The sequence below is a fragment of the Coffea arabica genome, chromosome 6e (assembly GCF_036785885.1).
Source record: "Coffea arabica cultivar ET-39 chromosome 6e, Coffea Arabica ET-39 HiFi, whole genome shotgun sequence".
NCBI classification, from domain to species: Eukaryota; Viridiplantae; Streptophyta; class Magnoliopsida; order Gentianales; family Rubiaceae; genus Coffea; species Coffea arabica.
This window is the reverse complement of record NC_092321.1, coordinates 1,361,995-1,420,942: the sequence shown is the minus strand read 5'-3', so window position 1 is coordinate 1,420,942 and position 58,948 is coordinate 1,361,995. Positions and strand designations below refer to the sequence as shown.

General features: G+C 37.3%; 7 protein-coding genes across 15 annotated transcripts; 3 read left to right on the top strand and 4 right to left on the bottom strand.

Moving 5' to 3' along the window:
* The first annotated feature begins 253 nt into the window (after positions 1–253).
* Positions 254–7,650, top strand: LOC113694778 (acetyl-coenzyme A carboxylase carboxyl transferase subunit alpha, chloroplastic). Of its 4 annotated transcripts, XM_027213642.2 has the most exons (14): positions 254–391; positions 575–689; positions 771–1,002; positions 1,747–2,121; positions 2,215–2,289; positions 3,134–3,241; positions 3,369–3,529; positions 3,848–3,962; positions 4,051–4,205; positions 5,154–5,205; positions 5,287–5,355; positions 5,776–5,853; positions 5,944–7,047; positions 7,160–7,650. In XM_027213642.2, the coding sequence occupies exons 4-14, from the start codon at positions 1,780–1,782 to the stop codon at positions 7,184–7,186; spliced, it is 2,286 nt and encodes a 761-aa protein (XP_027069443.1). In that variant the 5' UTR covers positions 254–391; positions 575–689; positions 771–1,002; positions 1,747–1,779; the 3' UTR covers positions 7,187–7,650. The 4 variants fall into 4 exon arrangements, with proteins under 4 accessions (XP_027069443.1, XP_071910355.1, XP_027069442.1 ...); XM_072054254.1 differs by lacking the exons at positions 575–689; positions 771–1,002 and having other exon boundaries at positions 285–391; XM_027213641.2 differs by lacking the exon at positions 254–391 and having other exon boundaries at positions 606–1,002.
* Positions 7,651–7,947: 297 nt separating this feature from the next.
* LOC113695275 (steroid 5-alpha-reductase DET2) lies at positions 7,948–9,036 on the bottom strand. Its single transcript, XM_027214304.2, has one exon. The coding sequence runs from the start codon at positions 8,880–8,882 to the stop codon at positions 8,061–8,063; it is 822 nt and encodes a 273-aa protein (XP_027070105.1). The 5' UTR covers positions 8,883–9,036; the 3' UTR covers positions 7,948–8,060.
* Positions 9,037–9,679: 643 nt separating this feature from the next.
* On the bottom strand, positions 9,680–12,245 carry LOC113695335 (F-box protein At5g49610). 2 transcript variants are annotated; one of them, XM_027214383.2, is made up of 2 exons: positions 12,109–12,245; positions 9,680–11,078 (listed from the first exon to the last, which is right to left on the bottom strand). In XM_027214383.2, exon 2 carries the CDS (start codon positions 10,996–10,998, stop codon positions 9,793–9,795), a length of 1,206 nt encoding a protein of 401 aa, XP_027070184.1. In that variant the 5' UTR covers positions 10,999–11,078; positions 12,109–12,245; the 3' UTR covers positions 9,680–9,792. The 2 variants fall into 2 exon arrangements, with proteins under 2 accessions (XP_027070184.1, XP_027070183.1); XM_027214382.2 differs by lacking the exon at positions 12,109–12,245 and adding an exon at positions 11,928–12,080.
* Positions 12,246–16,428: 4,183 nt separating this feature from the next.
* Positions 16,429–26,638, top strand: LOC113696071 (uncharacterized). 2 transcript variants are annotated; one of them, XM_027215398.2, is made up of 18 exons: positions 16,429–16,563; positions 18,798–19,003; positions 19,425–19,557; positions 19,971–20,122; positions 20,481–20,564; positions 20,657–20,719; positions 21,063–21,194; positions 21,277–21,483; positions 21,743–21,862; positions 22,303–22,352; positions 23,077–23,239; positions 23,340–23,477; positions 24,299–24,421; positions 24,517–24,615; positions 25,001–25,090; positions 25,258–25,339; positions 25,764–25,894; positions 26,018–26,638. In XM_027215398.2, exons 2-18 carry the CDS (start codon positions 18,860–18,862, stop codon positions 26,159–26,161), a joined length of 2,055 nt encoding a protein of 684 aa, XP_027071199.2. In that variant the 5' UTR covers positions 16,429–16,563; positions 18,798–18,859; the 3' UTR covers positions 26,162–26,638. The 2 variants fall into 2 exon arrangements, with proteins under 2 accessions (XP_027071199.2, XP_027071200.2); XM_027215399.2 differs by lacking the exon at positions 16,429–16,563 and adding an exon at positions 16,697–16,839.
* A 2,550-nt stretch (positions 26,639–29,188) lies between these two features.
* LOC113697238 (protein DEFECTIVE IN EXINE FORMATION 1-like) lies at positions 29,189–35,597 on the top strand. The gene is made up of 13 exons (XM_027216774.2): positions 29,189–29,647; positions 29,981–30,091; positions 30,484–30,566; positions 30,670–30,787; positions 30,875–31,032; positions 31,547–32,103; positions 32,186–32,256; positions 32,716–32,972; positions 33,784–33,965; positions 34,062–34,345; positions 34,445–34,562; positions 34,651–34,833; positions 34,998–35,597. Exons 1-13 carry the CDS (start codon positions 29,508–29,510, stop codon positions 35,313–35,315), a joined length of 2,580 nt encoding a protein of 859 aa, XP_027072575.2. The 5' UTR covers positions 29,189–29,507; the 3' UTR covers positions 35,316–35,597.
* Positions 35,598–36,107: 510 nt separating this feature from the next.
* LOC113697239 (uncharacterized) lies at positions 36,108–36,697 on the bottom strand. The gene has a single exon (XM_027216776.2). The coding sequence runs from the start codon at positions 36,547–36,549 to the stop codon at positions 36,211–36,213; it is 339 nt and encodes a 112-aa protein (XP_027072577.1). The 5' UTR covers positions 36,550–36,697; the 3' UTR covers positions 36,108–36,210.
* A 4,119-nt stretch (positions 36,698–40,816) lies between these two features.
* On the bottom strand, positions 40,817–47,227 carry LOC113696115 (probable anion transporter 3, chloroplastic). Of its 4 annotated transcripts, none has more exons than XM_027215457.2 (8): positions 46,286–47,222; positions 43,412–43,638; positions 42,719–43,067; positions 42,557–42,601; positions 42,086–42,232; positions 41,622–41,759; positions 41,477–41,510; positions 40,817–41,345 (listed from the first exon to the last, which is right to left on the bottom strand). In XM_027215457.2, the coding sequence occupies exons 1-8, from the start codon at positions 46,895–46,897 to the stop codon at positions 41,176–41,178; spliced, it is 1,722 nt and encodes a 573-aa protein (XP_027071258.1). In that variant the 5' UTR covers positions 46,898–47,222; the 3' UTR covers positions 40,817–41,175. The 4 variants fall into 4 exon arrangements, 3 of the variants coding, with proteins under 3 accessions (XP_027071258.1, XP_071910353.1, XP_071910354.1); XR_011816650.1 differs by having other exon boundaries at positions 41,258–41,345; positions 41,622–41,796; positions 46,286–47,226; XM_072054252.1 differs by lacking the exon at positions 42,557–42,601 and having other exon boundaries at positions 46,286–47,224.
* Between the last annotated feature and the right edge of the window lie 11,721 nt (positions 47,228–58,948).

Sequence of the window (58,948 nt, the reverse complement as noted above, 5' to 3'; positions counted from 1 at the left end):
AACAGGCGAGATAAAAAAGCATAAATATCTAAGCAATAAAGAAAAGCATTTTGATACTATAAATATGGATAACTAGGGCAGGCGTGGGAGTTGGGAGGGGAGGCCAAAGGCAAGAAACCTTGGGGCCATCGACCCAGCACACGTGGCCTATGCTCCTAACATCACGTGACACTCAAATCGGACTGGTCGTGGTCGTGTACGGTGTTCGTTGGGATAGGAAGGGTTCAGGTAACCGTCACAGGCAGCTAGCAAACGCTGTCGTCTCAAACTCAAACACCATATGACTCGATCAAAGCTGGCATGGGGAGTCGTCTCGCTCTCACGCTCCCTCCCCTCTTAACGGCCAAACCGAAAAATGCTGGCTCATTTAAGCACATCCCCCTGCTGCTAGGTTTGTTTCCAATCTACTACCGTCTCTACCAGCACTTTCTACTTCTACTATTTACAGTACGGTACTACGTTCCCCATCCCACTCTCTTTCTCTCTCACGCACAACACGCACTCATAAAATATTTTTGCATAAGAACTATCGACAATTCACAAAATATATTATTATTATTACTCCCCTCCACAGAAATAAAAGAAGAAAAAGAAACATATGCTCTAGAAAAGGAGCGATAGAGAAAGTGCGTGAGTGTGTGCGAGTGGTGTACTGAATAATAAACCCAAACAAGCTCTCCCAGTCCCAGGTGACGATCTCTCCAATGCTTCTTTGCACTGTCTATCTCTCTCTCTCTCTGTTTTCTTTTTTAAATCTACAAGCAATATAGTAGTAGGACTGGAAGAGGAAGAGGAAGAGGAAGAGGAGGAGGAGGAGTGTAGCAACACCGTCGGTAATAACAAAGTCCTTCATTTAGCCGATCGTGGTGGTGGGTCTACTAGTAGTAGTACAACTCAGATCCCTCTCCCCCACCTCTGTCTGCCGAATCTGGACCTTCCACCCTCTTTTTTTCTGCGTTCTTCTTCACGCTTTGGTTTCGTCCGCTCTTGAATCCTTTCTAGGTTTGCTCCCTTATCATTCTTAGCTTGATTAATGTATGCATGCAGATTGCAATGTTAATTTGTGCCTTTTTGTTTTTTTCCGTTTAATTTGTATTGATAGATTAATGAACCACGCGTGGTGAATAAATGAGGAATTCTGTGTCAATTCCTTTGCCAATTGGTCTAGTTGATTACATCTCTTGTTTCTAGAACTCCACTTGCTGACAGAAATCCGTGGCGCTTACATCTCTTTTTTGCGATTTGATTTTTCAGCTGATTTCCACCTTCTCACAAAATCATCTTGTTATGAATCATTGAATGTTAACAACTACTTATTGTTAATTTCTGTTGGATCATCATTTAGCTAATGGCGTGTTTTTCTATTTTTGATATGTCCCCAACACAAGTCCACTGACTCTATTTTGTCTAGAAAATCTATCGCTGCCTAACAGTAAACAATTCAACTTTTTGAATTTTTCTTAGTAAATCTTTGCAGGAAGGATAAAACTGGACAATGCTTGCTATTATCTAAAAACTTGACCAAAACTCCCTATCTTGTTTATAGCCCCCGGGACAAAAAAAATAAAAAAGAGATCTCTCTCTGTTTCCGATGAGGAGGGACTTCTTTGATACCCATTCCCGCTTCTCCTCCCCAGGAAAAGTTGAGGAGGGAAGACACTCCATGCTGCTCTCACAAAATTCTTGCTCTAATATCATATGATCAATCATTCTGACGTTTCCCTTATTTGGGTGGCATACCTTTAGGGCCTGGTAATAAAAAACGGCGGTCTTTCCAGAATGGCTGCAACGCCTCAACCTCCAGTCACATTTAGTGGGAAACTGTCATCCAAACCTTCTGCTTCCGACCTTTTGCGGAGCTCAAGTAATGGTGTTTCTGGTGTTCCTCTGAGAGTGCTCGGGAGGGCGCATATTGGATCAAAAAGGACGGATTTTGCTGTCTCAGCCAAGCTCAGGAAGGTTAAAAAGCATGAGTATCCATGGCCAGAAGACCCTGACCCCAATGTTAGGGGTGGAGTCCTTAGTCATCTCTCTCCCTTCAAGCCTCTAAAGGAGAAACCCAAGCCAGTTACACTGGATTTTGAGAAACCTCTTATGGACCTGCAAAAGAAAATTATTGACGTAATAACCTTCTATTGACTGAATTAGTATCTTTTATTGGAGTTGGAATTTTCAGTAGGTAGCTTCAGAGAAAAATGTTTTGTGCGGTTGTAGGTACAAAGGATGGCAAATGAAACTGGTCTGGACTTCAGTGATCAGATTATCTCCCTGGAGAACAAATATCAACAGGTTTGACTGTTAATGTGTACCGTAGTATGTGATTCAGTTTGGATGTGATAATGTATGATATTGAAATGCAACTTTGGTATGGTTCACGTTAATGCTGTTTTTATGAAAAGGATCATTCAGGTTCACACCATTATCAATTTTGGCATTTCACATTATCAGCATATTGTTTCTTGCCGTGCTATGTCTCCAATCTTTTACTCTATTTAGGTTTACTTGTGGATTATTGTATGTAGATAGAGTTAGATCTCTCTCTAGGACCTCTCCATGCTGGCTTATTTCCAAATGCTCACTTGTTCTTTTATAACTTGTTGGGGATATTATTGGCCGAGGAGAGCCATAAGGGATTTATCTTCCCATCTCTCTGGCTGTGCTGCTGGGGTTGGGGATAATCATCTGATTTGAATCATCCATCAATACATTTGAATTATCGATTGTTGTGCATTGCTTTTGTTCTGGTTCACGTGTGATAGCTTGAGAAGAATAGATATGACTTCCAGGACCATTGTCATGCAAAACATTTGGAAGTTGTTGATCTGTTGATTTATCAATCAGATTCATAGAAAGACAAAGAATACCTTTGTTTGCGACTACTATAAGCAAGTGCCTGATGTTCTATGGTATTTTCCTTTTAGATGCTGCAGGGCATATATTACTAGTTGTTCCTTCCAAACTGATTATCTTCCCTATTCTGGATTTTTGTGAAAGAATGATGTAGATCATACTTTATCTGGTTTGCTGTTTAATATTTTGATTCATACATGTCCATAGTTTAGTTCAAGTTGAAGTTTTGCAACTTTCAGCTAATACTTCAATGTGTATCTTACTTGCTACATGATCTTTTCAGGCTTTAAAAGATCTGTACACACATCTGACTCCCATACAACGTGTGAACATTGCACGGCATCCTAATAGACCGACATTCCTTGATCATGTTTTTAATATTACAGAGAAGGTCTGCAAGCTTACTGAATCCTTTTCAACGTTTTTACTTTCCTTTCAAATGAGTTTCTAGTTATCTCTTTCTGGTCATCTTAATGGCCAAAAGTCTTTCTGATCATCTTAATGTCCAAAATGTTCAGTTTGTAGAGCTTCATGGTGACCGTGCTGGGTATGATGATCCTGCTGTTGTGACTGGTCTGGGAACAATAAATGGTAGATGTTACATGTTCATGGGCCATCAGAAGGGCAGGAACACAAAGGAGAACATTCAGCGAAATTTTGGAATGCCTACTCCCCATGGGTAATCAACTAATGATTTAGGATAAGTTCATCCTAGAGTATATGCATCTGTACAAATTTTTGAGTGATCTCTTATTTTTCTTACAAGCGTTGTTTCTATCTACTATTATCTAAACATAATCAAGTTATTAATGACTGGACAAGACCAAGAAAAAATGCCTCACACATGAAGTTGTACACTGTATATGATTAGGTCCTTGGTTTTCAAAATGAAGCATCTGAAGCTTACATATCATGGCAGTTGTGCAATTTAATTGCACCATAGATAGGGTTCTAAAGTCTAAACAACCATCTCTCTCTCTCTCTCTCTCTTTTACAGTTACAGGAAGGCTATGCGCATGATGTATTATGCAGATCACCATGGATTTCCAATTGTTACTTTTATTGACACTCCAGGAGCTTATGCTGACCTTAAATCTGAGGAACTAGGCCAAGTACATCTTCACTGACAATATGATACAGAGTTTTTCTGCCAAGCTGAAAGTCTTCAACTTATTTTTTTCCTTTTTTGGCTCTATACAGGGGGAAGCCATAGCTCGCAACCTGAGAACTATGTTTGGATTGAAAGTACCAATTATCTCTATTGTTATAGGAGAAGGTGGTTCTGGTGGTGCTCTCGCAATTGGTTGCGCCAACAAACTTCTAATGCTAGAAAATGCTGTCTTCTATGTTGCCAGGTGCTTTATTATGTTCTTCTTACATGTAGAAAATGTTGGTATTATGTACTTGTGACCTTGAAAGGTGTTAGATCCGCTAATTTTTTGTGCATGGTGTAGTTTTTAGTGTGGGTGTGCTATACGTAATTTGGTTATTGGTTCATCGGGTTTGTAGAAAAATCTCTGCATCGATAAGTGCCATGGAGATTAAATTTCCTTTGATATATGGGCTATAAAAGTCTCCTATTTTGAGCTAATATGCGGCATCCTAAAGAATGATACCTTCGTTTATTCTGTTTGTTTCTGGACTAGTTCTAGTTCAGTTATTATCACTACTTGATAAAATCAGCAACCCCTTAAGAATGTTGTTGCTCTTTTTGAATCATCTGGTCTCTTCTGTAGTTCGACCGAGTATAGATCAAATCATTTCTGTGCATACTTCCAAAGTTTTCCTTGATTTAATTTCTTGTATCCAGAATCCTTTAGTTTCATATCCTTTACATGGTTTGCAAAATAACCATGCACTCTGTGTAAATGTTCCCATTATCAGAAATATTGCTAAAGACTAGAGTAGGAAAGAATTAAAGCCTTTTGTTTTCTTCTCTTCTTGTATTTCCTCTGGCAGATATATTAAAATAACTATCATCCAGTGGACAGTGTGTATCAGTACTTAGCACTAAATTGCGCTTAGGCTATGTAATGCTACACAACTTAAACCTGGTGGTGGTCCCACATGCATGGTATTTGTAACTTGGGCAGTCTTGTCTCTGAATCCAAGACATGAGAGAAGCACCTTCAGTTTGGGCATTTAGTACCAAAGTTCCCCTTCCCTTTTTGGAATTTATTTTATATGGAAGACAAACCTTTGTAGTTGCTTGTATTTCCTAATCAACTTCGTATTGTTGTTTTGTACTATGCTCATTTTGTGCTGATTTGAATCTTCTTCTTTAACCTATTTCCATTATACAGCCCAGAAGCTTGCGCAGCAATCTTATGGAAGACTGCCAAAGCCTCTCCAAAGGTTATCTTATGATTCACTGCGTAACATATGATGGATCTTGAAAAGACGTGATTGGTTCTTATATAATAACCTATTTTGCAGGCTGCTGAGAAACTTAAGATTACTGCTGCAGAGCTGTGCAAGCTGCAGATTGCTGACGGTGTCATTCCCGTAATATTCTCATGATATTTATGTCCTTTATGTGAACTTTTTCTTCTGTGTTCATTGAAATCTGTTGTCCAAACCATTTTTTTCTCTGCTTATGGTATGCTTGACTACTGTAGTACAGTCATAATCATTTGGATGATAGTATTAAATATTGAATGATGCTGTTAATCTCAAGTCTTGTCTATATTCATACAAATAGTTCGATTCCAGCAGCAAAATCCGTAGTATGTCAAGTGACATCTATCTAAATTACCTATCATGTAATTCACTTCTCTTAGGATACCTGCATGCTTGATAAATCACACTAAGTTGGCAATAGATTAGTGACTGAATGATTTCTTTAACAAAGGGTGCTTCTCTTCATTCAGGTTTATATTGCATTCATTCTCTGTGGTGCCTAACAAAACTTGTGGCTTTTTGCAGGAGCCTCTTGGTGGTGCACATGCAGATTCGCACTGGACCTCACAACAGATTAAAACTGCAATTCTTGATGCCATGGATGTGAGTAATTTGTCTTGATTTTTTTGAAATTTTTTTCCACTCTCGAATTGTTTTTGATCATTCACTCTATGCATACATCTGGTTTTATAGGAACTGGTAAAGATGGACCAGGAAGAATTATTGAAGCATAGGTACCTGAAGTTCCGAAAGATCGGTGGATTCCAAGAGGGAATTCCAGTAGATCCACAGAAGAAGGTTAACATGAAAAAGAAAGATACTCCCATTATTCAGCCTGGCAAGACTTCAGGTCTCGAATTGAAGGAGGAGGTCGAAAAGCTAAAACAACAGATACTGAAAGCCAGAGAAACATCAACAGAGAAGCCAGGATCAGGTCTTAAAGAGATGATAGAGAAACTGAAAAGAGAGGTTGAATTGGAATTTTCTGAAGCTGCTAAAGCTCTGGGTTTTGGGGACAAAATTGTGGTGCTGCGAGAAGAGTTTGCAAAAGCAAGGAATTCAAATGATCAGCCCATGAACACCGCTTTGAAGGAGAAGATTGATAAGCTTAGAACTGAATTCAACCAAAAGCTTTCTAGTGCTCCTAACTATGCAAGCCTGAAATACAAACTTGACATGTTGCAGGAATTATCCAATGCACAGAATCTGTCTGGGGAGAGCAACAAGGTTGGTGAACTGAAGCAGGAGATCAATAAGAGATTCAAGGAGCTTACTGAGCAGCCTGAGTTAAGGCAAAAGATTGAGGCATTAAGGGCTGAAATTGAGAACTCAGGAATTTCAGAGGAGGTGAAGGAGAAAAGTTTGCTGCTGAAGGATGAAATAGAGTCGGAGTTTACTGGTATTCTCAAGTCGTTGAATCTGTATGTTTATCCACCACCCTCGTCTGTAGAAGCACAGGAAAAAGTAGACAAGTTTAACAGGGAAATTACTGGTATAATGGAAGATGTTGTGAGGTCAACTGATTTGAAAGACAAGATTAAGTATTTACAAAGAGAGGTGGCAAAGGCTGGAAAGACGCCAGATGCAGAATCAAAGGCAAAGTTTCAGGCATTGTGGCAGCAAATAAAGAAGAGCCTGGTTGATGCTATGAGCTTCTCGGAACTACAAGAGAAGCATAAGAAGCTGAAGGCAGAGATTTCTGAAGACCTTGAATCTTCTAAAGGGACAAATGGAAGTTTGCTAAAAGAGAACATTGTGGATGACAATTTGAAGTATGATGATGGACCAAAAGTTGAGGTGACTCTGAGCAGATCTCTTACTTTTTTCTGATTTTTGAGTTCATGTAGCTTTTCATCCTTGGCTGAGATTTGATTATCCTCCATGATTTGTAATGCTGAATCATTTTCAGTCGCAGGTGAAGATTGCTAGTAACTAGCCATGCAACCAATCGTGACAGTGGATGAATCTGTTGAAACTATAGCAACAATTTGGAGACGAAACTTTCTACAACTATTTGTTGGAGTCATCTTCTACAAAAGGAACCTGTGAATCTTTGCCTGTTCTGACGATACGACATTCTGCTGACAGCGTTTCCAGTTTGCTTTAGTATACCATCGTGGATTATAATTTAAACTTTGTGATCTCAAAAGTTTTTGGTAGGTGTAATCTGTTTTGTAGTTGAACGCGAGTCATTGTATAAAACTATTTAAGGAGAAGCATGCGTTAAATTTATCCAAAAGCTAGTAGCATGGTTTACGTTACCCTGAAAGTATGGGGCAAACCGAATTCGAGATGTACATCTTGAAAAAGCCCTAATAGGACCCGGGGGAGTATTGTAATCATGAACTTCTTCATTCAGACTAAATCTATTTGGCAAATAAATTTTCAAGGCATTTCGTATTCTCTCGTGATTATACTCTTCATCCCGCTGTTGTATGATATTTCCTGGTACTCTAAAATGTTTTTTGGAAAAAAAAAAAGAGGAAAGAAAAAATCCTTATCGTTTCTGTTCCATCATTTTGGTTCTTTACTTGTAGGTAGTTTTGTATTCAAGTATTTCCATCATTTTGTATTCAAGTTTTGTAGGTAGTTCTTTACTTGTAGGAATTGTGATTTTTATTCCAGAACATCAAGAAGCAACTGGTTAACGCTGGAACAGAAAAAGGCGAATCAAGGATTAGAAATTGGAAGCTAGAGTACCAAAACCCCATTGCTTGAAAGGTTAATGCGAACAAATCTGGATCTGGATCTGGATCTTGCAGTTCTGATCGTATTACAAAGTCAAATTCGGCTTGGGAAGACGCTGTACATCAAAACACGCAGGGAATAACAGCTTTTCTGTGTTTAGGATAATCTTCCCCAAACTTGTCCAGGTACCACTTGTGATTTGAAGCAGCCCTGGGCACCAAGTTCGCACAAGTATACAACAGAAACACGAAACCCGCCCAGGACCAAGTCATCAAAGCCCAGCCCAACCACTCCAATATCTCCCCAAAATAATTTGGGCAGCTCACTAGCTCGAAACACCCTCCTCTGGGTATCTTATATCCGCCCCCGCCTCGGCTCTTGAGGCCCAATAACGCATAATCCGATCTCAAGTTCACCGCCATACCCACCACGAAAACCACCAGGCCGCTGGCGAACCGCCACCAGAACCATCGGTCCCCCTCGTAGTCGGCGTAATGAGACACCCACCTCGTCTGCAAATAAGCATTCAGAAGATTGAAAGCAAACGCCATCGCGGCGACGCTGACGGGAAATGCGGCGGCTTTCTGGCCAGCCCGAGAATCAAGATTGTTTTTTCCGCGATGGCTACGGGTGGTCTTGAGGAAGAGCGTCAAGGGGTAGATGACGGTGCGGTGGAAGTAGTGGATGAGATAGGGGAGAATGAGGATTTGGGCAGTCGGGTTGGAGTGGTTCTTGCCAAAAGGGAAGAGGAGGAGGGTGAGCCAGAGGGTGGGGCTCTCCATGAGGAACCAGGCTAGAGGGGCCGGAATGGTGGGGCCCCAACCAGGGCGCTGGTGCTTGCCGTAGGGGGCGGTGAGGTAGCGCAGGGCGATGATGGTAGGTGGTGTGATGACGAGGAAGAAGATGAGGCTGTAATTGAACACATGCTGGTCCGACAACGACATCTTTATGGAATTCTTGATTGAAGGTGGGTTGTAGTTGATGGAGTAGATGCCTTTGTCCCTTGGACGGATCGCGCGACCTCCCCTTCTTGTTGATGCACTGTGATTATGAAAGGTGAAATAGAGCACTAACCCAAAAAATACAAAATAAAAAAGGAGCGACTAACCCAACACGCAATAGATAAAGAGTCCCCCTACGGAAACTCAATAATTACGCATATCAGGAACCAGCTAATCATGTAGATTTCTTTATTAACAGCCGTTGCGTGCAGAGGCGGAGCGACCAATGGCGGGTGGCGCAGCCCTGACAATACATAAGAGAAAGAGTAGATTTATGGGTACAGAGCTACGGATGTTGGTGTATGTATACGTTTGCTCCCAAAGTTTGCAAAACTATTATACGAGGCCCCCAAAATGTGTGAATGTCAAACGCATTTCTCTTTATCAAAGCCATAGCCATTGATTAAACGCTTTATTGCTTTACTCGTAAAAAAACAAATGGAACCACTACTACTAATTGACGAGTGCAAGCGGATCTCTCTTTATTAGTAAGCCAAAAACTGATTGACAGGGAGATGGTGAGCCCCGCGTCACAACAATGCCGAGGGCGGTCCCTGCGCCTTGTACGAATTCGTTTGGCCTAGTTTTGAGTGCAAGCAAGTCGGGACTCGGTAGACTGATGTCACTGACAAAGATGCGTATGGTTTGAGCTTCCAGGCTTTGACTTTTTGTTGTTTTCATGAAAACAAAAAAGATTTTGCGTTGTTTTCATTATGGTATCATAGTAGTAGTTCATCGTATTTTAGGAAGAAAAGAATGGAATTGCTCGAAAATAAACAAACGCTACTGCTAAAAAATAGAGGAACACAACAATGAAATGACTACAATCAGCCAAGAAACTAGGACCCGAGTCTCAGGAATTCCGCCAGTGCAGAAGGCTGCTTCTGTGAGGTATGAAGTACATGGGATTCTTCATATTCATCTTAAATTTCTTCATCACTCTGTGTTTCATGTCATATATGTACAAGCAAGAGTTTTCATGCTTCAGGATCAATATGTCACAACCTCGACCAGCAACAGCAACGAGTTTGCTAAGATTTGGCAAAGCATTGGCATGGTTAGCGGGTAGCAAAGAGTTCTCTGGCGTCACGTACTTTATCAAATCCAATTGAATGCTATGTTTCTTTGACCAAATCTGTCCTCTAAAGCAGTCATCCAGAATCCAGATATCAACTTGGATGTCGGACAAGGCATACACAAAAGAAAGATACCCGCCCAATTCCGCCAAAGTATACTTATAACTCTCTATCTCCTCGCTGATATTGGGAAGATATGTTTTGGTTGAAATCTCTTCGCTCACATCCATTGAGATGATGTACTCGTTTGAAGCAACATGCCAATGCAAAACTCTTCCATTCACGGATATGGGGTCACTCCAGGAAAACCGTTCAAAGTCATAAGGCCTCTCCTGCAATCCTTCCCAAGGCCCGGGAATTATTCTCCATGCCGCATCTGGAGGACCGGCCAAGTTAAAGATTTCAAAGCCGAAAGAATCAGCGTACATGTGAATCACTTTGTATTCCTTCTTATTGGGGTCAAAACCAAGTGCTGATCCACAAGCTTTGTGCCGACAGCCCGAAGGGCACTTTGGAAGTGTTAAACCAACCGTGGTTATTAAATTCATCACTTGCAGCAACCCTTCCTCCTTTGGGTGATTCAGCAGCAGCAAGCCATTGCAGCTGGACCTGGGACGACCCATTCGACACAGTCCACAATCTCGTAGCTTACAATCAAGCTGCAGTGCCCCTTCTACTTCCATCAGCTTTACTTCGAAATATCCATTTCTTCTGGAGGTTGGCCCTCCCACTAGTAATTCCGCCTTGGTTTCCATAAAATTCTGGACAATGAAATCATCTCTGGAGATAAGATCTCTCCATGCTCGGCAAACAAGCCTTCCGTTCTTGTAAACATAACTAGGTGGAACTTTAACGAGAATGCCAAATACGATACTTTCGTGAAGATCTTTGAAAGAAGTACTCTCCATTGCCCCTCTTCCTTCTCCGTCTTTCCTCGATATGTTCTTTCTGTTTCTAACCTTGTCATTCTGTAAGGCCTCCATTTCTTCATCCACAAAACCATCCACAACTTCAGCAATCTCCCTCCCGCATTGCAGTATACTAAATTAAGGCAGGTACTATCCTGACAAGCAAAATAAATTAATGAGAGCGAATTTTTCGGTGCATACATAGTTGACAATCATGATTTGTCAGTTTGATTGTAAAAATAATATCATCATATGCTAGCATACTATGCAATCGTGGATGCTAGAATGTCTACATGTTAGAAAACATGGTTTATACACTTGACAAGCATGTATTCTCTAATTAGTCATGCTTGGAAATCTAATCTTTGCTCTACAGTACTCTGTGATTGGTAAGTTGGATCCTTGATCTGTTCTTCAATGGCATACTGCCATTCTGGCATCTGAAAAATGAAGAGATATGTACCATGTGTGTGTATGTATATGTGTGCGCGCGCGCGCATGTATGTATGTATATGAATGCCGATAGCCAAGTTCTATTCTCTTTCCTTCTCCTAAAATTGCTAATAGCATACCATGGCAATACGCATACCGTAGCAGAAGAATTTCTCGTTCGTCCAATACTTACAGCAACATAAGATGTTACCTCGATAGCAAAACTAATAGGAGTAAGACCTTATAATAACAGGAAATCGGACCAGGAACATGAAGAAAAGAAAAGGAAAAAAAAAAAAAAGATAAACAGAATTATTTGCAGTTGGGGAAATCTTCAAAATAAGATTCAAAGATCATTATGGAATACCCCTGATTTTCCATTGCATATCTTTTGCCATGAGTTCTCAGACGCGGCCAGTTTTGATAAAACCACATAACAACTTGACAACAAAAGGGAATTTTGAGAAAAATTAAAATATTAGCTAGCATAATCACAATCATCGTGAATGTATTTCCGTCGCTAGAATACCGTAACAACACAGCTATGAACAAAATTAGTTTGAACTACGTACTTTAGATTGCCCGTTTGAGATCGGCCTGTAAAATAACCTGGAATTTACGAGGATTTTGAGTTTAGGTTTGAGAACTCAATTAGGGTTTTAAAGAGCCAATCAATGACTAACGAGCGGGTGATAAAAACCGAGATAAAAGGAGACTCGAAATCCAAAATCTGGAAGGAACTGAGTCACCGACCCCTTTTTTTCCTTCTCTCCGCCGCTGTTAAACTACTACGTTTCTTGGAATCTGTACCGACCAGTGGTGTTCCACACACACCAAAAAAAAACCGAGATAAAAGGAGACTCGAAATCCAAAATCTGGAAGGAACTGAGTCACCGACCCCTTTTTTTCCTTCTCTCCGCCGCTGTTAAACTACGTTTCTTGGAATCTTTTATTTTTTGTTTTCTGTACCGACCAGTGGTGTTCCACACACACCAAAAAAAAAAAAAAAAAAAACTGAAAAAGTTGCTAATCTAGAAAGCGGAAATGGTTCCAACCAAAAATATAGGATAATCATCCTATAATTTTTAAAAGTGGTTAGGTTACTCAAAAATATTTGAAATTTTTGGTTAGGTTACTACTTTTATTCTATTGCTATGTCTTTTGGTGTTTCTTGAAAATTTCTTTTCCTTTCTGTTAAATTCTATCTATCTCGTCACTCTATCAATTATTTTGTTTTTAATTTTAAAACTCACATGTTCGACTGTGGAGTGACCGGTGATCCTTATTAAAAAAAAAATGAATTAATAGTTTTCAAGAAATGGAGAAAATACTCTTATTAATTTGGACAAATGTTGGAATAGTCTTTGTTAATTAATTCTTTTTTTTTCGGCCTGTGAGTAAGTATGAGAAGGTTAGGTTATCTATGTACCTAATCATATCTCACACATTGATTGGTCACTGATTAACTGATTGAATAGGTTCAATGTCAAACTAATGCTTAATATACATAATGTTAAGGTTAATGAAACTGTTGCCATTCCTACTCTTTTAACTCAAGAAATGAACGTTACCCCCTTAGCTGGGTTTTTCCCCCTCGGGGGAGAAGAGCTTCTTCCTTAAATTACTGTAAAATTGATAAGTATAATACTTCACTCTTATTACATGTATCATGCATTCAAACACTTCAATACGTTACCCCGAGAGAGTAAAGAAGGCTTCTACTTTGGCCTCTCCCCGAGAGTCCCTTTGCTCTTTCATACTTCTTTCAAAACAAGATAAGGAGATTACATCGTGTTAGATTTAAGGTTCAAATTCTGAACCAAACAGTTGAAGTTATGAAGGACATGAGGAGGGAAGAGGGAGAGTCAATCCCTCTTGCACTTAAACATTCCTTCACAGTTTGTACACTATTGTGCAGACATTCTTTTACACTAGTTAAACTTTTTTATCCCGCTAAGTTCAGGGTAGCCCTGACGTATTACTGTGGGAAAAATAAAAGTAGTTGGAGCCTGTACGTAATACGTATATTGATAGTTCTACTACTGATGGCAAAGTAATCGTTGTTAAGTAAGACCTATTGGTAAGTGTTAGCTGCGACTAAATTATGCTTTATTTTTACAAAAGATTACATCTCCAGATGATCTTTGCAAGATTACATATATGCTGAAAGGCTATATAAGTTAGCAAAAAAATTTTCGGTGAAAAATCATAGGATTTAGGGCCTGTTTGTTTTGATGTAAAATATTTTCCGAAAAATCTTTTTTAAATTTTCCAGTGTTTGGATGCAATTAGACTACTGAAAACCTTTTCTTTAGGAAAATGATTTACGTCATCTAGCGGAAAACAATTTACAGAATAGATCTTCATAAGTTATTTTCCCATTTACCGTAAGTCATGAACCTAACATCTCAAACTGCCTACTCGTACCACCACTGCATATTCTCGTGGGAGCTTACTTTCGAGTTTGGGAAATAATCAGTTTATGCCTTTAAAAAATGATAAACAACGTAGAGCAGAGTACTTGCACGTATTCTGTCGAAATGATATTTTAAAAGTTTACCAAACATTAAAATAATTTCATGGAAAACGCCTTTTACTGAAAAGATTTTCTCATGGAAAACATTTTACATCGAAACAACAAAAGTTACAAAGTTTGAGCGTTTTATTAATAAGCATCTCATATGTCATTCAATAGAACGCCGCATCATTAGACACAAAACTAATCACATTATGTTGCGTCAACTATAGTTGAATTTTCCTCGTGTTGTGAGTTTGATCCATTTTTTATTTTCTGTTTTCTACTTTTACTTTTAAACCACATTGTCCCGTTTATTTCTAGTGTAACTTCACTTTTGTTCCATTTTCTTATGATTTACCGTGACATATTCTCATAGTATTTGATTGAGATTCCAAATCTACACGCAAAATTAAAAAACTATTCATGAAAATATCAGTGGATTTGTCCCTTGAAACCAAGGAAGTCTCTCGGAAATAAGAGGTTAGTCTAAATAACTAGAAATCTCTACTTAAGCTTGAAATTTAGTCAACATTGACAAAAGTAATATAATAAAACTAAGGTATATGTATGATAAAATTTAACTATCTAAATGAATCGAGATATAGAGACTAGAAAGTGAAGACGTGTACTTTTTTATAATTTATTTCCAGACGTACAATAATAAAAGCTTTGAGGTAAATTAATAAAGTGACATTGAACTATAAGTATCAGATGGCGAAAGGATTCATCAACAATGGAATTACAATTGGTAAAAGCAACATTTGGTTTAAATTTCCAAGCTGATGATTCTAATTTCCAAACGAGGCAAGTAATTAGTCATTTTAGATGAAAGCATTCGCCCAGACCAAAACATTCTCCTGCATACAGCATGCAGCTAGGCAGGCAAGATATTATACTTAGCATGTTAACATAAAGTAAATCTATTGAGCGAGGGTTCCAATTGTACATTATCTAGTTACTAATTTGAATCCAAATTTATTTGCATAAGATAAATCAGCCATGAGATTGAAGCAACATGATAAAGAAAAGAAAAAAAATGGTCAATGAAAAAAATAATAAAAATAAACAAAAATTAGATGTAAATTTTAAGGTCACGTAGAAAGGAGGATTGAATCTGGTGGTATGATAGGAGGGATTGTAATCAGGAGGTTTTGAATTCAAAATCGTCCACTAAAATATGGTCGCGAAAAGATATGAATTGGTGGTATGATAGGAGGGATCATAATCAGGAGCGTCCACTAAAATATGGTCACGAAAAAGATATGAATGAGTACGAAATACAGTAATCGTGGGCGATATTACGGGGCGGTAGAGGTGGGCACACATTGAGTACTTTGTCTCATGCACCATTTGATTGACTTGCCTCACACCTTGCAGGTCAGCCATTTTTTTGATACCCACTTAAGGGAAGGTCAAGTCCATGAGTACCCACCCCTATCCCATCATCATTTAAATTTTTAAAAATAATTTATACTAATTTAATTTTGTATTTTACATATTTAAGAGTACTCAACAAAGATTTTTCTTAGAAAAAGTCTCATGCCAAGAAACAAATATACAAAGAGAATACAATAAAAAGGAAAAATTTTAAAAGAATTCAAAATTAATGAAAATTTGAAATAAGTACTACCTTTTTAAATAAATATATATATATAATTTTCCACATCAATTAAAATCTTTCCCAAAAAATATAAGATCATGACTTCTACAAATGGATCTCGTAAACAAAAAATAGTTTCTCATATTTGCAGTGCAATTTGTTCGATGAAATTATTTAGTTAATATTAAAAATATTATTTTACAGTATATGTATGAAAATAAAAAAAATAAATAATATATATGGGGACGAGTCGAATATCCGCGGATTCTTAATTTTGTGATCCTAACTCGCCTTATATATAAACGGGTATCCAATCATCTTTTGATCTGGTCAAATAATGCGGATCGAGTATTCCATTTTTAGAATCGAATTAGGTCGAATATCACGAATTTTTTGGTGGATGGGTATTTATTAATACTCGTTAGAGTTAGGCGAGGAGAAAAAAAGAGTGAATTATCGTGCGACAACCTTGGACCGTTAAATAGATTCGGTGGTTGGGTTCCGGCCATGATCCAAATACACATGTGGTCAAACGTTGGAAGCATTGGAAGCCAATGGTACCGATGAATTCCCAAACCTGAGGGATACATCACACATGCATTATAATTTTTCTAATATGGTACAGCACAGGAGACTGCCTGCAACTGCCTAGTGGAGTGGAAGCAGCAGTTACTCTGGAACTGCCGAACCAATTGAGCCAGAAGAAATTACCGGTAAAAGATAATCATATAGAATAGTACTATATATGACGTAACAAATCATAAATGACAAACTGCTAAAAAAAATTAAAAAATAAAAATAAAAATAAAAAGAAGAAAATCGAAGAAGAAGAGTAAGCTTCCACCCGTTAACGGTGACGGTAACGTGTCGAACCGCATGAAGTGAGAACTGAGAAGTGACGCAACTCAACCTTTCTTCCCCAGTCACGTCACGTCCCGTTATATAATCGGCCCTTTGACCATATTACCCCGCTCTTCCTTCCCCCGCTCGACTCTAGCTCGCACCAAGCTCACATCACCACGCTTCTCCCTCTTTGTCTTTCTCTCTCTGAACTCTGAAGTCTGCACCGCCCTCCACAGGCCCTGTCAAGGTACGCCCACGCCCGCGCCCCCCCTTTCTCCGTTTTAATTTTACTTTCCATTTTTAAAAAAAAAATTTCTCCACTAAAATTACGTAGATGTGTATGTGTATTATGTAACACTCGCGGGTACTCACGAGTCATGAGTTTATTCTAAATTTCCTTTTCCCCCAAAACAAATTTCCCCATTCTCCCTACCAAATTTTTATTTTTGTCCGGCGTCATGGATTCATTGAGAAAATGAATCGGTGTGCGATCTCTCCTTGGCTTACTCTCTCTGGTTTTCTTGTTAGTTCTTCTCTCTCTCTCTTTCTCTCTAGGGTTTACTAGTTGCTTTTCTACTCTCGGCAATCATACGTTTACCTAATTATGGGGTTTTTCAGTTAAAACAGAATTATTTGTTGCTATTTCGTGCAATTTTTTCTCGACGAGGTTTCAACTCATTCCGATAAATTTGCCTTCATCGCGTTTTCTTCTGCGCCAAAACCCTTTCAAACTTAGTTGCTGGTTAATTCACTGCTTTTGGGTTACGTAATTGCCGAACTAGGATTTTAATTTTTTCTTTTCTGTACGTTCATTTTAACGGAATGGGTAGGAAAATGGATGGACTTCTTTTTTTGTGGTTATTGGGCTAAATTTGGTGTTCATGTTACCATGATTTAGCTGGTTCTGTCGGTGGAACTCTCACTTTTTTTTTGGGGAGGGGGGGGGGTGTGTGTGGTGGGGTTGGGGAATAAAAATTTCTTCAATTTAATGTTCATTATTTCCACAAAAGAGTTTTTTGGTGGGAGAAAAACTTACTGAGTTTGAAAAGTATAGTTGCATTTTGTGTCATGTTGATCAGGTTCTGGGGATTTTGAATTCTGTTTGATAAGTTTATGATGGCTCATAAAGATCGAATATTTGTATGAGCTGTGCTTGTTGTGGATTGGACTATTTATTTTTTGTATGATGTTGTGCTTGTTGCGGATTGGACGACTTATTTTCAATTATGCAGGCCTGTTATTGTGTGATTGTGGTACATTGTCAGTTGTTTGTTTCTCCATTTTGTTTCGGTCGAGGGTGGCAAGATGTTTTTCTGCATGATTGGGCATTCGTGGCGGGTTTCCTTGTTTTGTATTGACAACTGCAGCGCTGTTAATGGTCATGTCTAAGATGTCCCTGCACGCTTCTGTTTGTACTTTGCTTGGGTTTGTTCTCATTATTTAAGAAAGTTGTGTGAAAGCATGTACCTTCTCGTGTTATATTGCATAGTTTTCGAAAATTGTTCCGAGAAGTTGGTGCTGCCATTTGAAGCTATTTAAAATTTTCCATTTAGCACTTAAGAGGCATTGTGGAAGTGGCCTTTTTAATTATATCTGTTACTATAGTTATTCGGAGCCTCTCATTTAAAATCCATGTTGGAATAAAAGGGGATCATATACACATTATTTAACCTTTTGTTGCTGGGGTCAGTCAAGAGGTATCTTTATTTTTTTCAGAATAGATAATTTTCTGTTTTCATGCTTCTGAAGAAATTACCCAAACTGGTCTTCTGAAAATCTTTCTTTTTGCATTAAAAAGACTTGCCGTGGCATTAAAAAGACTTGCCGTGACATTAAATTTTGAGTGTCCTGCTCCCTTTTCCATGCACCTTGACAAATTCATGAATAGCATTTGCATAAAGAGCACAATCAATTTTTACGAAGAATTACCCAGATTTTGATTTTGTAAGCTGTGATACCCCTCCAACCAAAAAAAGCAAAAACAGTGAGTAGGCCCTGCCATTCCTCCCCATCTTACTTCTGTATTATAATAAATAGCAATACCAAATATTCTATACTTGTTGCTTGCATGTTTAAAAGCTTCAACTTGAAGAGTTAATACACTTACATGAATGAAAATATCTGGAGTTTAATTTGATTGGTTTACAGGTTAAGACTTTATTTGCGTTCCTTATTACTCTATTATGAAGCTAATCTCTCTCTCTTTCACACACACATACACAGAGACTGTGGAAGAAATTACTAGCATGCTTTTAGTTTTGGACCTTGAGGTTCTCATGCAAGAATTAATCATTTTATATTGTCCTTGAGGCACCTTTTAACCATACAGTAATGTGTTATTTTTGTATTTACTTTGCTGCCTTGCCCTCTGGATTAGATCTTACTGCTGCTTTTTGGATTTTAAACTTTTAATCAGGCTTCTGTTTAATTTATGGTCTGGAGTATTATTCACATGCTCATATTTGTGATTATCCTGTTTAGGCAAAAAAAGTCGCTAGGATTCTTCACCGATGTTTCTTTGTTCACCTTGAGTGATTGCTGGAATGGACTTAAATGCCTCTCCACAGCCAGAAGAGGATGATGAGATTTTTGAGCCGCACTTAGGAGAAGACAGTGCACCAGAAGAACATGTTCATCACAATGATAGTGCTGAATTTGCAGAGAGTGCTGTTGAGATTTCTCGCCGGGTACCTATTTTGCTATCTATTTCTCCAAGTACCTGAAAAAGTATTTGTTTGTCGCCAGACTTATATTTTCTTGACAGAATATTCTTCTCAGAACAGCCTCTTTACTGCCTTTTTTTTTGGTTGGATTGGTATGGTGACTCTAGGCTTTTAAGTTTTGATTGGGTACTCCATGGGAGAGTATTTAATGTCCTTTTCCGACTCCCCATGCTTTCCACCTCTTTCAACAAGGTTTTCATGGCAAGGACTGTACATCAAAAGATAAAATGTGCTCTTTTGCATGGCTCAGAAAGGGATTTTTGGGTTTTGGGTAGGGGTCAGCTGAATCTTATGGTGTACAAGCAGTTATGAATTTGTTTACCTAATATGCACGGTCAATTAAAAGGCTTGATATAATTACTTTGTTTGTATTTTGTGGCACTAGGAACGTGAGCAAAGGATTCAAAAGATGAGAAGTCAACGGATGGATGATCGACCCCAATATGTACAACAACCATATAGTCAGGATGATATGTTTCAAACGAAAAGACAGAAAACTCACAATAAGCTTCCACCAGGTATCCACGAAGGCATCTTTCTTACTGCAGTCCGTGGTCCTAAAATTTCATCTGTTTCTTTCTACGTTGTGTGTTTGCTGACACCTTTTACCTGTTGCTGAAACATTGAAAGTATGGCATGGAGAGAAATTTGATTGCTTCTTATTCATCTGAAAGAAATGGAAAGGAATTTGGCTGCTAAACTATTTTATTATCCATTTTTGTTTCAAGAAACTAAGTTTTTAAATTCTATGGAGGAGTATGTAGTTTTAATCTTATGCTGGATGGACTGTAAAGAAATTCTTTTTCTGCAGATTTCCTTTTCATATTTTAAGTTCTGAGTTCTGACAGACAATATTGTTTCTAAATCCTTTGATCCGTTTGGTCAATGTGATGCATCTTGATGCTATTCACTTTGGCTCGTGACATTGTAGGTTGGCTGGACTGTCCAGCTTTTGGTCAAGAGATAGGTTGCATAATACCTTCTAAAGTTCCATTGGGTGAATCCTTCAATGATGCTATTATTCCTGGCAAAAGATACTCATTCAGACAAGTGCTACATCAGCAAAGAGTGTTAGGCAGAAAGGTAGAAGCATTGGAGTTAAATCTCTTCCATTACATTCTTGTTGGTTTTAGGAGCTGTCATGTTTTCTTTAGAATATCTTAAAATTTTTACATAGAATATGTAATTGTTACTGCAAAATATTCTATTTCCTGTAAATCTCCAACACTCTTTATTTAATGGTTAGATGAGTCATAAGAAACAGCATGTTTACATTTAAAGAATAGCATGCCATTAATATCAGTTGCTGAAGATAGAGGAATGCCTAGCTTTTATCTAATATGAGTGTTTGCACTTCATGATCAGTTAAACTCCATGTTGAACTTATGATTCTGATTGCTAGCATAATTGCACCATTTGAACTTTTACTGAATGTTTTCAGCTTGGCTTGGTGATTGATTTGACAAATACATATCGGTACTATCCATTGCAAGATTTGAAGAAAGATGGTATAAAACATGTTAAGGTGGGGATCGTTTTTCTAGTAATTCAATTGCTCTTTTTGCAGTTTTTCTATTGGGATAAGACCTTAACTTTCAAATGTTGTTTTTGATTTAGATTTCTTGCAAGGGGCGCGATTCTGTACCTGAAAATGAGGCCGTTAATCAATTTGTTTATGAGGTAGGTTTTTCTTATATTTGGTGCCAATGTGTCAAATTTGGGTTGGATATAGAGATGGAAAAATGAAAGGTAGCGCGACTCAGAAAGTTAAGTTAGGAGCAAGAGATTCCTGGTTTATGTTCCGTGACGCATGACAGAAGGCATGGTGCATTTATTTTTAATTCCCAGTGTTACGGATGAGTAGCTGCATTTGGTCATTATACTTTCTTCTTAGGAGTTACGAGCTTGGTTTTAATTCATCCTAATCCTTTGTGAATGATATCTTGCGGATTTATGATATACTATTGTGAGCAACTTTCTGACTGTTCATTACAACAATGGTTTGCTTAACTGTATTTATTAGGTCTCACTATTCCTTGCTCGCCAGAAGCACTCAAAGAAATATATTTTGGTGCATTGCACTCATGGACATAATCGAACTGGGTATATGATCATTCACTATCTCATGCGTACTTTGCCTATATCCGTCACTCAGGTTGGTCATCTCTCTCAACTTGTTTCCCATCCTCAGTTAATTAGTACATTTTTCAGAAATATTTGGCTTCACCTGGATGCAGGCAGTCAAAATATTTGCTGATTCGCGCCCACCAGGAATATACAAGCCTGATTATATTGATGCATTGTACACCTTTTATCATGAAAAGAAACCCGATATGGTCGTCTGCCCCGGAACTCCAGAATGGAAAAAATCCACTGAATTTGATCTAAATGGTGATGCCATGCCAGATGATGATGATGATGGAACTTCTGCTGCTCTGCCTATTGTACGTCTTTCCCTTGCTCCTGCCTTGTTTTATTTACTTGTTTGGTATGAAGGGCTGCTAATTCTCAGCAGTAGCAAAATCTGTAGTGATGCTAATGAGTAGTGCTCTTGGCTTATTCGTAGTTTACTGCTTTTATGCATGTGCCTAATCTACTTTGAATGGTCTGTAAAGCTTACCATTAAGCTGCTGAAACTTTAGCATTGGTTCCGCTTACTACTATTTTTTGCTGGAGCATGAATATTGGTTTTGAATTTCTCAGGCTACTCAGGAAACAGATGTAGTGATGACAAATGATGACATTTTAGGAGATGCTATCCCCTCCGAACAGCAAGAAGCACTGAGGCAGTTCGTTTACCAGTCACTTAAGTTATCAGTAGGGGTATGGATCAATTATCTGTATTGTATGTCTTTTGAATGCATTGTATGTTCTTTTTAATGGAAAGAAATCTTGTAAATTAAATCTGTTGGATCCTTAATTGGTGGAGAAATTTTTCTGTGTACACTTGTACATTTAGCTAAAACTTGTAATCCAGCAAACTCTGACTTTCTGTCCTATCTGATTTTTTTGATATTTGCATGCCACCTTCTGTCTCTTTGTATGTGATGCAGTAGAAGGAATTCCATGGTTTGGTCCATTTTGATAATGCATTTAGACAATAATTTCCTGTACTACTGGCTTTTTTTAAAAAATTTTATTTGGCATTTATTAGATTTTTTTTGTGACTTTTTGACTAGCAATCAGTTTTATACTCTGCTGTCGCGTCACATTCTGCAGATTGCTCGTCTTATAATTGAACTTTTTATCTTCCCAATGTGCAGGTAAAAGGGTTGTCACAGTTTCCAGGGTCACATCCAGTTTCTCTCAACAGGTCCGATTCGAATTCTTTCTCATTTATGGAAATTGAGTGACCTTAATTGTTTATGATTTGTCAATTTTGAATAATTTAATGGCATTTATGTTGTAGGTTTGAACTTGGATGGATGAAGTTCAAATAAGTTTTTTTGATATTTTGGAAAATGTAGCATGGTTTCCTAAAGATGTCTTATTCAGATGATTGATTTTAGAGAGAGATGACAGAAAATCAACCACTCTCTGAATTTCACCCCACATGCCTTGTTGGGATTTGTAAATCAAAGTCACTCCATGTTCCTTAAAGCAACCCCTTGTAAGAGCAATAAATTTAGTCCAAGTTCCTTATATCCAGCCTTTCGAAAATAAAAGTAAATTTAAAGTTGGCAAGTATCAAATGCAGCATTCAACAGCACCAAAGATGAGGAAGGACTGAAAAATGTAGTACAAAAGATTAATCTACCTTTTCTATTTGGTGCACTGTATTGCCAGTTTTTACAGGTTTTCTGAATGTTTTATCAACCACATTACCCGTATGATGCTTGTCAACCACATTACCTGTATGATGCTTAGCGGTTTTTTTTTTGGATAATTGATGATTTATAAGTGATGGAAATGATTTGAAAGTTTAATGAACATGCGGATTACTTTAGCAACAGGGACTACATCCTTTCCCAATGTATTCTGCAGTTTCACTGAATTGTGCTCCTGTAACAGTAATCTTACTGCCTTTGGACGTGCAGTGAGAATGTAAAACTGCTTAGGCAACGTTACTATTATGCTACATGGAAAGCTGATGGGACTCGATATATGATGCTGATTACAATGGATGGGTGCTACTTAATTGATAGGCACTTTCAGTTCCGGAGGGTCCAGATGAGATTTCCTTGCAGACATACAAATGAAGTATAAATTTCGATTAGTCAAATTTGCTTATACTATCTGCTTTGAATTACGTTACAATAGGTTTCTGGTATATCTAACTTTAATATCATGTTTTTACCAGGGTATAGCTGAGAAGACCCACCACTTCACATTACTTGATGGGGAAATGATAATTGATACAATGCCGGATTCTCAGAAGCAGGAAAGACGATACCTGATATATGATATGATGGCAATTAATTCAGTTTCTCTTATAGAGGTATAATATTTAAAAGAACTTGCCAATGGGCCCAAAATCCTTGCTGAAACTTGTGCTTATTGTTTACTTTGTATTAAAAGCTATTGGATTAGGTGTATTTGTGTTGACATTCCTGCAATTGGTATACGGTTGAGTGGATGTATGCTTAAAATTTATTTGACTGGTGGAAAACGTTGCATGTTAGAACATTTTTGCAACTTTCTTTAGCACTCTGCTAACTGTTATAAAGCGACATTGTTGTTTTTAATACTTAATTATGAACTAATACCATATCTATTTAGTCTGATGAACTACGTTGCTGTATGCCCTCAATATCATTTCATGATGAACAAAATTTCTTCTGCTACTTAGGTTGCTAAGTTTTAATTTTTTATCGTATCTGCTGATGAAGCTTGTATTCTACTCATTATATCAATTTGATTTATACTTGTCTTACATTGATGTTCATGCATAAACAAATTTCCAGGACAGATAAATAAAGTGCAAGATCTTTTTGGAAGTATGTACGACACTGTTTGGTTTTCCCTTTTCTTATTCCTTTCATCTTCTGTTTTTGAGTAATGATACTTTATTAAGAAGGCTTTTTTTTTTTTTTTTTTTTTTTTAAAGAAAAGGAAATATAATACAATATAAGAAACATGAATGAGTGGTTCTACAGTTGAATTAAGTAGTTTATGTTAGTTTTCTTTTAGTTGAAGTGGTTGTGGTTTTATTTAGGATCAGTGATTTTAATGTGTCATGACCTTCTTTTCTCGTTATTTTGGATTCTGACTCTGCTTGGGTGCTTTAATGTTGACATCTGGTCCTTCAATTGATTGCAGCGACCCTTTTATGAGCGTTGGAAAATGCTTGAGAAAGAAATAATTGAACCGAGGAACTATGAGCGTCAGCACATTTATCAGAGTAGGAACCCCTATTATAGATATGAACTTGAACCATTCAGGGTATGTCTTCTTTACAGCTCAATTACTTGTGTATGAATTCCCAACACTTTGTTTTCCTTCTTGGAACTGATGGCTGATTGACCAAACTTAATTAGGTGAGGAGAAAGGATTTTTGGCTGCTTTCTACTGTAACTAAACTTCTGAAGGAATTCATCCCCAGGCTTTCTCATGCAGCTGATGGTCTTATCTTTCAGGTGCTCAAATATAGGCTCTCATATGGTATTATATATCCCCTTTGATGAAATCTGATTTGATTGATTTATATATGTTTAAACCTCCATAAAGTTGTTTGCTGACTCACCTATACTTGAAAAAATTCACTCTTTTTCTCCCTTTTGGTGATGAAGGTGTTTTAGTTTTGCATGCCTGATAATGAACATTGCGCCAGGGTAGGAAGCTTATGATATTAAGTGATTGACATGCTTTGAGAATTTATTTGTGCAATTTGGTTACTTATTGATTCTATGCTACATATTCATTCCGCTTTTATTTTCACATTTACCTTTTTCTGGATGTTATTAGAATTCTTAGCTTGTTAAAATTTTTTTGGCAATTGATTTATTCTTTTCTTTATGCCAGGGTTGGGATGACCCTTATGTTCCTCGCACACACGAGGGACTCTTGAAATGGAAATATGCAAATATGAATTCGGTGGATTTCCTTTTTGAGGTAGTATTTTCTTTATTTCTGATCTGTAGTTAATTTGTACTTGCCCTTAAATGAATTGAGTTTGTTTGAATATCTATGATATTTTTTATTTGCTTTGATCTTATTTGTAGAAGTGCATTTGGATTCAATATGCTGATTATATTACTGACCGGTATCGATCTGAACAGGTGGTTGATAATCGCCAGCTTCTTTATCTTCATGAAAAAGGGAAGAAAAAGCTGATGGAAGGGAATGTGGTTGTATTTGATGGTCTGTGTTTGCTAATTTTTTTCATGATCTTTCTTCTGTCCGCCCCATTATGTATGTGAATGTGTTTTCGTATGTGCTGCATTTCCCTCCCCACTTCCACCCCCAGTTTTCTCGTTTGTGGTGATATAGGGTGTCATGAACAAGCTGAGATTAACCGAGCTTTGGATGTTACAATAGCTGAGCTTGATGTGCTAGTAAAGTAAAATGTTAGGATTTAGCAGATTTTTGTGGGGCGGATGATAACTATCCTGACAGTACTTTTTTTTTTTTAAAAATTTTTTTGGGTTGTATGGCATCTGCTAGTATTGTGATGTAACTTTATTTATTGAACTGTATGGCATCTGCTAGTATTGTGATGTAACTTTATTTATTGAACTACTACTAGTCCTGCAGTATCCTTTGTTCATTGTTTCTGGAATAACAGATGGCTCTGAGCCGTTATCATTTTCGGGGAAGATTATTGAGTGCGCTTGGAAAGCTGAAGAAAAGGTGTGGGTATGTATGCGGATCAGGACTGATAAAGGAACTCCAAACGACTTCAACACCTATAAGAAGGTATTTTCCTTACTCACTATCAACACTTTCGGAGGGTTGTAATTTGGTTTCTGAAGAGTGTCGTGCCCTTTTAGCTACATATTTTGGTTAAAGTAAATAATGGAATATGTGCATTAACAACAGGTTATGAGAAGTATAAGGGATAATATCACTGAGGAGATCTTATTGGGTGAGATTCATGAGACCATTCAGTTGCCAATGTATGCTGATCGGATCCAGAGAGACAGCAAGCCTCACTACCACTCGAATTCTGTGCGGCGTAGGTGATGGATGTTGCTGTTATTGAGTTAATGGAGTACATTACCTGAGGAAGTTAGTCATAGGACAAATCTGAGCCTTGAATTTTCTTTTCTTCCTTGCCTGCAAAATGATCTCTCTGCCTCTTGAGTTGCCGAAGTTATCATATAGGAGTATACTAGCCAAAAGGGATATTGAGATCTTTGACTGGAAGAACCTCATACTGTGCATCACTGGTTATTTGGATCCAGTTGCTACATGCTACATATTATGGCCGTCAGCTTCGGACAGCTGGTTCTTGTTTCTGAAAGTTTTCTGGCCGGAAGGAATTAGCCGTTAGGATGCCATGTATATTAGTCATCATTATAGGTTTTCTTTGTGTAGTCTTTATAATTATAATCTCTCCAGAAGTAGCCCTTTTCAGCTTTAGTATTGCAGTTTTCGAACATCGCTGTCTTGTGAATATTGTTCAATATTAATTACTATAATTGAGGAGTAGATTTCTGAGCCGCTGTGAGCCGTCTTCTCGTGGAACTGCATTTGATGGCAGCTGGATGCATGCATGTGTATAACCGCCATAATCTGGGTGTAGGTCCAGGCCTTTATTAGTAAGTATTTACTTGGTTCTTTTCAATTTGGTATGGGATCGTTGAATCGATCCAGTACTTCACTTTGCTAATTCGTGGTGTCGTCACTCTTAATCTAAGTAAGGGTCCTGGCCATCTGATTGGCTTCGTTAATCTGCTTATAGGATGATTCTGAGCTAAAAAATGACTACTTGGAGCCTGGATTTCCCTTCCTTCTCTGCCCTTCAGTAAGTAAGGGTTTTGGACTTAAGAAAAAAAATGTTTTTTCTTTTTAAAGTTTCCTAAGGGTGAATGTTCAGAATTTTTTTTTTTTTTTTCAGGAAAGATATTTGTCACTAATATTAATGAACAAAAACACGTACAATTATGGCATGGGGCAACGGCCCTTGAAATCATGTGGTGCCTTCCCATGCAACCTGGGGGTGAATTTTCAGTTTTCGTTACTCATATGTTGTCTTGGATGATTAAAAGATAAATCACGTCTCTTCTCGTGATCTGGGGGCCCAAAGCATTTCATGTGTTTTTTTTGAACAATTGATCTCTCATATTGCATGTGTGGGGAATGGGGAGCCAAAAGTTATACAGGGTAAGGAGGAGGGGGGAAGTGCATGAAAATTTTTCTAAATAAAGGGTAAAATACACTAAACCCCCTTGTGGTTTGGGTTATTGTCATAAAACCTCCTCATTGTTTAAAAACTCCCAAAGAACCCCCTCATGATTTGGACTAATTTGGCCAACAAACGGAAATTATCCAATTTGACGGAATAATATAAAATTTCTATATTAACCTTGTTTTCAAACTATACCAAAAGTTAGTTCGGGTTTTACTTAAGATTTTAAAAATTTTCCTGCTTCATTTAAGAAAAAAGTAAAATTCAGGGGTTAATTCAACAAATTCTAAAAGTTTGTTGTCTTCTCCAACTGGGGGATGTTTATATTTCAGAACCCATCTCCTTTCTTTTTGATCTATTTTTTTCCCTTTTTTTGTTTTCCTTTCTCTTCCATTTTCTTCTCCTTTTCTTCCTTTCTTCAGTCTAGCAATTGTCACCTTGCCATCATCGCCGTCACTATGATTGTCGTGGTCATTACCTTCATCATCATCTTCAGCACCATTGGGTCTCAAATTTCATCTAAATTCATGAATCTTGAATTGTCTAAGGAAAAAATTAAGGGGCCAAACTAAAATTTCAAAACATTCTTCATCTTCTCCGGTGATAAAGCAGCTTTCATTATTTTTCTACCGCTGCCGCCACATCCATCATCATCTTTGTGGGTTTACAAACAAACTTTATGAGTCAAGGTGAAAATTTTCAAAGTTTTTCTTCTTCCCTCCTATTATTATCATTTACAGATCTTGCGGCAGCGACAGTAGGAGCAGAGCTGCCAGTAGCTACCACCAGTGTGGAATTTAACAAAAATTACACCCTCAAATCCAATTTCAGCGTATATCATGATTATGATATCAGATTTGACCAAAAACAAGCAAAGAATAATAAAACATAGGCATGAACAATGATAGGCAAAACTATAAATTTCAGTCCTAAAATAAAGCAAAGCCAACAAATTACTATATAAAAACAATCCTTTGGACCAGTAAAATGGTTATATGACACCAATTACACACAAAAAGTCAGATATTTACATGGATTAAAAGAAAAATTATGAGGTTGCCTTGATTCATATCTCAAATCCATCTAGATTTCTACCTGCCTTACGTATTAGTTGGTGACCATGATGGCAATGGTGATGGCATCAAATCTGGTTACCAAAGAATGGGTTAAGGGCAATTACTTAAGAGATTAAAGGTGTTGCTGTAAGGAGAGTTCTATTGAAAAAGAAGCCAAAGTTTGACATGAACTTTCTTAAGAATCCCCTGGTGCTGCAACAAAAGATAAATATAAGAAGAAGAAAGAGTGGTCGCAGTGATCGTGGTTGTGAGAGGAGTTGGTGTTTTGGTGCATCTACTGTTTCTATTTTGATTGGGGGAGGAGCAAGGAGATGAAACGAAAGAAAAGAAAAAAGATAAAAAGCAACCTTCTGATTTTGGGAGAAGGAAAACAAAAGAAAGTGAAAAAAAAGAAAGAAAAGAAGGAGGGTATAATTGGAAGAAGAAATCAGTTTTTACGCAGAAAAATCAACGTGATCAATTTTACTCACGTATTAGGTGAGTGTGACTCACTCTCCGTTAATTTGGATGTTTTTTCATCCAAATTCCAGATTAGTCCATAGTGTAAGGAGGTTCAATGTGTGTTTTTAAACAATGAGGAGGTTTTATGACAATAACCCAAACCACAAGGCGGTTTAGTGTATTTTACCCCTAAATAAACGCACAATGACAAGCTAAAACTGAAAGGATTCGGTCAAAATTTGGGCCTGAAAAAGCCCAATTAAAAACTCCGCGCTACCGTACGAGTCAAATGGCCCAAAATTCCGAAATATGAATAATATATTCTTGAATTATCAGGGAGCTGAAGCTCTGAGTGAAAACTGAAAAGTGACCGGAGAAGAAGCCAGTCAACGTTGGACTCGTGTAATGTAAGTCCAAATCGGCATCGCTCTATCTTGCCTGACACTCCGCCCGACCGCACTGCCCCTGAATTATTGAAGCCACTTATTTAAAAATCAAGCGATTGATCGCTTTAGGTTTCGACCACATCGTTTATGGTTTTGATGCTTGGTAACATATATCTTTGTTTCTTTTCTTGGAGATTGAAGGCTGTGTTATAAGGCAATGTATCTGTGAATTGTTTTAAAATCGAAGAGTTTCAGCTTAACGAAGCGATTCTGACATGAAGATTAGGGTTTTATTATTTTTATGTTACCTTGTGCTCTTTAATTGCTATTTTGCTGGTCTGCGATCGGAAGAAACAAAGAAGAACAAGTTTCGAGAGCGAGAGGCTACTGACGATGCCGTTGCTTATCCCAATTTGTAAGTCCACCTCTTTTACTCTATTCACTTTTTTTTTTTAAGACTTGTGTGGACTGCGATAATTTTCATCGTCGGGTGCTTGTTGTCATGTGCTCGATTGGCCTGGCACTTTCTTGGATACTAGTTATATTGTGATGTTTATCTGGGGAAACAGACAGTATGTGTGCTCCGGATTGTTGAATTTGGATATTAAAGTTCACAGTATGGTTTTTCATTGAATTTGTTGATGGAAGATATGTTGCTGTATGGTGGGGAAATGACGCTGTAAAAACCTGGTTTTTGAGAACTTTGGCAGCTTAAATAGTTTCCATTTCATGGTCTGGTCATGTTTAGGGATGAGAGTGAGCTGTTGAATACGCAGTGCCCTCAGCATTTGGAGCTAAGATGGCAAACGGAAGTCAGCTCCAGTATATATGCCACACCATTGATTGCTGATATCAACAGGTAAAAGAATGGAAGCAGCTTGTTGTCTCCAAAAGGAATTTGATTTTAGCTTCAATAAAATTTGTTTTCAGTAAAGTGCTTGCTATGTGTCCATATTTTTCTTATTTTGCCATCTTCAAAAGCACAACTTTAAGAAGCTAATTGGGAGGTTGGCTATTGATGGGCTATCATCTACTTATAAGAAGATATCATGAGTCAATGACAAGAAAGTAAAAAGATGTATTATGAATATTGAGTAGGGAAACTGAATCTGTTGGAAAAAGGGACTTCTGATTAGCCTATGCCATTATGAATAAGATTTGAAGAAAGTTTGTGGGAATCCATGCTATTTGTAAGCGAGCAGAACCTGTTTATTTTGAATGCTGAGTTTGATTTCTATTTGTATGTTCCAGTGATGGAAAGCTTGATGTTGTTGTTCCTTCATTTGTTCACTACTTAGAAGTCCTAGAAGGTTCTGATGGAGATAAAATGCCAGGTACACTTTTATTTGTGCTTTTGAAATTTAGTTGGTTGTGTTGCTATATTGGCCAGAATGTTTCTGTGTTGAATTTAATAACTTGCTCAGACTAATTCTCCAGGATGGCCTGCTTTCCACCAGTCAACTGTTCATTCCAGTCCTTTTTTATATGATATTGATAAGGATGGTGTGAGAGAAATAGGGTTGGCCACCTACAATGGTGAGGTGCTCTTTTTCAGGTAAATCTGTTATCTGTCATGGTTCTTTTATTGCACCTATAAATGAAGTGCCTTGGACTCACTGCTTTAATGTGGAAAATAAAACAGGGTTTCTGGCTACATGATGTCAGACAAGCTAGAGATTCCTAGATTGAAAGTTAAAAAGGATTGGTATGTGGGTTTGCATGAAGACCCAGTGGACCGTTCTCATCCAGATGTTCATGATGACCTATTGATCCAGGAGGCGCTTATGGAATCAATAACTCGTACATCACTTTCTTTTCTGAAAGTAGTTTGTAATGCTTGTGATGGTGGTGCTTTTTTTTATGATTTTTTATTCACCTTTTTCTTCTGCATGGGGCCTTTTTGTTCCCTTGGATGATTCAAAAGGAGGTCTGATTGGCAGACTTCTTGTATGCGCTACCAATTCTTTGGGATAATCTCTATTATGCTTACCAGATGATGGATGCCAATATGTGGGTTAGAATGCTTGTAAATGCATTATCATCTTCCTATTCATTAACCTGCATGTACTTATTCTTTTGCGTCATTCTATTTCCTCCACACATCTTCTCACAACTCTTAACATTAGGATGTTTGAACATTCATGTTCATCTTTTGAAATTGTTGACATTCGTTTTTTTTTTCTTTTTTCCCTGATACCAGTACATGCCTGACCATGTTTTGGGTAATTCTGATTGGTTCCCCTGCCTAAAGTGTTTTGACTTTTATTCTTCTTTGAACCACAAAGTTCATACTAAATTCCATATATCCTTGTAGAGCACAATGGAAGTTCAGTCAGGGCAAACACTTCAAACCCTACTACATCAGAAGCTCACATTGAAGAATTAAACTCTACAAAATCTACAGTCGCAGAAGTTCAACTTGATAAAATAAACTTATCTGATACACCAAATCAAAAGCAAAGCAATGATAGCCAAACAGATCCACATGTTCAAATGCTAAATAATTCGATTGAGACTTCATTGGGTTCTGGATTCAAGAAAGTTAGCGATGGTGAAAATGGTTCAAAGACTAGCAGAAGGCTACTGGAAGATAATGTCTCAAAAGGCTCCGGGGAGAGTGTCTCTGGATCTGAAGCAAAAACCAATGAGGGAGTCGACGTGGCTACCGTGGAAAATGATGGAGGTTTGGAGGCAGAAGCCGATTCATCATTTGAATTGTTCCGAGATAGCGATGAGCTGGCTGATGAATATAATTATGATTATGATGATTATGTTGATGGAAATCTGTGGGGAGAAGAGGAGTGGACTGAAGCTCAGCATGAAATGTTAGAAAATTATGTGCATATTGATGCACATGTTTTGTGCACTCCTGTAAGTCTGGTAGCACCAAAGCTTCTTCCCATATGATGAGGCAGATTTTAGTCTGAAATTGAACTTTGCTCTTGCCAATCAGGTTATTGCAGATATTGATAATGATGGGACCTCAGAGATGGTTGTTGCAGTTTCCTACTTCTTTGACCGTGAGTAAGTTTCTGTACGTATAACACCATGTATGTTTGTGTGCATGTGTGTGTGTGTATATTTTTTCATTAAAGTCCCTCCAGCTAATTAAATTTTCAATAGTATACTGCTGTATTCATTTTCTTGTCGAATTTAACTTTCAAACGTTTGCTGTAAGTGTATTTTATTGCTCAATTTGCTAAGAATTTTATCGCTTAGATGTCATACTTTTACTACATCTAGCCTTCTAGGAAATTTAGAACATTGGAATGTGCTTTATCATGCATGATTTAGTGGCACCTCTGTTTCTTTCTCTGTCTAAGCAAACTTGTTCCAGGCATCTTGCTCTCTTTCTCTTCAATTTCTAGGAAATTTTCAACATGTGTTTGCTCATGACTAGCCCTTTGCACGTTGCTTTATTTTTGACTTGGAAAACGTGGATATTGGCTGCATGAGTTTCAGCTGATGTTTTTAAGATGTCAGGTATTATGACAACCCAGAGCATTCAAAGGACCTTGGTGGCATTGACATTGGTAAATATGTTGCTGGTGGTATTGTTGTTTTCAATCTAGACACAAAGCAGGTCAAATGGAGTACACAACTGGACCTAAGTACAGAGAATGGAAAGTTTCGTGCCTATATATATTCTTCTCCAACTGTAGTTGATTTGGATGGTGATGGGAATTTGGACATTCTTGTTGGAACTTCTTATGGATTGTTGTATGTATTTGATCACAAGGGTAATTCTTGGATTCTTTTTCTCTTAAAACCTATAGTTGTTTAACAGTTGTATATCTGTCATGCACGTCCCTTGCTTAATTGGTTTTTCCATTTTAGTCATTGATGGTTGGGTTTCACGTTGATTTCATGTACATAAATTGGTTTTGTGTGTCGTTGGTTATTGTCTGTCCAACACTTATTGACTGAAAGAAGCTAATGGAACCTCCTGAAAGATAAAGATATTGTGATTGACTTCTGTATACATAAAGTTAAATATAAACAAATATGGAACTTCTGAGTGGCTCTTGATACAGTTTCCTCCTTATGCCCTAAAACTTTCTTCTTTTTTCACTCATAAATTCTTCTTTCTCCCTCCTGGCCTGTGTCCTTTACCTTGTTCTTTGATCCCAACATCAGAAAAGGAAAGAAGCTCTGTGGGTATTTATTCCTCTTTCGTGTCTTCTTTTTGTCATCATTGTTATCCGGCAAACATACGACTTTTTGGCAAAATTCGACATGTTTTATGCTTGCATATGCTTGCTCTCCAGTTGGTTACCTGAAGAAAATGAATTAGATGCTTTGGCTCCGGTTGTCTAATATGAGAGAGAATTAGGGCTGCTAAAAATGTCCTAGAGAGAGAGAGAGTGTGTGTGTTTTGATGGGGGGACATGCTGTCTACATGTTTGATGATCATTTGTCTTATTCTTTATTCTTGTAAATGTTTTTTGGTATATGCTTGGATGGCATATCAGAGGGGGAATGAGAGAGAAGAGAAAACCATTTGTTATTATTCTTGTTGTGTTGCTTTGTAATTGATTAGTTTGTACTCAGGCGAAATGAGGGTGAAGTTTCCTGTGGAAATGGCTGAAATACAAGGAGCAGTCATTGCTGCTGATATTAATGATGATGGAAAGATTGAAATTGTTACTACTGATACACATGGGAATGTGGCTGCATGGACTACTCAGGGAAAAGAAATATGGGAACAACATCTTAAGAGCCTTGTTCCACAGGTAAGGTTCAGTTTGTTTTGCAATGTCTTCAGCTTAATGAGATTCAAATATATTTTAATAGTTCAATGACATGCTGAAAGATTGCCTTTCAATCAGGGAGCGAGTGTGGGTGATGTGGATGGGGATGGCCATACAGATGTTGTTGTTCCGACGTTATCTGGGAATATATATGTGCTGAGTGGCAAGGATGGATCTTTTGTAAGGCCATATCCATATAGAACTCATGGTAGAGTGATGAATCAGGTACTTCTGGTTGACTTGAGCAAAAGAGGGGAAAAGAAGAAGGGGCTTACTATTGTTACAACTTCATTTGATGGATATATGTATCTTATTGATGGACCGACATCATGTGCGGATGTGGTGGATATTGGTGAAACTTCGTAAGACAACCACATTCCTTGAGGCCTTCAAACTTCTTTCTTCGTAATTTACTAAACTTTTGCATTTTCTGGTTCTTTTTGGTCCATTTTGGGGAACAGATATAGCATGGTCTTGGCTGATAATGTGGATGGTGGAGATGATTTGGATCTTATAGTCACAACAATGAATGGAAATGTCTTCTGCTTCTCAACTCCTGCTCCCCATCATCCTCTCAAGGTTGGATACATTCGAAATATTTTGTTGCTTGCTTCTTGCCATCTGTCCTTGCACTCAATTGATCTGAGTTGCTCTTGTGCATTCCTAGGCTTGGAGATCACATAATCAGGGGAGGAACAATGTTGCATACCGTCCCAATCGCGAGGGAATCCACGTTACTCCATCATCGAGGGCTTTCCGAGATGAAGAAGGTAAGAGTTTCTGGGTCGAGATGGAGATTGTGGATGGGTACAGGATTCCATCTGGATATCAAGGTCCTTACAATGTTACGGTGAGTGGCTTCTTCCGTCTCATATTCTAAAGCATCTAACACAAAAGGTCCACGAAATTTACTTTGCATTCATATTCTAAAGCATCTAACATAAAAGGTCCATGAAATTTACTTTGCATTATTATCCATTATGTACTGTCTTTGTCTCACACACATCTGAACAGGTAAGCTTGTTGGTTCCTGGTAATTACCAAGGGGAAAGGACGATTAAGCAAAACCATGTCTTTGATCGTGCTGGAGTTCATAGGATAAAGCTTCCAACTGTAGGGGTGAGGACCTCTGGGATGGTTGTGGTGGAAATGGTTGACAAGAATGGGCTCTATTTTTCTGATGACTTCGCCCTGACATTCCATATGCACTATTACAAGTTGTTGAAATGGCTTCTAGTCCTTCCAATGCTTGGGATGTTTGGTGTCATTGTCATTCTCCGTCCACAGGAGGGAATGCCACTGCCATCATTTTCACGGAACACCGACTTGTGATGTTAAGCTACTTTTGATAGTGGATGATAGACAATTTTGCTAATACAGCCGGACACAAGACTCTTGAAATGTGATATTTATCCAAAGTTCGCCACAGATGTAATATCATGGAGCCGAGACCATATTAGTATGTTAGGGAGGTCACCTGAATCAAGCCTGAAATACATCTCACTGTAGAAAAGCAGGATAAAGGCTTTGGAGCTTCATGTCCAAATGTAACTCCCCTTTTGATACTTACTTAGGAACAGGAATTACTGGGAAATTGAATGTTCATTCACATCATGTATGTCTCAGCTTGGACTTCGTGCTTTCCATTTCTTTGGATATACGGATACCCGCAGACTGGCTGAGACGCGGGCTAGGATAGTCTCGTTCCCTTACTAATTGTTGAACTTAGCGGTACATTTGCAAGAAATGGCGAAATGTAAGGCGCGCTGGATATTTTCGTTTTTGTTCTGAAGAGAGAGTACATTTTCTGTCTCTCCGTTGAATAGAAAAGTAAAAGACACCACGGAAATACTCTTGAAGATGTAAAGGTCGAACCCCAGTTGTCCAGTTTGCGAGGGATATTTAGTGCTTTCAAGGACGAGTGATTCATAATCATTCCTCGCTGCTACTAAGCTGAATACCTTAAAACGTGTATGCAATTTGAGAAACGCTTATGACCCCCCTCCGCAAATGTGAAAACGTAGTATTGAGTTTGCACAAAACATTCATCAATTTGCAAAAGGGCGGAAGATTGATTGCAGCAAATTAGCGAACACAGAAGTATTTCAGTTGTAAGTCGGCAGCTGAATGAACTAAATTAAGATTAGATTGAACGCGAGAAAGGGAATTACAAGCGGTTTTGTGAACCATACCGGAAGAAAAGAGTAAAATAGAAAATCGGAATGGATTAGTAAGCTTGCAGAACTGGCCTCTTACCGAGCCTCTTGATTTCTCTATCCATTTGACCAGTGAGCATCAATCCAAACATCTTGAAATCACATAAAAGGGACCAAAAGGGATGCCCAAATGTTGCAGGAACATTTCCTTCCACAAAGAAATGGCTATACCATGCCAAGCCATATCCCAACAAGGGCACAAGGATCACAAACCACCAGTTGAAAAGCATTGAATATATCAAGCAAATAATGCTACAAAGTGTGCCCACAAAATGCCAACGCCTGGTGGCTGGTTTCGAGTGTTGATTCATGTAAAACAGCCAAAACTCCTCCATGCTTCGGAAATTCATACCTCGAAGGCAGTCAGAGATCAGCCCGGATCAAAACTGCGGGGGAAAAAGGATCGATCTTTCCGATGGAAGAGATGGAAAGAAGCCCACAACAGACCCAAATCAGATAGTATCTTTTACTGCAGTGTACCTCGATAAAACTGTTTTGCAATGGAAATTCCAATCTCAGCTGGAAGTTTGATTCAATTCCAGTGTGAAAGATCAACGAAGCTTTGGGAGTTGCCGAAATGCCCAAAAAGGTTGATTTGATATTCAGCTAAAATTGGGCTAGGGGCTGGGATGCAAGATGATATTTTGGATCGATACGGACGAAGAGCAAATAGGGTTTGACCGATATTTTGTAGAACAGAATTTGGCAAGATGATGCTAGGGAGGGAATCCTTCCACCCACTGATTACAAGTAGTTCGACTGTTTGTTTGGGATGTTGGAGAAATTAAGCTACTCAACATATAAATGGGAAAGGAAAGGTGGGTGAGGTTAGGGGTTTCAAGGGTGGATGGTAGCTCTCTCAATTTCGTCTCAAAGAATTTAGTGGCAATAATCTATGAAGAGAACAAAGGAGGTTTGAAGTCTCATCCCGATCCCATCCGCAACAGGGATCAACATTGTTTATATCACTCCTTCAAAGACGTGTGATTGCACGCACACTCCCACACAGCAGAAATTCCAAGTGATTGGCCCCTGGGCCTTTGGTCACTCTTTGCTCTCCACTCTCCAACCAGCTCGCTCCTGTTTTATATGCATATCGTTTATCTTATTTGTCCCGTATTTGTCCACTTCACCCTATCTATTTGACTTTTCTCTTGTTACCTCCTGGGACGTTTTGATCTCTTGTAGTTTTTTTTTTCCCCCCTTCTAATTCCCCTTTTACCGCGGAGTATTTCTCAGAACATTTTCTCCGGTGTGAAAAACTATAGGATATGTGCTGTCGGCCAGCAAACCCCTCCGTCAACATTATTGGACATTACCAGTAATCAAGAAAATCCTTGAGATGGGATCACCCCGCAGTGAAATTCTGCATAGTTGACAAACTTTCCTTTCTTTTTTTTCAACAAACGACAAACTTTCCTTTCAATATGACTAAATATGCACTCTCGATTTTGATTCATTAGTTTCTCTCCTATCTTACGTACGGTGTATGGGTGAATTCGAATTCGGTAATTTGAAAGTTTGAACTCGAAATTTTTCAGAATTTTGGAATAGGAATTATCGACAGATTTCGAATTCGAATTCACTAGTTCCGATTCCGAATTCAATTTGAAATTCGGTAAATTTGGAATTCACCGAATTTAAAAACCTTTTTTTCCTTTTTTTTCTTTTTTGTTAGATATATTATTATATAATATAAATTTTATATTAAAAATATTATTATTATTATGATATATATTTATAAAATGAAAATGAAATAAAAAAATTATTATATATATAAATAAATGTATATTAATATATGTATATATTATAAAACGAAATTGAAATCGAAAATTTCAATTTCAATTTCTGATTTCAAAAACTCCATTACCGAATTCAAACCAAATTCGCTTAATTCGAAATCGAAAATTCCGATTTCAGTGCCGAATTCCGAATTACCAATTTCGAAAATTCCGAGTGCAATTCGAATTCGATCGATAAATGGAAAATTTTCGATTTTGCACACTCCTAATTCAGCACCATCTCTTGGTCCTGCGGAAATTGTCGAATCTTTAAATGCTAAAAAGTTCAGTTTTTTACAGGAAAATTTAAACCTGAATTGAAAGTATTCTTTTTTGGTACTTTGGACTTTTTTTTCTTGTTAAGTAATTTTTTAAAATACTTATTCAACAAATGCCTCCCCAATCGGTTGGTCCACTTTTTGTAAATTGATTAATAAAACTGGTTAGAGAAATTGGGAATGAAGTATAATGTATTAGATTAAATGATGTTAGAGTTTTAGGATAAAGAAGTTATTGGGTTTGGATTTTATCCCACCACCCGTTATTGAGATAAAATCCAAGCGCAACAGAACTATTACAAAAAAAAAAATTATTTTTCTCTCTTAACTCATTTTCTATTAAAATTTGTAAAGTTTATAAAGGCTATCATGGTCTTTTCATAACAACAATGGAGATAACTGTAATTTTTTCAAACTTTAGGAAAGATGTCTTTAATTGTTAGAAACCTCCTTGAAATTATCCCTAGATTATATAATACTATTAAGGGTTAATATCACTTTGCCCCCTAAAAGTTAGGGGTAATAACACTTTGCCCCCTAAATGAAAATAATAGGCATTTTACCCACTTGAGAATATTTCACGGTATTTGTTTCAAGTATTCCATTTGAAAATGTTAAAAAAAAAAGTCTACTTAAATCTATTGACAATTCTACCTTTATCTTGTAATTTTATTTTTAGTCAAATTGATCCTATGGAAGCATGAGCTATAACTTATAACATCATTAATCCATGAAATATATTAGTAGGTTTAAATTTAGATATCAATTGACTTTATCGATTTTCATTTGACTGGTATCCAATCTAAATTGGATCGGTTGACTTTTCGAAGTTTGAACACCCCAAAATGTATGTTGTTTTTGAAGAAAACCTTTGGTGCTATATATGACTGACATTCCTCAATAAATGTCATTATATATTTTCGTTATTTTTCAACAATATAAGAGTATGTTATTTGTCAATAACGCAAGAGTAAAACGTATTTAAGCATTCCATTTTCTCAATAAAATATCATTTATAAATCTGAATTATTTTTTTTATATATTGACAGTGTATACACCATCACTATTAGATGCATGATAACTTATCTCAATTTAAATTTGAAATTCAAATTTTGTTTATGTCATACATCCAACTGTAATAGTATATATATTATTAGTATTATATAAAATTAACTTTATAAATTTTTGTTATTTATCAATAGCATAAGGGTAAAATTGTCAACATATTAAGCAGTCCATTTTTCTATATTTTGCAGACGGAATGCTTGCCACAAATACCACACAAAATATCTCAAGTGGAAAAAGTGCCTATTATTTTCATTGAGTGGGGAAAGGTATTATTACCCCAACTTTCAGAGGGGCAAAGTGTTGTTAACCCAACTATTAATTCATAAGCTGGCTTTCACGAACGATACTTCACTTAATACCCATTTTTCTGGAGCTTGGCTCCCAAAGACCATCTTAGCAGCCAAATACAAATATGAGAACTTACTGCAAATTTCAACAATAACCTCATTCTTTAAAACTATTCCCAAACTAATGCACTTTCAAAATATATTCCCTTGTTAACCTACTTGTTGCCACGTGGACTTTGAGTATGGAAAGTATTAACATTTCCATCTTATATTAAGAGGTACAATCTACATCAATAGAGTTTTAATAACTTTTCAATAGTTCAAATTTTGCTACTTATGTACAATCTTAAAGATAAATAAAAATATTTCTCTATCTATTATTGAGTTAATTAGTGTTTCTCACATTAGATTGGCTCATATAGCGTGTTAATTTTGATACTAACACTGACCTAGTTATATTTTCCCTCTCCTATTTTTTTGGGATGTATTCTCTTTTGATAAGTCAAAAAATGCAAGAGAATTTTTTTTTTCAAATTTTCTTTCCCCTTATAGTGGAATTTTTATAGTTCACGTATACTATGATTATTATGTATCTTGAAATGTTTACTCGTACTTCAAACAATTTGAATTTCTGCAAACTTCTTAAAATTTACAAAGTTAGGAGACTACCGTATAAAAAATTGCAAGTAACAAGAAAAAAAGAAAGGAACTTGTGATATAATAATCAAGAATAAAGCTAGGGAGGAATAATGGCAGCAAAAAAAAAAGGTTCTTCGGCAAAATCATTGCAATTTGGAGGGTGATCAACAATTTTAAAACACTAATTATGGATCCACTTTCCTTTTTTAATTTGTTTACAGAATGTCCTTAAGGCACTAAATAAAGAAAAACTGTGTAATATCTAAACAAAAGATTTACAAGTTATTTTTTTTCCTTTGATGGGGAGTCGACATGGCAATAACTAGATTAATAAGGGAATAAAAACTGAAAGAGCATTACTTTGGGATTATTTTTTGAAAAGTAGATTATTTTAACCAAAAACTCGTGTAATTACCTGCCTGGCCAACTCTGTCAGGTAGCTAAACTTAGTGTATTCTTGCCAGTTAGACGAATGCAGCAAGAAAGGAGCCATCACAATGTCTATAATAATCTAGTAATATTGATTCAACCAAAAAAAAAAAAAAAGGAATCAGAGGGCAACAATTAAGGGAAAATGGGTGAATAAACATCTTCATTAATTTACTATTGACAAGGTGGCAGTCCAGTTTCTCTAACATATAATACAACGTCACTAGAAACAACCTAGGCCCTTTCAACTCACCTACCAAAATCTGAAAAAAAAAATTAATAAAATAAATTATCAGCATTCTTCCAAGACTTAATGTGGTATGACCTTACAATAATTGACATTGAGGCAATAGAATAGAATTCTTCTGTGTAGCAAAATGATTTTCGAGCACAAAGTCTGGGGAAAAATCTTTGTATCTGTTTTGATGCTTTGCTCGCCAGACCATTTTGGCAAGTCTATGAATAATGGAGTATGAATACTGGAGCTGCTTTGCCTAGAAGACTTTCTCGCCAGTAGCATAAAGATTCCAAAATATGGTGGTAACAAAGTACAGACACGCAGTGACGGTTAGAAATGCTTGGAAAGATCCCAGCCACTGCACGAAGAATCCTGTTCCAATTGTACTGATTATTGCAGCCAGAGTTCCAGCAGAATTTGATATCCCTGTTAATTTTCATCAAGAAAGGAGCAAATTATCGATCTACACAAAGTGAATTAGAATAAGGCATGAACGGAGTGGTGTCAGAGGTAATGTATCAGAACAAGGCATCAATGGAGTGGTTTCATAGACATACCGTGAAGAAATCCAGCATATTGAGGGGCGATATCCTAGAAAAACAACCACAAAAGCCAGTTTAAATGCTGAGAAACTGACGCTAAAGTGCAACTGTTGAACTTTCCAATTCTTCAGTCTGACAAACTATGCATATTCAAGTTTACCTGCATATTCAGCAAAAAGCCAGCTTGACTAAAAGAGCTCAGGCTCAGCGCTGCTGTAATGAATACGGCTGCAACCTCCGGTGTCTTGGCAAAGTTCAAACAGAGCAATGATACTCCAGGCCCAATGAAACCAATGGACTGACAGTGCAAAGAAAAATGTTGTTGGAGATAACATCTATAAAACATACAATAACAAGAATTTTCCAAAAAAAATGAGAAAGTTAACATTGGATGCCATCCAACAAATTTCAGTAGACCTTAAACATTCACTAAAACCCAATCATTCGTTTTTTTTTTTTGCCTGCAATCGCTCAACAAGAGAAGCTGACTTATAATCAAGTATAGGGCGTCTATTCATTCCCTAAGTCCTCTTATTTCTGAGTTCACTCAAGTCTTGGAAGTATTTAAGTTTCAATCTGGGCACTGATAAAAATCTAGATCATCTTCAAAGAAAATAAAGCTACCTGCATGATTTTTCGGACTAATGTCAATGAATATCCTGCTTTGATCAAGTAATCTGAAATTGCCCCAGCAATGTAGCCTGAAATTGCCATTGTTCCCCAGGGGACTGCACTAAACCAAGCTGCTTGCTTCAAGTTCACACCAAAAACCTTCAGCACAATAATTAGCTATGTTAACACAGCAGGGACAATCTACAGACAGCTTTAACATGGTTAGGCTGCAAATCAAAGTAGAGACTAAATGCAGTTCGGTCCGAAGAGACAAAGAAAAGGCATGGAAAGTAAGTGAGAATGGTAACCATCTCATACTAAAGAATCCTTTCAACACCTTGAAAGGCTTGGTGAGATTAGTTTTCCTTTGCTCCCTCATCAAGATATCAGAATATCATACCCAGAAAGAAAAATAAAGAAGGCACACTGAATCAGAGGGCAAGGAAAAATCTTACAAGGAGAAACCTAAGTTTTGGAACTCACAGTTTTGAAATACACAGGCATCCATGAGAGCAGAACAAAGTATCCCTGCATTTTATAGAATTCTTCAGATTCATACCTCAAGTCCAAACAATCATAACAGAGTGCAGATCCAAAATTCCAAGAGAAATAAAAAGAATACATAAGAAAGTAATGGGTGCTTACCCAGTTGTTAGTAACGTTAGCAAGAATAATAGCCCATGCGGGCAGTTTTGACAATAAGAGGCCTAGAGGTGGAAGCTTGCCCTTAGTTGCCGAAGAATCAGATTTTCCGGCTTGTATCAAACGCAATTCTGATTTTCTGATAGTGCTGCTATCTTGTGGGTCATTTGTAACACGATATACCCATGTAGTCAGCCAGAGTAGTCCAAGAGATGAGAAGAGGATGAACGGACCAGAAATCCCAATGGATGACATCAATAGAGGAGTTAGTACTAAGCCTACAACATTTCCTAGATGAAATCCTCCCATAGATATACCAACAGCAGTAGCTCTCTCATGGCTTGGAAACCACCTGTAAAAAAGATAACAGATTAAAAAAAAATCAGATAGCATGCTGGTGGTTTACATGTCATAATTAAAAGCTGCTAGATTAGAAGTAGAGAATCTAATAGGGATTATTGGCTATATGAAATTTCAGCTTTATTCTCCTAAAAAGCTTACCAAGCAAACAGCAAAATGCTCCTTAGAATACACATTTCAAATACAGAATGTCTAATAAAATCCCACATTTGCAAAATCATGTGTGGTTGAACTCATTGCAGTTGCTGGATATTCAAGAACTATAGAAAGAACCACAGCATTTTCTTCCCGAACTTAACCTTCTATATCAGATACCAAAGGGAAAATTAGCATTACCTTGATAAAAGAGTGTTCATTGAGGGTAGAGCTACTCCTTCAGCAAGTCCAAAGAAAGCACGTACAGCCAAGAGGCTTGCTGTGGAGTGATTTGCAGCCCATGGTGTGAGGAGAGTGGCCAACGACCACAGGGCTCCACCCCAAGCAATCACTCTCTTTCCTCCATACTTGTCCACCAAGGCTCCTCCTATAACCGATGAAAATATGTATCCCCACAGAAATGAAGACTGCAGCCAAGTTATAACAAGTGTGTTATCAAGACAGATTTTACCTACCTTGAAAGACCACCTCCACTATATCGAGTGTCCTTTAAGTGCATGGACTCTTATGGTGTGGGTCCACACACTAAATATTTCCCACCAACTGAGCAGCGATGTATTGTGATTAAGGAATTATAAGTGGAAATATATAAAAAATAAAAATAAAAATACAAGCCCACATCATTTTTCTAAGCAAGAAGAAATGAGACAATCTAGGTCTAGCGCCTCAGAATTTCCACTAGCAAACTTCAGCCACAAAACTCACATGAAAGCATCCTTTTTGATATCTTATTTACTCGTAAATGCATCTCAAACAGGAATTTATATTGCAATTTGTACAGGAGGCTTTCCAACAGAGATGAATGAAGTCCTAAGTCAATTGCTTATCTCAAGAAATTAAAGGTCTCTCACCAGGTTTAACATACATGATTATAAAAGTTGATGAAAAAACTAAGTAGTCTGATACACGTTGACCATCATCTGAAGTTTTTGAAGGCAGACAGCTTTGATCTTGGTATTCCTCGTGCAAGTAAAAAAATTTTATATTCAGTCCAAACATTATTGTTTTCAATTCCTTTTTAGCAGGGGAAGGCTGGGATTTATGATGCGGGGAGGGAGGAGGGGAATTGAACTTAGGACCTCTAATTCTTAGGACCTCTATCTTAGCCACTAGTCAAAGGCCTCCTAGGCCATTCAATCCAAACAATAAATATCAGTATGTGGATATATAGATGTATAACAAACAGGACAAAACTTTTTACCCAACGTCAGAGTTTCTCCTAAAACAAACATGGAAAGCACAATGCTCTCCTAGACAGATCCTTGGACACAGGATAATCATGTCAGTTAATTCATCACAGTTTTGCGGCCTTAGCTCATCATACAAGGGCTCCCTTCAATGACCAAGTGCAAGTGTCACAATTATTTTTCCCATCACCTTGTGAATATCAAAATGAAGTTGGGGAAAACAACACTAGCCCTGCACCTTTCTGAAGTATTACATGCCCAATCTCTCTTCAGAAGATTAAGATCCACAGAGACACCAGGGAAGGTGGCTTTACACAGACTGGAAAGCTTCCGGGAAACAAACTCTCTAATTGCATCAAAGAACACACAAAAATGCCCTGGCTAAGAGCTTTGATCAAACAACCCAAGGGAGTTGTTAAATAAACACCAGAAATCACTGAGCTTCCACATTTTTACTTCCTTTAGGTCACACGGCGCTATTTACTTCTTCAGGAAGCTCAAAAAATAACTCGTACATTTTTTTTTTTTAAACTCATTTACCTTGCTGCTAATTTTTTCTTCCAAAGAAAAAGTGGAAAAGCAATGAAAGAAAATGAAACATAGGCCACAAGAAAGAAAGAGAAAGTAGCCATCCAGCCCCCAATAGAATGAAAGGAGGACCATAGCATTACATATCATTGTCATCTATCCATCAGAAAAATTGACTCTTACACATATGCTGCGAGTGGAAGCCTAGCAATCAAACTAGCTCATCTTTGTAACTGGTATTGGTCTCCATCAAGAATCTAAGCCAGCAGGTACAAGCAACCTACAGCCTAACTTATCAAAAAGATGAGTCATCTGGCCCCCGATCATTCGTTTGTACGTAGTACAACCAATAGAAGGAAAAGTTTGAAACGGCATGCGAATTTATTTGGGTGAGTATTCCTACTTTGGTACGTTGAAGACTACTGATTAAATTTTGTTAGTGTGAGTTAAACTGAAAAATGAGTTGGAAAAAAAAAAACACAAAAACATGCGCACAACTGGCCACTTCTCAAATTCTACTTACCGACAATTGAAACCCGAAGTAGTAATGAACCAACCTACCAACACATATATGACATGTCATATCACGTGTCCCAACTCCCAAATACGCTTTACCCAACCCACCAACCCTCTCCGAGGGCCCGCCCAAAATCAAATACGCAATCATTTTTTATTTTTTCTTTTTAAAAAAAATAAAAATTGGTCCGGCCACTTAACTGGGGGCAGTTGCAGTTATCCTCCCGCCCGTTCCCCGAAGAGGGAAGGGAAGAGAGTAGAGAGAACCATTCTTGCCATGGCCCACAGTGACCAAATTGCTAGTAATAGAAAACGTTGATCGGCGGATCATCACCATCACCATCGTCGTACAGTCAGTATGTGTCCTTCCTTTCCCGGTCTTCATCTCCGACTCTGACACAAAACTTCAAAGAGTAGGACCCACAATTAGGGTTTGTTGGCGGCTTCAAAAGACGGCAAACCCTTTTCATCTAGTCTTTTTTTTTTTAAAACTTTTTTCCTCCCTTTTAACCTCTCGAGTCCTAACTCCTAACAACCAAGAAACTTGCTATTTCCCCAACCACCACTGCCGCCGCGTTGGGTAAGTAGCATTTCCTCACATCTCTCGTTCTCTCAGGTTTGTCTCTGCTACTTCTGGAGCAGTACTAAATTTCAAGGGGATAACAATTGGACCGGCAGAATTTAACTCGATTATTGACAAAAAAAAATGAAGAAGATATTTGAGCTATAGAAAACAAGATGCCGGTGAATGCAATATAATATAATTATTTTAAAAAAAAAAGGAGGAAAGAAAAGAAAAGACGAATGGAGATGAAGGGGTCACCTGGACAATGCCCAAGAAAGAGCTGCTCCAGCCGTGTTGAGCGGCTAATGGGACAATGGCGACCGACATGACAACTCTATCAGCATTGCATAGGCACATGATGGAAGCCACCAAAGCCACCACCTTGAACCTCTCTGCCACCATCAGTCCCCCCTCAACTTCTTGACTCCTCCCCCCTCCTCCTCCTCCTCCTCCTCCTCCCCCCACCAGCAGTCCCCTCTCTATCCCCTCTGCCGTACACCTCACCACCCCACCGCATCCTCCTCCTCTCTGCTTCTTAGTGTTGTTGTGTATATGGCTGATGCTAATACTATTGTTGATTTCCAAAGAACAGGTGCCTCTGATTCCTCTTCTTCTAAACTCTTGCTCTTCTCTTCCGTCCTCTAACGAGAGTTTTCTCCATGTTGGATTTCTTTGGAATCGCAATGGGGTTTTGCTGTAATTGATGAAGCCGGAATGAGAATGGGCTGACGTAGAGAACTTCGGATTGGAGTAATGCTGCAGACAAGATTTAGTAGGTTTAACGGATGCCATTAGCCTGTGTTTATGCGAGAGAGAGAGAGTGAGAAATCTCTGCGCTAGAGTTATGGCTAATAATAAAATGACTACCATATACTACTTCTAGCTTAGGTATGGGATAATTCTACGGCACCCCTCCTAATATGCATCTAATTGCTACGTTCCGTGAGATGAGGTTGAGGGGGGCTGAATGTTATGCATTCATTTAAGCAGACCATTTATGAAATTACTTTGCAAAATGAAAACGGGTTGGTGGGCTGTGAGAAACGCGAAAGAGTGGTAAGTAGATGGGCCTCCAAATGGTCTTCGGAGTCGTATATGATGTGAATCATAATACTAGCATATAAGGGATGAACAAAGGCAGGACGAAGATGGTTTCGCGGTTGGTGAGATGGTGAGAACACAGAACATGGCGTGGAAAATGTCCAATTTCCTCCGCGTCCGTCATTAATATATTAATATAAGAAAAGTTCAAACCTTACCTATCTTCTTTATTTACTGCCGGGCGCCGGCTACAGGGATGCGGCAACCAACCGCATGTTGCGAGTTAGTGAAACAGGTACATAACAGGCTAAAATGAGTTTCAGTGTGTGTAAATATGGTAAAATCCCCCTGAACTTTCATTTTGTTCTCCCAGTCCCAGCTTATTCTTTCAATTGCACCGTTTGTCTCCCTTATTTGTTTTTAATAGGTCTTTCTTGTTGCAGTTGACCTTTAAGCGGTAAACTTTTTTTTTTTTTTTGGCAACTATTTTACTAAACATCCATTTTTTGATACATATATAAAAGAAAAGTTTATGCTTCCGCGGCCACTCGTCGAGGGTTGAGCAAAGAGCTCCTGTAATAGCGGATGTGCGTGCTCTTTCTTTCATTGGCTCTTTCTTTCATTGGCTAGATCTTTAATGACAATTAATGTGACTGACCAATGGGGAGGGTAATTTTTTAAGTAAGTAGCACATTAGCTTCAAGTAAAATTTTAGCAGCATGGATCAGCCTCTCTCAATTAATTAGCTAGCTGAAAACTAACAAAATGAAGCGCATCAAATGAAACATAAGAGAAGCCTGTGTTTCAATTGAACTAAAGAAAAAAGAAAAAGAAAAGAAAAGAGAGCAGGAAGAGGAAAAAACTTGGGTGAATTTACTGTATTTTATCCTTTGGTATCTTCATATTGTTGCTCATCAGTTTGCCTTCCAAACATTGGGTCGCCTGATGTGGCAACATCGTGTCTTTCTTTCTTTCTTTTTTTGTTAAAGGAAATCCGGTAAGCCAACACTGATCCAGACTGATGTTTACGCACTCGCTGGCAAAAAAAAATTTCAGAAAAATTTAAATAATAGAATATATTTTCAAAAAATTTTGAATAGTAAAATACAAATTAAGGAATTTAATTCCTCAACTTGCATTTAGATAGAGAGTTTTACAACTCTGTTGATAGCAACTTAGTGGTTGGTTGTGGCAACATCGTGTCCAAACGGATCATTTGTGCTAAATACTCGTCCATGGCCAGTCCTTGGGTGTTTGGTCCTCACCAGCTCAAGTGGGCGGGTAGCTGTCAAGTATCAAGTTTCAACTACCCAGGAAACGAATTTAGCTTAGAATTTGGCTTCGGATCAGGGACGGCAGTTTTTTTTTTTTGTTTTTTTGTTATGGAAGCAAAGAATCAGGGAGAGTAGTTTAGCGCCTTTAGCCTGCGTGAAGCGTTACCAGCCCTGTGCTCGTCCGCCTAATCCCGTTATTTCATTCAACCATCCTCTCAATCCCCGATTCTCCGTGCACTAATTGTACTTGCAAAGTAATAAAATTAAATTATACTTGAAAATCAAGTGGATATGGACTGTTCCATATCCCTTAAACTATTAACCTCTTTTTATTAATAGAATAATTCATATTTTTATAAATAAAAATAAAACTTTAGTTGATTAAATGAGTGTCTCTTTTAATTGTAAGTACATTCAATAAATTAATAAATTATTAATTAATACCTCTTTAAATTAATAAAATTTATATGATCCCCACGTTATTAATGTATAGAGGTTTTACCGTATAATTTTTTTTTTAGATCTTGTATATGTGCATATTTTCGAGAAACTTCAACTCAAATTAACCAACGTCATCGGCTCTTAATGGTCCAAATTTGGCTACATAAATTCAATCCAATCTGAATAGCTCATTTTATTATTTAATTTTTTTAATTTTAAATTTAACGATCCAAGTCGATGGGAAGTGACGTGGCCTGATCCAAACCATTCATTGCATCGTGCAACTCGCACTAGTCGAGGAGGACAAGGATGTCGTGGTGACGTGGCATCCGGATAATCAGGTTTGGTGAGGGGTTTATTGCATAATAATATCACTAAACGGGCTTCAACGCTTATTTGCGGTGGTCGATTTTGGTAGATGGATTTTCTGTCCATTTTTTCTGTCTAATGCAAAATTACGTAATTCCACTTATTAATAATGGTGATATAGCACGTAACATTGAATGCACATTTAAGGGTGTTTGATAAATGACCCGATTCACTCATTTTATATTTTAACTTTTTAAATTTTAAATTTAACTATCCAAGTCGAAGTGAAGTGACGTGGCCTGATCCAAACCATTCATTGCACCGTGCGACTTGCACTAAGTCGAGGTGGACAAGGATATCGTGGTGACGTGGCATCCGGATAATCAGGTTTGGTGAGGGGTTTGTTGCATAATAAAATCACTAAATGGGCTTCAACGCTTATTAGCGGTGGTCGGTTTTGGTGGGCTGGGTGACCGACCAGGTCAGGTGGGGAAGAGAAAGAGGGAGTATACAAATATGAAATGGGAACTGGGGTGACAAATATACAAGGATAGCTACTGTCACTTTCGATATTTATTTCAGCAAAATGCACACGATATCAGCAAAATTTACAAGGAACCAGAAAAGAAAAGAAAGACGGGGAAGGGCATTGACATGGTCATCGAAGTCCCCACCATGACCATGGATTGGGTTGCTACATCACTTTGATTTACGTCTACGACATACTTATCTAATATCTGACAGTGGTTGGGAGATAAAAGAACTCCGAATGCCCACATTAGACGTAACAAGAGAGCAACGAGTGAATTGCTTTCTTGTCTTGGGTTAGACTGAATCCATTGATATGGTAGTAGTCAAACGGCTTCAAAAACTTATTGGGCTTAGACCATACGGATGCAGCATAATTGGGCCTAGGTAACTCTGCTTTGTTAAAGCTTGGGCCTCAAATACTGTGATGCCATTTGGTTCTCACCTCTTCATTTCTCTTATTTTCTTTTTTTAATTGTTGTACATTTCCACCTCTCCTTCGTGTTCATTCCTAACCAAATTTGGCATCTCTTCCAGTGGAGTATAAGTTTAATTTACTGTTCTTGGATTAATTTAATATGGCATCAAGAAATTAGTTACTTTCCTCTGGCCTCTTTTTAGGTACTCACAATTTTATCGTAGTTGTGCTGTTTTCACAATTTTATCGTAGGGAGGGGGGGGGGGGGGGGGTCATCAGTCATCAGCAAGGAAAGGTCACTTGGGACGGTTTCTTGCGCGGAAGGTTTCTTTCGTGGTCAGACGCTTCTTGGGTTTGAATTGATGCTCGAGTGTTACGTATATTCAATTGGGAGAAAGCAAGTACTGGTCATGAATGATCATCTCAGCCATCTTTCCATGAAGTCTGATCAATCCTCAGCGTTATTGTTATTGTAGCACCATGATGTGGGCTTTTGGGAGCCCGTGGGTATAACGAACCCGCGTTTGAATGCGATTTGTCCACAGCTGCGCACCGGAGGGGGAGGGGGAGGGGGAGCTGTGTTTGTGTTTCGATCATTGAGATGATTTTCCAGCGATCAATTTCACTGAATTGGGCTCCATCTGGATAGAAAATTGAAGATCAGGTCTCGAGTGCAAGTAAAGACTTGCTTGCTTTTATCTCACAGACATCCTTTACAACCCATTGGTCTCACTTTAGCTTGAAAAAGAAAAAGGAAAAAGGAAAGCAAATGACCCCCTCTGCTTCTCCTGCTCTCTCCGCTTTTTGAAAACTATAAGCTCAGGCTGATGATTTAGATGCGCTAGGTGATACATTTATAACTGCAGAAAAAGCCCTTTTTTTTTTTTTAAATCAAAAGCATGTCAGTGAATCATGTTTACACTCCAAAAATTTATGATCCGCTAGCTAGGGAATATCATGAAATCCCTAAGAAGGTATGCCTAGGAATTTACCCATTTGTGTGTTTCTTTTTGTGCCTTTTGTCTGGCTTTAGTAACATGCCAAACTTTAAATCCTTTCTTGGGATTCCCTCAAAGACGCGTATCATTAACTGTGCAGATAAGGAACAGGTTATTTATGTGAGAAGCTATTATGTATCATTTCCGAAGGGATACATATATATATATAGTCTACAAACAGCAGAGCAGTTTCATTCATATGACAGAGGGCTAGCAGCAGCATCGTTGTCAACATAAATAAAAAATTTGTCGTCCGCCATGTACAATTAACACGGTGCATGATTACCTTAAAGAACTCTTTAGCATCAATGGTTCATGAATCCTGCTTCGACCTTGGCCTTACTTACTTAGGTTGCAGGCCTGCAGAATAATTCAACAAACAGGCGAGGCGCGGCGCGGCGCTGCGCTTTATACCAAATTCCATTTGGCTGCTCCTTTTTGCCATCTATTATCATCTTTTCTTTTTCGAGTCTTCTTTTGTACAAGGAGATCGATCGCCAGGACATCGAGAAAAAGCTGTCGGGACGCTACCGTCTACAGACCATTTTGTTCTGGTTTTCACTCTTTTTTTTTTTTTTGACAAATAAGAAAGCTTTAAAATTGGGCTTCTTGTGTGTGTACCCTGAGGACCTTGTAAACTAGGAATATTTCCCGTATGTAATTATGGCTCATGATTATTTAGCAAGTCATAATAAGACAGCATTATTGGGCAGCAGCGTAATTTGTGGAATCTTTCCTTCACGCGTGCGTGCGGTTGATCCCTTAATTGATTCTAAGGCACTTGCATCCATCGCAATTCGCAATCAATTATAGTTTGGTTTAAGTTAAGACATCAAAAACTTAGGTCCGTTTGGATTGCATTTTCCGTCATTTTTCATGGAAATATTACTGTAGCGATTTGATGTATGTGAGAAAAAAATGTAATAAACAAATGTGTTCACGAAAAATGACGAAATTTTTCTACGGAAAACAGCAATCCAAGAGCAAGGGCTTAACTTTCAATTGCAAAATTCGAGGACGTTTTATCTTTTCGTTTATGCCAAAACTAGACGTCTATTGTTCCTTCTTTTTCTTTTTCTTTTTCTTCCCCCTTTTCCTATGCTTCTTATACCATACCATTGCAAACGTGGAAAAATGATGCTTTTTACTGATTTGATCGATGATTAATCAAAAATTCGAAGAAGTATATATGTAAAGAGTAATCATAAACCATAAACTCTTATTTTACCTTCCAATGATTCTTTCCAAGTTCTTGTCTGAATTGAAAGAATTTAATAAGCCTTTTTATTTTTATTTTTTAATGTGTAAATACAATTATAACACCTCTTACATTTAAATACTTTTTCAAATTAACTACAAATTTTCAAAATTTAACACTTAGGCCCCGAATGCCTATTGCCAAACCAATCCCTTAAAACGGTGCAGCGGACCTGAGACTGTTTGAGTGATACCATGTCTAATGCCAATGCGCTATACGCTCCAATGAACACAGAAAGATCCCTTTTGAAACTTTAACCTACAAAAGTTTTTCTTTGACTTGTGTACGTTGATAACAAACATCCATTAACAATTAAAACTGCAATTTTCCCCCATGCATGATGCATGTACGTTGTTAAAAACATCCATTTGTTTGGATTGTAAATTTTTTGAGATAATTTTGTGGAAAAAAAAAAAGAACTGTAGCACTTTTTTCATATGATGTATGTGAGATAAAAAGGTGATTGAAAAATGTGTTGATGATGCAAATAAATTAGTGTATGTAAATAAAGCATTGCATATAGTTTCTCTCTCCTTTTCTTTGTCTCAACTTTAGCACTATAATTTAGTGAAAGGCAGACAAAGATAGACTGCCAGAATCGAATATCACATTTGTCTGGGTCCCACGACCAAGCTGAAGACAAGTGAATTTCTTAAAAGAGCAAAATTATCCCAAAAATGTTACTTACTTTGCTTATGTCACAAACATATTAATTTTGTTTTGAGAATTTTGATAGTACGAGTTCTGCTTAGACCCAAAAATTCTAGTTTAGGAGGAAGTATCATCAAAGATATAATAGGAAAAAAATAAGTTCTATAACAAATAAAAGCATATTAAATGTAAAATAAAAATTCAATAGATTAAAATTGCGGATAAGAAAAATTTAAAAATAAAGAAAAATATATACAAAAAAAATGGTGAAATTAAACTGCACCATTCTATTTACTAACAATATGAGGCATTCAAAATAATGGTTAAAATTTTTTAATTTGTATCATATATATACATAATCATTTAAAATTATGTAACATATACCGTGTTACCTTAGTTGCTTTTTAAAGTTATAATAATTAAATCAATTAATAGTTGGTTTGTTACAAGAAATTTGATTAAAAGACAACTTAATGTTTTCATAATTGTTATTCAAAAGTAGTGCTGATTGTATGGTAAAGTAGATACTAATAGAAACTTTTGTAGGGAAACTACTTGTTAATTTGGTATAGGACACTTTATCAAAAAGAAATTATACAAAACAACATAAAGAACCACTGATAATTATGCTTAGGAGGAATCAAAGTAATATAATTCTAATTTGACAACTAAAATTATAGGAAAGATTTTAAAAACATTTAGGAGGCGGCTGCCATTGCCCATCTTTCCTATGTCCGCCCCCGTCTGTTCATCCCCTTGCCCTTGTTTTCTTATGATAGATTCGGATATCTGCCATTTCCAATTTTGTTGCCACCGCATATTATGCACACTAAAATAGTAAGTATAGATGCTAAAATAACAAATATAAGGCTCTGTTTAGATCATTGAGTTTTTTAAAAATTAGTTTTTTAAATACTATAAAAAATTATAAAAAGTACTTTAAAAAGTAGTCTTAATTTTTTTAATATTTAAAAAATATCACAAACTATATTCTAAAAACTCTGCTACTCTTAAATATTCCAAAATATACTCTAAAAACTCTGTTACAATAAACTTTTAAAAACACCCTAAAAAACTGCTAATTCAAACAGAGCCTAAGGCATCAACGTACAACGATAGAACTAATAATTATTGAAAATTAGTGTGTTTGGATTGTAAATTATTTGAGATAATTTTGTGAAAAAAGTACTGTAGCACTTTTTTGACATGATGTATGTGAGATAAAAAAGATAATTAAAAAATATATTGATGATTCAAGTAAATCAGTATATATAAATAAGAAGGTTTAAATAAAGTGAAATAGAAGGCAATCCAAACACACCAGACTCTGTCATCAATTGTGTGATGTAAGCGCTTTACGAATTGAGACGAGAAAAAGAACCTTTGACACCCCCAGTCCAACTAGGCAAGATGATGACATGACGTGTAACATGGAGGTGGGATTGAATTGGATAACAAAAGTTTTTGTCAAAAAGAAAAATGGTTAACACAACAAACAAGCAAACATGGAAAGACAAAATCCCACTTCAGATGCCCCATGGAGAGCATAAGAGATAGAGAGAGACAAATGTGGATGCTTTGTTTATATTGGCGACGCCATGAACAAGGATGTGCGAAGGAAAAGGGAAGGATTGAAGACAGGGGATCACTTTTACGCCTCATTGTCCCGTCCTCAGATACATACTACATTGCTCTGTAATATTTTTTTTAAAATATATATTTCAAATGAAATTTCTATGCTAATAAAATTGTAGAAGATGTGTCCTCTGATTATATGTATGCGGGGGCGTGCGTGTGAATATACATTTTTTTAATAAATTTTCAAATGAGGAAAGACAGCGGAAAAACACAGCCGCGCAGGTTCAGACGTGAATCTAGAGCCTAAGCAATGTGTATTATTTGAAATAATTACTGTAATACTTTTTATGATGTGATGTATGTGAGATAAAATGGTAATTAAAAATATAAAATAATTGATTTAAAAAATGTGTTTATGATGCAAACGAAATATTACTTAAAAAAATTTAGCCATTTGAGCGTGTTTGAATTGTATTTTTTTTTGGCAAAAAAAAAATTTGCTTATGTGCATTACAAACATATTTTTTAACACACTTTTTATTTTTTCAATTATTTTTTTATTTTATATGCTTCATCACTCACAACATAAAAAAAAAAAGTGCTACGTTAATCATTTCCAATAATGTCTTAACCAAAAGACACCCATGTAATTAATCATGTGCGACAAGCATTACTACAGTGGTAGTTTGGTCATTAGGGGTAGTACATGTCATTGAATGATAATTTCCACCCTGGTGCCCCCACCAACACACCACCACGCAGCATCCAGCAGCTATGGTTGCTTTCTCTCTTTTTCTCTCTCTCTCTCTCGCTGACTGTCGCACGCCATGTGAATAAATGAGAGTTAATGGGCCCGCGTGATTTTTAACCGAAAGAATGTGGGCCCCGACGAAATCCAAGACGACCGAGCAGCGAGGAGGACCGGAAGAAGCCGGCGAGCTCATCTATCTCGTGAATCAGCGGCGGGTGGGTCTCGTCTCAAGTCTCAAAACTCTCCTTCCAGTTCCAGGCTCGTATCACCTTTCCTCCCACTGTGTGCTCAAGGCAAGGCCCATCATTTCATTAATCCATCCCGCACTCAGGTTCCAACCCTCATTTTTTCCGTATGCTCAAGACAGAATTTTGTAACTCACACGGTTAATTAACTTTGTACAACTTCGTAACAACAACCGCGAAAATTAGGTTTGTTTGGATTGTAAGTTATTTGAGATATTTTTATTGAATTGTTCGTAATGATCTCATGTAATGATATCGGTTTCTGTTTAGTAGAGATTATAATTTTACAAAGTAGCTAACGGTGAGTTATATATATATATATATATACACACAAATACAAAGAATCTAAGGCGCTAGAGAGGCTATGCGGTCTAAAGTCTATTCCTATTCCTCCATGAACGAACACATTCATGACAGGACGAGACAGTACTGGACACCCGCACGCACGCACGCACACATGGCAGCGTAGGTAAAGTGCAGGTCTCAGGCGGGCGGGGAAGTGGGTGTACCCTGGCCTTTTCCCCTGACCTGAGAAAGATGTTGTTAGATAACGTAAACCATACGCAGCAGACACGAGTGGCACTCAACTCAACTCATCTCATGTAGTCGTAGTAGTAGTTACTATATGGTAGTTAGTAATCACCATGGAGCAGGAGCAGTATTTAGTACGGACTGCCATCCGCCTCCGCCTTTCAAGAAGCCCATGACGCGGTATTGAAGAAGCCATGGAGATGAGATTTGGAGGGGTGAATTTGGATTTGGGTACGGGAACCGGGAAGCGAAAATTACCAATACGGTCTCTCACATTCTCGGAAAAAACTTTTTTTAGCCGCTCATATTTAAAATCAATCAAAATAGTCTTTCATATATAAAATTTTGACCGTTTGATCCCAAAGCTTTTTTTTTTTTTCTTAATTTTTCTGCCAAACAAAATGTATTGTTAAGACAAAATAGAAATAAAATTCATTACTCTTCACCCAAAAAAAAAAAATTCCAACCCCTCTCTCCATTTTCAATCTCAATAAGCCTATTTCTAATTAAAAATAACCAAACCCCAAATCCCAATAACAAAACTTTGGCAAATGCACCTTCATAAAAGGTTATGATGAAAATGTCACAGGGATCAAATTGAAAAAGGGTAACAATGATCGAGAAGTACCAATGAATTATCACACACGATAAAGTTTTATCTAAATAACGTAATGCTGTGATTGTTGCGTGTGCTATGTAATATTAGGGTAAGACTACAACTTGCTTAAAGTTTTGTTGTTGGTAAATTGGGTTTAATAGGGTTTGGTGGATAAAAATTGAGGGAAATGGGAGGTCCTTTTTTAAAAAAAAAAATTTTGATGAAAGGAAATGAATTTTGTTTCCATTTTGCTCTTAAAATTATGAGTACATGAGATAGTCGTGCATTTTTTGGCCGACAACACTATGCAAAAATGAGTTTTCGAACTAAATGCGCAAAATTTTTATTTATGAGAAATAATTTTTGCTGATTTTAAATGTGAGGAACCGGAAAAAATTTTCTAAAAATATGATGGACCAATTTGACAATTTTTCTTTTGCTAAATACCAATTAAATGACTAGCCACCGCCACGAGCCTACGGTAAATTAAAGAGGTTGGGAGCCCAAGTGTTACTTCTGTAGCACTCTAACACTTACGGTGTTATAGTACAAAAAAGTGTCAAAGAATAGTACTTTCAAAACTTTTTTTCCAATTATTTTTAATCTAAATGGACATACAAGTATATATATAACTATGTATTCTCCTTTTCGATATTATCACTTTCATGTTGGCTTATATGCTAGGGGAATGCAGTAGGGTTTTTTTTTTTTTTTTTTTAAATACTCCTCCACTATGGAGTATAGCTGTCAAACAAACCCATTTAACTAAATTTATCCATACCTGCCCATGAATAGATGAGTATGGGTATCTTAAATTTTTGCATATGAGTATAAATGAATTACTCAATAATACCTATTTATTAAATAGATATCATTGGGTAACCCATCAAACCCAATTAACCCATTTAAAATTGTCTTCCCCCAAACCTCCTCTCTTCCCCCCCTCCCATTTTTTTTTTCAAATTTTTTATTTTGTCATAATGTTAACTACTTTTGTTTCATTATTATTATTATTATTATTACTATTTGTTGATTTTATCTTATCATTTTATTTTCTTTTAGTTTGTTAACTTACTCATTTTTTAGCATTACCAATTTATGACAAGTTTTAGCTTTTTTTCATACTTTTCCAAAATGAAAATTTAAATTTACACACGAAGAAATACTAGAGGTTCAAAATTTTTGGATTAAACTTTTATGTTAATTTTTATAGTACTTAGTTCAAATTTTTATATTCTTATTGTTTAATTATTAAATAGTATGTAATTTTGCGACATAGAGTACAGATGGAAAAAAATTTGATAATTAGGTTTATTGAGCATTATAAGTAAATATTTAAAATTAATGATGGGTGTAAAGAATGGTATAAATTGATAACTTAGTTAACAAAAATGAATTTACAAAAATTTAAAATAAATGGGTTATAAATGAATAATTGGGTTACCCAATTCATTTTTTGACTTACCCATTTATACCCATCTAATTAAATGAGTATAAATGATTGACTCATTTATATCTATTATCCATTTTATCCAATCCAAATCCGCTCAAATCATCCATTTTAACACCTCTACTATGGAGGAAGGAAAAGAACCCAAAAGGATCACACGGGAAGTAAAAGAGGAAGACGCCACCTCCAATCCAAACTACTGGCTGGAGCGGTGGACAAACTCCAGGGGCTTATATGAGGGCATGGAATAGCTCAGAAAATGTACAAGGAGGTAAAATACGTGACCTGTGGTGTTTGATCCATTAAATTGTCGCTTTACTTTCTTGGTCATGAGGCCGATTTGAGGCATGCATGCAGGAGGGGGATGTAATGTTGGGATTGGCAGGACTCGGGACCATAGTCATATCCTTTTCTTAGCGACTCCCCAGGAGACACAGTTTGGACCAACCCCTCCCACTTCTCTTCATTATTCCTTTTCCCTTGTTTTTTCACTCTTTACTATAATTTTTGAACTTTGAACCATCCTTTGTTTGTTTTTCACCCAAACTTTCGCCAACAACTTGATAGGTAGGAAGAGCATTTTACCCCGACTTTTACTTGAGCCCATCCAATAATTCATTCGAGTACAAAAAAGCGGTTTGTTTTAACCGTTTGCGGTGATGGATCAGCTCATCAAATCTCCTGCTTTCCGTGGACAGAGCTGGAAGCTTGCACCCCAGTTACCTGTACTTGGAACAGCAATCGAGGGCGAGGGGGGGAGCATTTCCTTTCTCTTCCCTAAGTTTGAGAGCCGTTAATCGGCCATAGCCATGATATGGTGGTATGTGATGATGGGATTGACGTTGTTTGA

Bases quoted from the DNA above. Each gene is read 5' to 3' on its own strand.
- LOC113697239 (XM_027216776.2), bottom strand. From the start codon at position 36,549: ATGAATTTCCGAAGCATGGAGGAGTTTTGGCTGTTTTACATGAATCAA.
- LOC113697238 (XM_027216774.2), top strand. From the start codon at position 29,508: ATGAAGATTAGGGTTTTATTATTTTTATGTTACCTTGTGCTCTTTAAT. The intron at 31,033-31,546 runs GTACATCACTTT...ATATCCTTGTAG, and splicing joins GCTTATGGAATCAATAACTC to AGCACAATGGAAGTTCAGTC. The intron at 32,257-32,715 runs GTAAGTTTCTGT...TTAAGATGTCAG, and splicing joins TCCTACTTCTTTGACCGTGA to GTATTATGACAACCCAGAGC.
- LOC113696071 (XM_027215398.2), top strand. From the start codon at position 18,860: ATGGACTTAAATGCCTCTCCACAGCCAGAAGAGGATGATGAGATTTTT. The intron at 19,558-19,970 runs GTATCCACGAAG...GTGACATTGTAG, and splicing joins TCACAATAAGCTTCCACCAG to GTTGGCTGGACTGTCCAGCT. The intron at 20,565-20,656 runs GTGGGGATCGTT...TTTTTGATTTAG, and splicing joins ATGGTATAAAACATGTTAAG to ATTTCTTGCAAGGGGCGCGA.
- LOC113696115 (XM_027215457.2), bottom strand. From the start codon at position 46,897: ATGGTAGTCATTTTATTATTAGCCATAACTCTAGCGCAGAGATTTCTC. The intron at 42,602-42,718 runs GTAAGCACCCAT...TATAAAATGCAG, and splicing joins CTAACGTTACTAACAACTGG to GGATACTTTGTTCTGCTCTC. The intron at 41,760-42,085 runs GTAGCTTTATTT...TTGCACTGTCAG, and splicing joins TAGTCCGAAAAATCATGCAG to TCCATTGGTTTCATTGGGCC.
- LOC113695275 (XM_027214304.2), bottom strand. From the start codon at position 8,882: ATGTCGTTGTCGGACCAGCATGTGTTCAATTACAGCCTCATCTTCTTC.
- LOC113694778 (XM_027213642.2), top strand. From the start codon at position 1,780: ATGGCTGCAACGCCTCAACCTCCAGTCACATTTAGTGGGAAACTGTCA. The intron at 2,122-2,214 runs GTAATAACCTTC...GTGCGGTTGTAG, and splicing joins TGCAAAAGAAAATTATTGAC to GTACAAAGGATGGCAAATGA. The intron at 5,356-5,775 runs GTAATATTCTCA...GGCTTTTTGCAG, and splicing joins TTGCTGACGGTGTCATTCCC to GAGCCTCTTGGTGGTGCACA.
- LOC113695335 (XM_027214383.2), bottom strand. From the start codon at position 10,998: ATGGAGGCCTTACAGAATGACAAGGTTAGAAACAGAAAGAACATATCG.